The 72,089-nt window shown below is 40.8% G+C and overlaps 3 protein-coding genes and 2 long non-coding RNA genes across 6 annotated transcripts; all 5 read right to left on the reverse strand.

Annotated features, from left to right (window-relative positions):
- Positions 1 to 10,210: 10,210 nt before the first annotated feature.
- On the reverse strand, positions 10,211 to 12,469 carry LOC131226593 (DNA mismatch repair protein MSH4-like). Its single transcript, XM_058222159.1, has 4 exons — positions 12,354 to 12,469; positions 12,244 to 12,279; positions 12,026 to 12,147; positions 10,211 to 10,388 (listed from the first exon to the last, which is right to left on the reverse strand). Coding segments are annotated over exons 1-4 (252 nt in total). The 5' UTR covers positions 12,447 to 12,469; the 3' UTR covers positions 10,211 to 10,387.
- A 2,851-nt stretch (positions 12,470 to 15,320) lies between these two features.
- LOC131238045 (uncharacterized) lies at positions 15,321 to 17,265 on the reverse strand. Its single transcript, XM_058236169.1, has 2 exons — positions 15,924 to 17,265; positions 15,321 to 15,839 (listed from the first exon to the last, which is right to left on the reverse strand). The coding sequence occupies exons 1-2, from the start codon at positions 16,035 to 16,037 to the stop codon at positions 15,321 to 15,323; spliced, it is 633 nt and encodes a 210-aa protein (XP_058092152.1). The 5' UTR covers positions 16,038 to 17,265.
- A 33-nt stretch (positions 17,266 to 17,298) lies between these two features.
- LOC131235184 (uncharacterized) lies at positions 17,299 to 19,587 on the reverse strand. Of its 2 annotated transcripts, none has more exons than XR_009165975.1 (5): positions 19,215 to 19,587; positions 19,057 to 19,119; positions 18,921 to 18,973; positions 17,951 to 18,012; positions 17,299 to 17,678 (listed from the first exon to the last, which is right to left on the reverse strand). It is a non-coding gene; the product is annotated as an uncharacterized LOC131235184 (long non-coding RNA). The 2 variants fall into 2 exon arrangements; XR_009165972.1 differs by having other exon boundaries at positions 18,838 to 18,973.
- Positions 19,588 to 29,295: 9,708 nt separating this feature from the next.
- On the reverse strand, positions 29,296 to 34,065 carry LOC131235193 (uncharacterized). Its single transcript, XR_009165977.1, has 3 exons — positions 31,429 to 34,065; positions 30,667 to 30,872; positions 29,296 to 30,229 (listed from the first exon to the last, which is right to left on the reverse strand). It is a non-coding gene; the product is annotated as an uncharacterized LOC131235193 (long non-coding RNA).
- A 298-nt stretch (positions 34,066 to 34,363) lies between these two features.
- On the reverse strand, positions 34,364 to 35,113 carry LOC131235197 (ubiquitin-conjugating enzyme E2 2-like). The gene has a single exon (XM_058232344.1). The coding sequence runs from the start codon at positions 34,965 to 34,967 to the stop codon at positions 34,554 to 34,556; it is 414 nt and encodes a 137-aa protein (XP_058088327.1). The 5' UTR covers positions 34,968 to 35,113; the 3' UTR covers positions 34,364 to 34,553.
- Positions 35,114 to 72,089: the final 36,976 nt, after the last annotated feature.

Consider the following 72,089-nt stretch of genomic DNA (forward strand, 5'->3'; position numbering starts at 1 on the left):
CCAGTGAGACCACCTTCTCTTTCCTTATTTTCCTAACCAACCCTAAGGTTGATGGTAATTCATAACATGCCACAAACATAGTTATCCTCTAATATAATTGAAAACATGCGTCCATAACTTCCGACATAGAATCTCAATTTCTCTACCAAGCAAAGCAAATCATGAAGTGAACTAAAGGTGCAAGTGTATTGTGTGGGTTAGTGAGGAAGATAAGCACTTCATACATCGTAAGAACACAAGAACAAGTGTTAATGAGTCATACATGCTATACAATACATCGTATATGGATCAACACGTCATGGGCATGCAACCATTAATTTCCTACCCCATCATACAAGAGGCAACAAACATGCTATAAAGAACATCACACGAATCACAAGACGTGAGCATACAATGTTAAATTTCTATCCAAACATGAGAGGTAACAAACATGCCACAACTACTCCATGTTAAATTTATAGAATTATGGGTAAGGTGCTTGCTAAGTTTCTCTCTAGATCCTCCAAACACACCATTCAAGCATTCAAAATCATTAAACTCATAATGAAATCGGTGTTAGGCCGTTTAAGGTTAATAGTCCGCACATATGGATCATTACAAACTTGAAAAACGACCTAGGAGCGCCGAACTCGGAGTCGATTAGCCAGAATCCTAAGATAATGTACTTGCATGTTAGAATCTCATGCAAATTCACCCTCAACACAAAGGATTACAAAAAGATGGACACTTACCTCCCCAATCGGTTGGGAATCAAGCTTGGAGTGTGGATGCGGGAGAAAGGAAGGAGATTGCCAAAGTTTCAAGTTTTTTTGGGCTCCTCCACCAACAACACCCTCCTTCACTTTCTTCTTTCTCACTTCTTTTTCCTCTCTCTTCTCCCTTTTCCCTTTTCCTCCTAGGGCAAATTCGTATGGAGAGAGGGGTGCCCCAAAGAAGCCCCTTTTATAATGCCAATTTGGTGCAAATGGCCCCAAGTGTCGGGTTTTTACTATACTAGCTCTATGGGAGAGTTTTTCTAGCCTATAGTGCCCACTATGGGGTATACATATTGATATACACCATAGGATAGTTAGCCCTAATGATGATCTACGTATGGATATGATCGGCCCGCCATTTGGATGTATCGATCGACAGATATGATGAGAAGTCTGTTCAACGGTCGTCGATGGTCGATTGGGGCCGTTGCTATATGGATATGAGCAGGAAAATATCCTCACTCCATATGTGAAGTTTGGTCGTAAACTGATGGTCCGAAATCCTCAAATTTGCATAAGAGTGGATGACCCAATTCACTTAAGTTCCAGCTCCTTTCTTTGGGGTATTTGCGCTTCTCATGCACTCATCCTCAAGTTGAGTGGTTCTGGGCAGTACCTAAGTCTAACTCCCACGATGGACATCAAGCCCAGTAAGACGGACATTATTTTATAGTTTTAGAACTAGTGGCCCACTAACGAGTGGTCTAGAGCTTGTTTGGAGAATCGGGGCATTTCTGGAATGAATTTGGTAATGAGATTTCTCATGAAAAATGATTAGGGTTTGGATTAACTATGTTCATAGTATGGCCTATTTATAACTAGTGAAAGTAGAGATTTGGTCATGATTACTCTAAACCGTCAGTTTTAGGCTAAAAGAGTAACAGGGTTGATTTGGTCTATTATTCAAGATCCGGGCCTTATCTGACTCGTCCCAGGTTAGATCTTTAATTGAATCATGATTGTCTTGATTAGTTAGCGATGAGTCGGTTAGATTTGGGTCCTTTGTGAGTAAATCATGGGGTTACACCTGATGTTCAAGTGATCGGGCAGATTCGTTGGTTTCCTACGGTTGATTAATCAAACTTGTGTGGTTTTTTACTGGCACCAACCATGTACAACTAACATTAAGTGCTAATGGTCAGTAAGTGATATTATAAGCTAATTATAGAAGAAAATTTTAAAGATTTTTGGAAATCCAAAACAGTGAAAAATCCAGGATGTTACAGAACTGGGTCCTTCTTATAAGTAGGGAGAGGATCATCCAACGGCTGGGATCATTTCTGCCATTCGGCCGTCGGCGCAGCTTCTTTTTCTTGAAGTGGGAAGTCCCTATTCCCACGCTATAGGCTGTGTCCAGACGTTTTTGGGTTGAGAGGGGACTTCCATCAGCTGGCGAGTGGGTAGCGGCAACCCACTGGACAAGCTGATGCTGGCCTACACGGCGGTCCCTTGGATGATCCCCTATCTGAAAATCCTAGCGGCATGTGAGCATTGGACGGCCCCGACACATCTCCCTCACCTCTATGCGTGGCCCCAAGATCTTATATAGTTTTATTCAGTGGACCCACATGAGTAAAATGAACGGTTTGGATCGTCCGGGAAGTTCCCCAGATGGCCCACTTTAGGTCTTGAAGTTTAACGGTTTCAAATTTTAAAATAGGCAGGAGGAACCCACACTTTTGCAAAGAGGTATCGGTCAACGGCGTGTTGACCGCGTGGCTAGGTCCAGTGCACATTGTGCACACTACTTACAAGGTGTACATGCACCATGTGTGGCCCTATTTGTGTTGGTGGTGACTCATCCATTCCATTCAACCACTTCATGGGTCCCCCTAGGGCGTCCCGGGCCACTTTGGACTATTGATGAGGCCCAGGTGGGCCGTTGTACACCTTTTGGGGCCATATTTAGCCCACATGTCGAAATTCGACGGTCAGATGGGTCTGATGAATGGTGAATGGGAATTATTTTCGACAGTCAGATTCATATTATAATGAGGGTGAATGTTCAATGAGCTAGGGTAGTGTTCATTCTAAGTTAGGTTACATAGTAACACTCGAGTGCTGAAAAGTACAGGGTGTTACAGCTACTGAAGTGACATCACCAAGTTTTGTGGGCCCACTATGATTTATGTGGGCCTCACTATGATGTATGTGTTTTACCTACACCATCCATCTATTTGAAGATTTAATTTCAGGGCATGAGATAAATAACCAGGCATATCCAAATATGTATTTGACCCCACCACAACAAACAGTGGGGAGATTGATGCCTACCGTCGAAACCGTCCTAAGGCTCACCGTGATTTTTATTTGAAATCCAACCAGTTCACAAGTTAACACAGACATGAAAGAAGGGAGAAAACAAATATCAGCTTGATAAGAAAAACTTTTGTGGCCTATTTAAGTTTTTAATGGTGGGGCGTCACTCTCCCCACTGTTTTCTGTGGTGAGGTCCACTAGAGCTTTGGATTTGACTCATTTTTTGGATATTTACCTAAAATTATATTTCCAAATGGATGGACGGCGTGGATACAAAACATACATCATGATGGGGCCCACATAACTTGGTGACGTCACTTTAGTAGCGAGTCTAGATACTTAACTTGTCTGTATCCAATCCGCGTCCGCGGAAACAAATCGGCTACCCCCCTGCCACCGGCCAATGGCTTGTAGTCGGTGCAATGTGGGCCCCACCATGATGTATGTGTTTCATCCATGCCATCCATCTATGTTTCTAGATCATTTTATGGTATGAGACCAAAAACGAGGTATACTACAATCTTAAGTAGACCACATTACAGGAAAACAGTGCTGAATGAACGTCGACCATTAAAAACTTTTTGGGGGCCATAAAAGTTTTGGATCAAGCTGATCTTGTTTTTTCCATTCATCTGGGTCTATATGATCTAAAACGATCTCTAGCAATAGATGAATGGTGTGGTTGGTTTGGCCCCATTCAACTCGGCCCATTTGATCAGCCCATAAAATGAGGCCCATTGTAACATATTTTTGACCCATGGGTCATGGCCCACTGAGATGTATTTCCAACCCATGTAATGGGACCCACCTGTTTGTGTATTTATAGCCCATACGATGTGGCCCATTGTGATATATTTGAGGCCCACGAGTTATGGCCCATCGTGATGTATTTGAGGCCTAGTTATGAGGCCCATAGTGATGTATATGCAGCACAGATATGAGGCCCATTATGATGTGTTTTTGGCCCATTTGAAGAGGCCCATTATGGTGTATTTATGGCCCATTTGGCGACGCCCGATGTGATGTATGCGTGACCCATGTAATGCGGCCTGTTATGATGTATTTGTGGCCATTGAGTGAGGCTCATTGTGATGTATATTAGGCCTTTGTGTGAGGCCATGGGCCCACTTTATGTTTGGCTCTATGTGGGCCACTGCTTGGGAATGATGTTAGTTAAACATCCACATTAATAGGCGATGATGGTTAAATATCCACATTTTAACTTCCCTTAGGCCCTTTGTTAGGCCAATTCCAATTATCAAGGCCGATTCCGTTTGTCGAGGCCAATTTCGTTTGTCGAGGTCGATTCCGATTATCGAAGTCGATTTCAATTGTCGACGTCGATTCTGATTGTCGAGGCTGATTCTGATTGTGGAAGCCGATTCCGTTTATCGAGGTCGATTCCGATTATCAAGGCCGATTTCGAAGCCGATTCCGTTTGTCGAGGCTGATTCTGATTGTCGAAACCGATTCCGATTAACGAGGTCAATTCTGATTGTCGAGGCCAATTTCGATTGTCGAGGCCGATTCTGATTGTCGAGGCTGATTCCGATTGTTGAGGTCGATTGTATATGCCGATTATCGAGGCCAATTTCGATTGTCGAGGTCAATTTTGATTGTCGAGGCCGATTGTCAAGACCCATATGATGTATATACGGCCCGTAGTTGAGGCCCATTATGATGTGTATTTGGCCTATGTTTGAGGCCCAATATGATGTATATGCGGCCTGTGTTTGAGGTCCAATATGATGTATATGCGGCCCGTATTTGAAGCCCATTGTGATGTTTATTCAGCCCATGTTTAAGGCCTAATGTGATGAGGTCTATGTAATGAGGCTCATTGTGATACATTTAAGGGTCAGGCGATGGAGCCCATTGTGATGTATATTAGGCCCACGTGAGAGGCCGATCGTGATGTGTATTAAGCTCTTGAGTGAGGCCCATGGTGTTATATATTAGGCTGTTGTGTGAGGCCATGGGTCCACTATATGTTAGGCTCTATGTGGGCCACTCCTTGGGGGCAATGTTGGTTAAATGTCCACATTGTCGAGGTTGATTGTCGATGCCAATTATCAAGGCCGATTGTCAGTGTCGGTTGTTAATACCGATTTGAGTATGTGACAACATAACATCATGATACATGCCCATACGCATCATCTGCATGTTTATTATGAGATGTGATTAACCATTGCATATGCCATAGTACAGATGGTTTATGAGACTCCTTGATAGGTGGAGTTATTCCACATGAGCGCACGGTATGCGTAGGATTGATGCATAACTGGATTATATGACTCATTCATCTTGCATTGTGTGTTGTGATTACTGTACACCCTAGCGACATCAGGGCCGTAGCCTCCACAGGTATGTCGTGGATGGCCAGATAGGACACCAAAAATCTCTTATTAGCATCGGGCTGTCATTGATGGCCTTGCATGAAAATCTCTAAACCCTCTTGGTACCAAAGGACACCCCAACATCGAGACTGAGTGGATATATATGAGCACATGAGAGTCGTATACCAGTAGGCCGCGTCTCCCACTGTGTTGTGGTTAGTTCGGAGGGGGTGTGGCCTTACCTGCCTGAGGGAGTAGGTATAGCTAGGCTAAGTCTGACCGCTTGAGGAATGGGTCCGCTATCGACGAGCCGGGCCCGATATTGGTAGGCGGATAGTGAGATCTCTTCCACTTACCCAGTTGTGCGTTTGATAGGGCGGCAGCTGACGTAGAGTGTACTAGACCCCAGTGATGATCCCAGAGATGTACAGTACTGATTCGTGGAGTAGAAATTGTATACTCAACATTATATTCATTCATTCATTCACTATCTACTCAGACTGGTGGTGCGCAACTAATTGTTATGTGTACTTTCGGAATGGTCAGGATTTCGGTTGGGGCGCGCGACTAACCTGAGATCAGGAGCTTACCATAATGAGTCTATCTATCCAAATTTATGTATGGGACTGGTTTGGATAGAAGTCCTTTGTGATAGGCTCCATAGCCTGCGATACCACGTACTATTATCCCGACTTAATACTGTAGCTTGGTCGTTTCATTCGCACCACATATTGCATATTGTATTACATCCTCGGCATATAGCATTTTGGGTTGCTATGTTTCTGCATTTATATGTCCTTGATGAGGCTGATGGTATTCGTAGCTCTTCCGAATTACATATTGTATTGCATCCTCGATATCTTATCTAGTTCATTATATTTCCGCATTACATAGCCGATTTACATTATTTTCTCAGTATATGACATTGGCTTACTACGTCTTTTCATCGCATATCTTGGATGAGGTTGAGATATTTTATGGACTTGTCAGTATTTTTGCTTACTCTGATATTGTATGACCCATGGACTTACCAATATGTTTCCTCTCACTCTGATATCATATGATTCATGATCTTGATAGTATTTTCGACATTATATAATTATGTCATTGTATTGAATACTTAGCACTTACCTTGTGCACACACTTTCACTACCCTCTAAGCTTTCTATAAGCTTATGCACGATAGATGTGTGCAGTTGACATTAGGTTGCAGCAGCATGGAACTTGGAGCATGTAGCTGACTTCTGGAGCTTTGATTTCGATATATGTATTTTTCTTTCAGCATTGTATTCAAATGTTTATATTAGTGGATATGTGATGATGATGTTGCCATTATGATTTAGGTATACTTGTGATTATGCTTATTACGAGTTAAATGTACATTGAAAAATCCTCCTTGTAAGATCCCAAGATCGAAATATGACGTATGGACGTTAAGAGCTGAGAATGGGGTACTACGGAGGTTGTCGGCACCAGATTCGGTGATAGAAAATTTTGTGAGCCCGGTTTTCGAATTTGGGGCATGACATCAAGGTGGGCCTCATAGTAAGGGTCGCATCGTCTAGGTGAGCTCGCTCTCATGGCATAAGCCACCCACATCGTGTGGTGTGTTGACATGACAAAGTTTTATAGACCCCACCATAATATATGTGTTTTATTTACATCATCCATCTATTTTGCAAGATCATTTTAGGGTGGTCTAAAAAATGAGGCAAACCTAAAGCTCAAATGGACCACACCTTAGAAACTAGTGGGGATTGAATGCTTACCATTGAAAACTTTTTATGTGCCACGGAAGTTTTAGATCAAGTTTATATTTATGTTTTCTATAATTAGGTTGGATAGAAAATAAATCTCATGATGGGCCCTAAGAAGGTTACGACAATGGGTGTCATTGTCTTAATATGGTATGGTCCACTTGAGCTTTGAATCCCCTCATTTTTTATCTTATGCCCTAAAATGTCTTGCAAAATAGATAAAACAAATTAGAAGGTCACACTCCACAAAACTAACCGTGGGCATACTCATTGAATTGTTCCATATAGTGGGCATTTTCATTCAACCATTTCTTAGGCTGGGCCTACCTAAGTTGGAAGCTGAATGGGTATGCCCAGCCTTACCAACATGTTGAGGATATGACTATGGGATCCACCTTGATGTATATGTAGTATACTCGCACCATCTGTTCAATTTTCTAACTTATTTTAGGGCATGGGCAAAAAAAAAAATGAAGCAGATGCAAATCTCAATGAACTGCACATGGGAAACTACCATTAAAAACTTTCAAGGGCCTGCTATTATGTTTATTTGCAATCCAACCTGTTGATAAGGTCACACAAACTTGGGATGAAGAGAAAAAGAAATATCAGCTTGATTCAAAACTTTATGGCCCCAAGATGTTTTAAATGGCCAATCATCACTTTTTCCTATGGTGTTATACACCTTAGATCCTGATCTACTTCAATTTTGGTCTCATGCCTCGAACTGATATGGAAAAATGGGTGCACAACATAAATATATCACATAGACATCAAAGTGGGCCAGACAGTAAGGGACCCACCATGTTGGTGTAGGCCGGCCGCACCTAATCCACTCCTGCCTTTTTGGGTTCGGTCCAAAGTTTTCCAACGTCATGATTTTTGGGTTGGGAGGCCTAACACGATGCATCCCCACCCTGATGTGTTTGTGAGAGATTCACGTCTATCTGATTTTTTAGCTCATTTTAGGACTTCTAGACAAAAAAGAGCCTGATCCGATGCTCAAATGGGCCAAAAATTTGAGGATTTAACTTCCACAGTTGAAATACTCGTACGGCCACAGAAGTTTTGAATCAGGATAATATTTGTGTTTTCAGTTCATCCCAATTGAAATAATGGTATGAATGGTATGGATGGCATGTAAACATCACTGTCAACCCTAGGAAGGTTTCAATGGTAGGAATTTTCCTACACACCTTTTCCTTTAGTGCGGCCTACTTGAGTCTTGGATCCTTATCAATTTTGGGCTCAAGTCATACAATGAGCTCACAAAATGGATGGACAGGTTGGATGTCACAAACATCACGGTGGGCCTCGCCTAAGTTCCCAGGTCAGGAACTTCCCGAGAAAGGCTTTCGCAGGATATCCGCGTCCCACGCTATCCATCTAATTTTAGGGCATGATTCCAACATATCTACGTCTTATATGCAACACACCACAGGAACACAGTTGTGATTGAACGCCCATCGTTAGAACTTTTTGGAGGCTACGGAAGTTTTGAATGAGTTTAGATATTTGGGTTTTCCGTTACCATATGCATGGACTGGATGGAAAATAGATATTACTAGGGACCTTGAAAATTTTCAACGGTGGGCGTTCAATTACGAGTACTTTCCTGTCATGTGGTCCGCAGAGATTTCGAGATGCTTCGTGCCTGGCTCGCTTTTTAAAATGATCCGCTAAGTTAGGGGCGCGGTTTAGATACTGACAAGGTCAGTACCCAAATCCTACTGAAGTGACGTCACCAAGTTTTGTGAACCCACTATGATGCATGTGTTGTATCATACCGTCTAACCATCGGTAGAGATAATTTTATGGCATTACAAGAAGATTGAAATAGTTCTAAAGTTCAGGTGGACCCACCACAGAAAACCGTGGAACATTCACACCCACCGTTGAAACATTTATAGGGCCACGTATTTTTGAGATCCAACATATTTATAAGTTAACCTAGCGAAACATGAAGTTAAAACAAAAATATCAGCTTAATTGGAAATTATTGTGCCCCTGAGCAGTTTTGAACGGTGGATGTTGCTGTTTTCACTGTTTTTAATGGTGGGGTCCACTTAAACTTTAGATCTATCTCGTTCTTTTTGTAATGCCATTAAACGTTATCTCCGTATGTATGGATACAACACATTAATCATGGTAGAGCCCACGAAGCTTTGAGACGTCACTTGGATTTTGCTACTGACTATCTAATCCGCGCCCGTAAGTTAGAACGTGAAGCCGACAAACATCCGACAAGTGAATCAATACACGTGTATAAGCAGCTTGGTGAAAGTTATGTCCGCGTAGTTCCATGCACGCGGCACTCTGTAACAGAAAGTGACGCCGTCCACGCACCTACGCAGGATACGATGTCGTGTCTATGGTTACCAAATTAAATGCTAGAGGCTTCGGACGCGGATTAGCTGTCGACAGTTTGAGTAGCGAGACCAGACCCGCTGCTGAGGTCACGTCGCCAAGTGCCGTAAGACCTATGTGTTGTATCTACTCCATTTATCCATTTATAGATACCAATTTACAATGTGAGCTAAAGAATGAGTTAGATCCAAAGCTCGAGTAATCCTCACTCCAAAAAGTAGTGGAGAGTGTGACGCCGACCATTAAAAAATTTTAATGGCCACGAAAGTTTTCAATCAAACTGAAATTTGGGTTTTTGGTTCTTTCATGTCTGCTTTCACTACACCAAAATCGTCATTCAGAAACGGTTTTAAACCGTTCCTAAATGCTTCAGGAACGGTTTAATACCGTTTCTGAATGAGGCGTCGCAGAAAATCAGGAACGCTTCGGAACCGTTTTGGGTACCGTTTCAGTTTTTAGAAACGGAATTTTAGGAACGGTTTTAAACCGTTCTGGTGCCAACGGTCACATTTTGGGCAGAAAATTTTAGAAACGGTTTTGAATGCTTCTGAACGTTGCCAACAGTCAGATTTTAGGACGGAATTTTAAGAACAATTTTAAACCCCTTTGTTAATTGTATGAGAGACAGTGGGGTATGTAATCTACTTGTATTATATGCCAGATAATTACACAAATAGAAGAAAAAGACAATAAAATGATTCACACGTAACAATTTTCCTTCTAGTACACATTCAATTCAAATTCCAATTTCAATACAACATTTCATTTCCAGGCTTCTATAATCCAACAATTCCTTGCTCTTTTCTAGAATGATCACTCTGCCTTCAGATATGACATCCGCTGCAAATCCTCCTCATCCATCCCCCACAACCCAAGTGATCTCTTCCACCAGTTCTTCAGGCCTGGTATTCCATCTGCAAAAATACCATATTTATATTAAAAATAATTGCACAGGTAAAAATGTTATCAGCCCCTATCCAGGCTCTTTATCAACAAGTTCCAACAGGAACACAGCAGATATCCTGAACCACTCATCGGTGGCCCCCATCACATATGGGTCATTGATAAATAATCTGACCAACTGGACAATCTTAATCCTAGTTGCTTGATTGGAACAGTTATCATGCCTCTTGTTGTTGTCTGAGAATAGCAACGTACCTTGCACATGAATACCTGAACTGGGCTAATGGAGCGAAGGCACTTTTACTTCTTTTTTTCAAGACATTCACATGCAGGGCATTAAAGGCTGCTAGACGTGACTAGCTCGGACTGCTGGTTGAGGTGAAGATATGGTGATATTCAATATAGGTGTATTTATACTCTAGTAGTAGGATTTCTCTACTCAGAGCATGGCTCCTCCCGCTTCCATTCCGATAGTGGGTCAAGACAGAAACTGACACATTAGCAGATCCACTCAGGGTGGGCCAGGCTAGAAACTGACCCATTGGCAGCACTACTCAATGAGATCCCAACCATGATTTTAAGACTGGGAGACTCAGGACGCTTTGCTCAGTCCGAGTTGGGTTGAATCACCCATATTTTCAATGCTATAACTCATGGTGCAGTACCAGATTGGCCTCACCCGAGTCGACTTCGACTCAGATGAGTCACATCTGAAGCCAACCAGTCATCAATCCCTGTTCACAACTTCCTGAAAATTTCCAAAACTGGACCATGATGGGTACTGAGTTTTTCAACCTCTGCATTCCCCCAACTTTAATAATGGTTTGGAGTTTGGATCAAGGTATTTCATTTTTTTTTTATTTTTTTTTACACGCCCCACACACTCATGCTAGTGGAATTTCACCACCTATGGATACTCGTATTTCATTTGAGAAATGCCTTTCCTATGTATTGTGCGCATGTTTTCCCACCAATGTGTTTCTTGTCTAGTACATCTAGGCCCTGCAAAAGATTGGCCTCATCATGCATATAACTTGTAATTAAAATCAGAACAATCATGTTTTCCCACCAATGTGTTTCTTGTCTAGTACATCTAGGCCTTGCAAAAGATTGGCCTCATCATGCATATAACTTGTAATTAAAATCAGAACAATATATGAACTAGGTAGGCCACAACATTAAAGTAAATTAAAAGCATTAATCTAACCCAATATACCTGACATGAATGGATCGGCCTTCTTTTCACATTGGGTTCTTCTAAATGATGGGGCCAATCTTTGTATTCTTTTCACATTGGGTTCTTCTAAATGATGGGGCCAACCTTTTACAAAGATCAGATCTCCCAAACAAATATCAGTACCTATTTCAGTTGAATATGGACCGAGTTAGGGCTGACCTGACTCGATCCGGTTTTGAAATCGACCTAACCCGAACTCGACCCGACTCGGTACCGAGGCCTGCATGCCTAACCCTGCACACACTTCTCAACTCATTGTCTACATGCACACACTCATCAACTCTTCCTCTTTTGGAGGCGTTAATCTCATTCATTGTTGGTTGGGATCATCCACTCTATATCAGATACGCTCTTGAGTGGAAGTTACAACATGAATAGGGTAGAACTCAAATGCATGCAGAATTGGATTACCATTTGATAGTAGCAGCAGCAGCAGCAGCAGCAGCCAAACAGAGATAATACTGCTTGTAGTAAGTATCCAAGGCAAGAGCAGATGGTTCCTTGGCAGCCAAACTTTTAACCAGCACAGCTCCCTGTGAAACATTGATGAAAAGCTACTTATAAACATAATTATGACATCCAAAATCCTTTTTTAAAAAATCAAAAGAACAAGAGGTTTCTTCAGCAACCTTAGTATCATCAAAGCACCCACGAGCCATGATTAACTGCGCAATTTAGTGTTAGGGTGAACATTTGAAAGAAGACTATCAAAACCCAGAATGTCATCAAGAATCAGCACATTCTTGGTTGACATATAACATCTATCAACCAGCTCCGAAACTCCAACCATACCATCTGGTGCGAGCTTGTTTGGGTGGGCAATGATCACCATGGGATCATAAAAATATAGTAGAGTCTTCGTATTTTACAGCTACTAAATATCTACTCAAAGACTTCAAATGAAATAAATATAAATATAAATATATATATATACACACACACACACACACACACACACACATATACACACAAATTAATTCAAACTCTTCAACAGAGGAGCAATGATTTCAGAGCACGAGCTCAAATGACTAATCAGCACCGAATCAGCCCACCAACATAGATTGGTCTCTGTTCAATTTTACATAAATGCAGGAAGGGAATTATATATAATGGAAAGAATATTCTAAATTACAGCAAACAGATATACATGATATTTGATTAAAAGCATAATTGTGCAGCAGAAAAATAATATATAAATAGAGAGAACAACAAAGATTTATCACATTTGAAAAGAGAGATATATGGGCTCAAAGACAATTAATGGACAGAATATAGAGCTGAAACTTTAGAAAAAGGGGGAAATGATTTAATGTTCAAAAAAAAATCAAAACAAATACAAGGGAAACAAAATTTCACCATGGAAGCTAAACATAATTTCAACAACTCAATCAGCCACCATATGCTAGAAACAGCCCAACACAGTCTACTGACTTTAGCTACCATGAAAACAACACCTGAAAGACTAAAAAACTCTTTTAACATGACCTATTTCCTACCTGCTCAAGAATTTGAATCCCAATCCCAACGATCAATGCATGCTTCACTCCTGGTTCCAAAAGACTGGCCCAACTTGGCCCTTTGACGGTTTCAGATGGGTGGACCATAGCGGGTCCGACTGGATGTTGCTCCTTGAGCTCCTTGGAGTATAGTGCAGGCTGGCTCACCAAAGCAGCAGCCTGGATGAACTCACCCTCTACAGGGACATCACCCCCAGGAAGCGAAACGATAGACCCACGGCGGGACCCAGGGACACCCTCCTGGTGCAAATAAATTCTCTTAAACCCTCCTTCCTTCTTCCCATCTTCCCCTTCTCTCTCAGACCATTTCCATGCCAGCTGCCACCCACCACCAATACCTGTACTGCTAACTGCCTCCCCAGCATTTCCTTGCATGAGACTGTTGTGGCGGCTCATGCTCAATACACTCCCATGAGCTGCCTGTGACGGTGGGACCATATCCTTCTCCATGCTCGTTGTTTGCCGTGGGAGTAGCGGGCTCTGCAAGTTGTCATCGGAATCACCTCCCGCAGCGTCAGATGCATAGTCCTCACCCTCTCTCGGGAGACTCTCCTCATCCCACTCTTCATTTTTGGTGGGCTGCCCTGCCATGCTGAACATGCTGCCAAAGTTCGGAAAGAGCGTGCTTCGCATGCTTCCCATCTCAGGGAGCTTCTCGTGGACGCTACCAAAGAGGGTGACCATTGGATCCATAAGGGGCACATTCTGACTTTCCATACTTCCATGGCGGGACACAAGACCAAGAGTACTTCGTCCAGTGACGGGTCTTGCAACCCAGGAGAGGCCTGACAGGTCCTCTAGCTTGCAATTTGCATGGAACGGATGCCATTTTGACAGGAGAATTAAGACGGCACGACAAGTTATCAGGTATCATGCAGGCAGCTGCAGGTCGTTGGATCTCCTCCTTCAATTCACACAAAAGGTTAAATGTAAACAAACAAGTCTTTGACATTTTTGTTACTACTGTTAATCTTGCATGACAGAAAATTTTAAATATTCAAAGGTTATAAGAAAAAATATTTAAATGAAGTCAATAATAGTCGTGGAAACTAAAATCACCGACAAAAAAGAAAAACCTAAACATTGTTCCTCTCAGATGGACTGCCAGAATTCTGATGCAAGAAGCAAATCTTTCCCATACAGATACCTGAAAATAGGCAACAACAATGCAGTGTTAGCCAAACTGGTAGAGTCTACTTTCAGTAAAGTGTTTTATCTGTGATATAATTCCTTACCATGCAGTGATGATCGAAGCCATCAACACATTTGTCAAAAACCTGCATTATATCTATCATGTTTAGTCTATAGAAACAACTAATCAAGTAAGCTATACAATCAAAACATATATATAGTCCAAAAAGGTTAAGTGTCCAAAAAAGTATTAAACTATTGTTGCTAATCAGTGAACTCAGTAAAGCAATGATGCCATGCAACAAATGAGCCAATTCCAACTTCGCCTAAAGTCGAATGATATCCGTCTGGCTCGGGCAATTCGACGTCTCCTTTGATAATGACATCAATGGCAACCTTGTAAAGATCTTCCTGAAGAGGTTTGCCATGAATCATTTGAGGCCCATCTGCCAAAATAACTCGCCCTTGAGCAACGAGCTCTTTACGCCAAGAGTACAACTTGCATGGCCGCATTCTCTCTACACATTGATGATTCCCAACTGAGGGTCCACCAGTCGATTGTGGATTCTCCGGTTGAATCGAATCCATGTGTTGCTGCTGTAATAAAGTTCCACACCATGTGTTATATATGATAATTGAAAAAAAATAATTTATTACTATTTAAATTTTAAAAATAAAGATTTCAATGAAAATTGACCTGAATCATCTCTTTGATACCCCCAATTTGGTCGGTAAGAAAATCTATTTTAGAAGATAGCTCTTGAATTTTGAACGATTGCTCTTGAATTGTGGATGATTGCTCTTCTACTTTCCTTTATACGAAGAGATCTTTTCAAGAACTGCAGTGGACCCCCTGATTTGTGATTGGGAAACGGTGGTCCCAACGCCTCGAACATGACCCCTTGTATCAGGACCAAACACTTGAGTCAATGAATCGTTGAGGATGTCGTGGGAATTACTTCCTTCGGTAGCAAGTAATTCTTTGACTTTTTCCTACAATATTATACAATTACATAAGTAATATATTGACACCAAATTTCAATTCTATAAACTTAAGTTTAAGACAAGGAGATTACCACATGTGAAGCTGCATTACTGTGAACAGAATCATCCTTTCTTGTATGGGTTTTAATCCATACTTCAGTCCTACTAATCAGGGTGTCTCCATCTTTCTTTTGGCGTTGCTCTGAGAAAGCATGTTGTAGCAACACAGGTAGTAATTGACACATAATGACATGATAATCATGCGACTTTAGTCCCTTTATCTCAAGAGTTTGTAAGTTCACAAGATGTTTAAATCTGGAACTATACCCTGTTGGAACCTTCAAGTCATGCAATGTTTGGCAGAACAATTCTTTCTCCTTACGACTTAAAGTAAATGGTGCCTTTGGTTTAATAGTTTTGCTATCCGCTTCTTTCAGCCATAAGTCTTTCATTATGTTCATTTTTTTCAAATCTTCGCGTGCACTTATATCATCCTTAGTTTTATCTTTGACTTCTAGAATCGTCGACAGAAGATGGTCACCAACATTCTTTACAACATGCATTACATCCAAGTTATGCCGAACTGGTAACTCCTGGAAAAACACAATTATGATGGAATGTTAAGTTTTTATTCACTGACATATATGCAAATGAAACTAACAAGTTAAGGAAATCACCTTCCAATATGGCAAGTCGAATAGGATCGATCTTTTGTACCAAGCAGTTATATTCCCAGTCAAATCATCACCGTAACTTTTTCGTTTCTTTCCCTTCGATTTACCGATATCCATCTGAATACCGATTACCTTCGCTTCAACCTCTGAACCACTTAATCGATGAGAAGGTCTTCCTTCTTCCACTTTATTATTGAATGCCGCTTTTTGAGTCCTAAAAACATGATTAATAGGAAGAAATCTTCGATGGCCCTGATAGGAGTACTTCTTGCCACTCTTAAGTCGTTCAGCAACGGTTCCCTAGGCACAAACAGGGCAAGCATATTGTGCATGTGTAACACATCCTGATAAACTCCCATATGCAGGAAAATCATGAATTCCCCACATTAAAATGGCTTTCAAATTAAAAATTGTCTTTAAATGAGAATCATATGTTGTCACTCCATTAAGCTACAAATTCTTCAACTCGTCAATCAACGGTTGTAGGTAGACATCAATGTCCTTACTTGGTCCTTTTGGACCTGGTATCAATACCGTTAACATTGAAAATTCTCTTTTCATACACATCGAAGGGGGTAGATTATATGGCACTATAATGAAAGGCCAACAACTGTAGGCACTACTAAGATGTCCAAATGGGTTAAATCTATCAATCGTAAGCCCTAAACGCACATAACGGAATTCTTCAGCAAAACTTGGCTACTTGTTATTTATTACCATCCAACTTGATGAATCAGACGGATGCCGCATAACACCATTATATTCTTTCGGTTGAGAATGCCAAGTCATTTGCTCCACTATCCATGGCACACTAGAAATAAAGTTTTTTTTTAAAAAAAAAAGATTACTTATTAATTTTTTTAACAAAAGGTATATAGGATAATATCAAAATTATATTAAACATTGAATGCACACCTGTATAGCCTCTGTAGCCTTGGTGCCAAAGGAAAATATCTCAAAACCTTTGATGGAACTCTAACACCTTTTTTCTTTGCCAAGTAATCTGACCTCCATCTCGATGTATGACATGTTGGACAATTTTGTCTATCTTTATACTCTTTCCAATAAATAATACAATCATCGGGACATGCATGTATAGTCTCATAAGTCATTCCTAATGAGCTGATCATCTTTTTCGCTTGATATGTGCTCACTGGCAACGTGTTTTCTACTAGTAACAACTTCTTAACCAATTGAAGAAGATCATTAAAGCTGTTATCCGACCAACCATTACATGCCTTTAAACTATACAACTCAACAGTAACCGATAATTTTGTGAGTTCTCTAGGGCAGGAAGGGTACAAAGATTGTCTTGCATCATCAAATAAAGCCTTATATCTTTCTGCATAAAGGTCTTCATGACAATTTTCATTTCTAAGATCATCCATAAGAGTATCAGCATGTTCTCCAATATTTCTAAATGCATCATTAACAAGTTCCTCCATTCTAGGATACTCATCATCGGATTGATCATCAAACGTCGATGATGATGGTTTCTCGTTACTTTTCGCAAGACTTTCACCGTGAAAAATCCAATGTGTGTATGACTTATCCATACCGTTAATGAGCAAATGCTCATGAATCTCTCCAAGAGTGAACATCCCACTCCCATTTCTACATTTCACACACGGAAACGAATAATGATCAAATCCACCACCGTTGTTCTTTGTAAACTCAATAAAATGCACAAGTCCATCCAAATATTCTGGACTTAACCTATGTTTGTCCATCCATGCTTTGTTACTTAATGACGACATTCTGCAACAAATGAGAAAATCAAGTCAATTTTGATGTTAAAATGATGGTTGGACCCTATTAACTTAATGTGTTTAAAGTGAATAAACAAATTCCGATGCATGCTTTAGTGAAATAAAACTAGTTTTTTATTTCCATTTTTCAATCGTAAGTATGATAACAAACTAAAATAAAAAACACTGCATCTCTTTTTTAGACTCAACGGGCAGATATGTTTTACATGAAGTAATAAAAATATAAATTAACTAAGACTATAGGTAAGTACACAATTATACCTGATTCAGTAGGTTCTTATCTACAACAAGAGAAGTGGACTTCAACAAATATGATTATATTCCTGAAACAAAACAAAATAGATATATGGTTCATTTGATTAAAGAGGTATTTAGCATTCTATAAAAGCATTTAATGCACCACATTAATCCATTGCACTCTCTAACAAGTAATACCATTGTTAGCAAGGAATGTAACATTCATTTTAAAAATAAACTCTCCACCATCACTACGAACATTCTTTTGGGTATGCAAACCATTCATTTGTAAAGAAAATGAGTTTACAGGAACAAGTGGGAAGTGCAGTGGAAGAACAGGGAGATTGGCCTGGTAAAATGTCAATAAAAACATGTACCTCAGTGTGCCCTCTCACAACTTTTGGGTATTGGTCAGATCAGTCTACTTTCTAATTTAGTATTATTATCTGACTAAAAGCAGAAGGGATGGGGGGGTATTTATCAAATCAGTGGGTCTATACAAGAATGGTGATTCCTTACATGTGCGGACATACAAAACGTGTGCAGGATTTGTGATGATCAATGAGCAGTAAAGATTAGGTGAATGTATTTCAGCAAAAAATGTTGTGCAAATTGCATATGACAGATAATTGTAAAAAGAAAGAAAGGAAAAAAAAACAACCACATACCTTTGTCACATCCTACACCTGATGATACAATGCATTGACCTCAATAAGAGTACAAAGGTATGATTTCTTTGTAATCCAAAATAAACATAAATGTAATGTACTACTAGCCACAACTAGCCAACTTAGTAAGGTATGATTTCTTTCTCCTTGTAAGTAACATGTTTATTTTGAATTTCTATCCACATCTCTACCCTCCATTTCCACCTTTGCTACTACTAACTATAAAATTGGTGGCACTCTAACTTTTTGGCTGTTACAGAGTCACAGTCATCTGTTGTTTGTCTTTTATTCTTAGTGTCTTGGTGAAAATGGAAACATGCATGTACAAAATCTGTTGCACAAGAAGCAACATCTTATGAGAAAATTGATGCAGGAAAACCTGCAACCATGATTCGGAAGTCCAATAATAAAAAAATGCTACAAAGTAAAAATAAAGAAAATGCTAACAGGAGCATGTCTTACACTAGTAAATTCAGATTCTGATGTGCCACATAGCTCAATAAGCTTAATCTTGTCTACTTTAAGCTGCAAAACAAGTAAACACTGAAGCGTAAGAAACATTTTAAAAAATCAGGCAGGTTGAAATGGAAAGAGAAGAAAGGATTTCAATGATTAGCTACCTTGTGCCTTTTTGCACACAAGTAGAATGCAGTGGCTGTGAAAACAGGCCGACTGAAGTCAACACTTGCTCAACGAGGTGCTGGCAAAGCAGCAAGAAATCGGTCCTTGTAGCTGAAAATCAACATTATTATTCAATTACATACAGATGAAAGATTACACAAAATTGCATACATCCAAGCAGGCTGACAGGCAAGCATGAGTGATTTATGTTTGTTCACATCTTATATAAGGGTGAACTCCCTCACATAGACAATGAGAACATCAAAAAATAATAATAATAAATAAATAAATAAAACAAGGAGATATCCAAGAGGTGAATCATCACACATGTGCCAACATGACACATTTATGTGACATCCTTCATCAGGTTGATCCCACCAATAACATCCAGATGACTGCATAGTGGGTGCTTAGTTGCAGAACCCATCAAATTAGGCATCGCTCCTGCTTTGAACACACTTTGGACTTTCACTCACAATGCCACTCCCTACCCATTTGCACTTGTTTACATTTTGAAACGGACGCTTCCCTGATCCCGCACCCGAATCTATTGTCAATCCATGCAACTATAGATGGGTGGCATGGGTCTTAAGGATGGCTAAATTGAGAATGACCCAACCACAAACAGAATGCTGAAAGACATCCTTTCTTTGCTATGAAAAATAGAATAAAATCAACCAATGCAGATATCCAAATAAATGGAAATAATAAAGTACTAGAAACATGAGAAACGACTAAAATACTCAAATCTACAGTTGGCAAGGACAATCATGGAAAGTTAAAATGCAGTGTGAACGGAAAAATAAAATAAAACGGTTATTCAACAGATCCAAAAACTAAATCCGTGTTCCTTCATGCTAAGATCTAAAAATCATGAAAATCTACAGCCTCGCAACCAAAAAATCGGAAAAAAAATGCTAAATAATCCACGTATGGATCAGAGCAAGAAACGAGATCTCGTCCATGACTACAAAAAATAGAAACTACATTGAGAAAAATATCAAATAAAAATCTCGCATCTACGACTACAAAGCAGAGCTAAAGTAGAAAGAACGAAAAATCTAACAAATCGCAGCTTCGAGAGATGTAAAACAAGATCTGCGTCCTTACAAGCTGAGATCTGCTGGAGAGACGGTGACTGATATAGAAGATAGACGAGGGAGATGAATTACTTTTCTAGGAATCCGTTGTTGCTGCTGCTGCTGCTGCACTCACTCCCTCCCTTCAGTCTTCCCCATTCAACCGTGGACGACAGATCACACACCCCATATCGAGCTGCTGCTGCTACTTCTACAATATTAGATACCCCATGTGTGGGGACTGTCGTGGAATGGTTGATGTTGCAGGGAGAGGGAGATCGAGAGAGGGAGGGAGGTGAGAGGGAGAGTGAGAGGGAGGGTTGAGATCGGGAGAGGGAGATCGAGGGAGAGGGAGATCGAGAGAGAGGGTTGAGATCGGGAGAGGGAGATCGAGGGAGGGTTGAGATCGGGAGAGAGAGAGAGGGAGATCGCGTTTTGGGCGGTTTGGAGGGATTAGGGCGTTTTGGCGACTAAAATAATCCAGTAGTCTGCGACATGTTATGTAAATGTGACTCTCGGGACATGTGGGGTCCACTTAGAGGGTTCTAATAGAATCCATTCCGTCCATCTGTTTCAAAATAATACGATAAGCTATGTTAATAAGAAATAATAATATAGAACACTCAATCGGGACACACCAACAAAAAAGTGAAAGTAACAATGTACAACAGCCACTATTCGAGTACGGTTTACTACCGTTTCAAATCAGAAACGGCTTAGAGCCGTTTTTGAACCAAACTAGGGACCGTACTCAATTGACGATTTTGGTGTAGTGCTTACTTATGAACACGTTGGATCACATATAAACATCATAACGGACCTTGGGAAAGTTTCAACGGTAGGGTGTTACTCTTCTGACCATTTCTTATGGTAGGGTCCAATAAAAATTTAGATCTGACTCATTTGTTGTCTGGTACTCTAAAATGATCTCTCCAAAAAGATAAATGATATGGATATAACACATACATCGTTGTGGATCTCACAGAACTTGACGATGTTACTCCAATAGGGAGTCTTGCGACTTAACCTGCAAGTATCTAATCCGCGTCCAGAGATTTCCTAATCGGACACTCATGGGAGCTTGTGCATCCACTGTAGGTGCCAATACGGAACATGTATACCAGACTTTAGCTTTCGGTCAGATAATTGTTCTCTAAAAGTAATCCTTTCCATTACTCTGGGCCCAAATCAACTTGACTTCTAAGGCAGGAGATCTAAACCATGCAGGGCATGCATGCACGTAATGAATAGCTGAGATCTTGCTCGATTGTTCCATATTTTTGGAGTCATGCATGAGATTGGATGAGCTAGGCCCCAGCGCGTGGAACTAACAAAGCAGAAAATAACGTACGTCCGTGGATTTGGTTAGACAGAAGGGCCACCATATTCATTTCATGACGTTGAAAGAGGCAATTATTTTAAGCGTAGTTAATTCATGACGTTGAAAGAGGCCATTATTTTAAGCGCAGTTATAGGAAAAAAGATGTTTTTCGATGATTAAAAAAAAAAAAGGGTATTGATCATAAGATTGTGATAGAATGGAGGCCACATAACAACTACCACGTGGGATCTGGTTCTAAGTTACATCGAATGCAAATCAAAGATCCGGGCCATCCATTTGCTAATGTTCAGTCAGACTATGCCACGTGCCAAAACTAAAGATAATAAAATCATTAACATACATACACCCGGAGAACGGATTGGCTACTCCCCCTACCACCATCCCGTGGCTGGTGGTCGGTGATCTGTGGGCTTCAACATGATGTGTGTGTTTCATCCATTTTTACGGATAATTTTAGAGATTGGCACAAAAAATGAGAGGAATATAAATCACAGGTGAACCACATTACAGGAAAACGATAGTGATTGGATATCTACCATTAAATCCTCCTAAGGCCCAATGTACTGTTTATGTGACATCTAATCTGTTGATTAGTTAATACAGACCCAGATGAAGGGAAAAAACAAAGATCAACTTGTTTGAAAACTTTTATGACCCCCAAAAAGTTTTTAATGGACCACGTTGATTCAACACTGTTTCCTGTGATGTGGTTCACTTGAGATTGGGATACATCTAATTTCTGGTCTCATACTATAAGATCTAGAAAAATAAATGGACGGCACGGATGAAACACATACATTATAGTGGCCCCACAAAGCACCGACCACCAGCCATTGGCTGGTGGCATGGGGAGCAGCCAATCCGTTTCAGACTTTTTCCTTTCAATATGTCCATTTTTCCCTGCACAAACCTTTGACCTACTTGCAGTGTATCACCATTATTTTTTATTTATGTCATGTTCACATCATACGCTACCTTAACTAATGGCTAGGATATCTGACACGTGTGCTATAGTTGAATGTAACGGTAATTTAGCCCCCCTTACGTGAGGCTTCCCCGTTGAATCGTGATCCTTTCTTGACATTGTACAAATTTTCAACATTTAAGGCTGGAGGAGAAAAAGTGGTTGGAACACAGATCTTAGAAGAGTAGATGGATTATTGCGACGCGGCTATCACTTTTCACACTTACACGGTTTTAATTATTGGCGATGCGGCTATCACTTTTCACATTTTACACAATTTTAATTATTGTCGATGAGGCTATCACTTTTCACATTTTGTACGGTTTAGGGCCTAAAGTAAACATAATTACTTATAAATGGGTAATAATTATTTACATGTGTAATCACGGATCATTTTCTAGGATTGATTTGACTCTTACTTTTCTCAATGTTAAAATGGAGGATACTGCCAAATTTTGTAGGGCCCACCATGATATATGTGGATTATCCACACCGTCCATCTGTTATACCAACTGAATTTAGGGCATGAGCCAAAAAACTAGCTAGATTTAAAGTTCAAGTGGACTATACCACAAGAAATTGGGAATCGAACACCCACCATTAAAAACTTTTTAGGACCATTGTTTACTTTGGTGTGGGCCACTTCAACATCGGATTTACCTCATTTTTTGGCTTTTCTAAAGTAAACATAATTACGTTATAAATAAACATAATTACGTTAAAATAGGTAATAATTATTTGCATGTGTAATCACGGGTCATTTTCTAGGATTGATTTGACTCTTACTTTTCGCAATGTTAAAATGAAGGATACTGCCAAATTTTGTAGGGCCCACCATGATATATGTGGATTATCCACACCGTCCATCCGTTATATCAACTGAATTTAGGGCATGAACCAAAAAACTAGCCAGATTTAAAGTTCAAGTGGACTACACCACAGGAAAAAGGGAATCGAACACCCACCATTAAAAACTTCTTAGGACCATTGTTTACTTTGGTGTGGGCCACTTCAACGTTGGATTTACCTCATTTTTTGGCTTTTCTAAAGTAAACATAATTACATTATAAATAAACATAATTACGTTATAATGGGTAATAATTATTTACATGTGTAATCACGGGTCATTTTCTAGGATTGATTTGACTCTTACGTTTCTCAATGTTAAAATGGAGGATACTGCCAAATTTTGTAGGGCCCACCATGATATATGCGGATTATCCACACCGTCCATCTATTATACCAACTGAATTTAGGGCATGAGCCAAAAAGCTAGCCAGATTTAAAGTTCAAGTGGACTACACCACAGGAAAAAGGGAATCGAACACCCACCATTAAAAACTTCTTAGGACCATTGTTAACTTTGGTGTGGGCCACTTCAATGTCGGATTTACCTCATTTTTTGGCTTTTCTAAAGTAAACATAATTACATTATAAATAAACATAATTACGTTATAATGGTAATAATTATTTACATGTGTAATCACGGGTCATTTTCTAGGATTGATTTGACTCTTACTTTTCTCAATGTTAAAATGGAGGATACTGCCAAATTTTGTAGGGCCCATCATAATATATGTGGATTATCCACACCGTCCATCTGTTATACCAACTGAATTTAGGGCATGAGCCAAAAAGCTAGCTAGATTTAAAGTTCAAGCTAGCTAGATTTAAAGTTCAAGTGGACTACACCACAGGAAAAAGGGAATCGAACACCCACCATTAAAAACTTCTTAGGACCATTGTTTACTTTGGTGTGGGCCACTTCAACGTTGGATTTACCTCATTTTTTGGCTTTTCTAAAGTAAACATAATTACGTTATAAATAAACATAATTACATTATAATAGGTAATAATTATTTATATGTGAAATCACGGGTCATTTTCTAGGATTGATTTGACTCTTACTTTTCTCAATGTTAAAATGGAGGATACTGCCAAATTTTGTAGGGCCCACCATGATATATGTGGATTATCCACACCGTCCATCTGTTATACCAACTGAATTTAGGGCATGAGCCAAAAAGCTAGCTAGATTTAAAGTTCAAGTGGACTACACCACAGGAAAAAGGGAATCGAACACCCACCATTAAAAACTTCTTAGGACCATTGTTTACTTTGGTGTGGGCCACTTCAACGTTGGATTTACCTCATTTTTTGGCTTTTCTAAAGTAAACATAATTACGTTATAAATAAACATAATTACATTATAATATGTAATAATTATTTATATGTGAAATCACGGGTCATTTTCTAGGATTGATTTGACTCTTACTTTTCTCAATGTTAAAATGGAGGATACTGCCAAATTTTGTAGGGCCCACCATGATATATGTGGATTATCCACACTGCCCATCTGTTATACCAACTGAATTTAGCATGAGCCAAAAAACTAGCCAGATTTAAAGTTCTAGTGGACTACACCACAGGAAAAAGGGAATCGAACACCCACCATTAAAAACTTCTTAGGACCATTGTTTACTTTGGTGTGGGCCACTTCAACATCGGATTTACCTCATTTTTTGGCTTTTCTAAAGTAAACATAATTACGTTATAAATAAACATAATTACGTTATAATGGGTACTAATTATTTACATGTGTAATCACAGGTCATTTTCTAGGATTGATTTGACTCTTACTTTTCTCAATGTTAAAATGGAGGATACTGCCAAATTTTGTAGGGCCCACCATGATATATGTGGATTATCCACACCGTCCATCTATTATACCAACTGAATTTAGGGCATGAGCCAAAAAACTAGCCAGATTTAAAGTTCAAGTGGACTACACCACAGGAAAAAGGGAATCGAACACCCATCATTAAAAACTTCTTAGGACCATTGTTTACTTTGGCGTGGGCCACTTCAATGTTGGATTTGCCTCTTTTTTTGGCTCATGCCTCAAAATGTTATAGTAAAGCAGATGAACAACACCAACATGTCATATACATCATGGTGGAGTTCATAAATTTAAGTTAATCATTTTGGATTGTTTCCCTAGCAGAAGTACTTGCCTATTTCCAAACAAGGTGAAATTGTAATGAGTAGGTATTGGCTATGAATTTGAAAAATCAAACAGGCCCTTATAGCTTCTATAATAAAAAATTTTCCTCGTTTGAATCCGGGTATGATTAGATGATGGCTTGGAGCTATTCCACGTTAGAAGTAAGAGGTAAGTATTAAGACCCCTTCCAGTCAAAATTGGACTGTTGCTGTATTTTCTACTAAGCCTTGTAACTATTGCAGCAAATTCAAATGATAAGTGTGTATAGCAAGGGAGATTTCCAAAGCATGTTCTATATATCCACGGGGGATAGGACAGACCGATGGCATGGATTACCAAAACATGACCCTGAATTGTAAACCATGTTCGAAAATATATATTAGAAAATCAAAAATAAAATTATTTAAATGTTAATGCTAGGCTGAATCACGTCCTTTAAGCTTGATTCGCCCTCTTATTGATTGTTGATGGGTTAAAGGTGGATTGCCTACAGGATAAGATGAGCCTTTGTTGGGGGATCGCGGAAGCATACAGAATTTAGTAATACATTGTCACAAACCAAGTATCAAGAGAACACAACGATTTTAATGTAGAAAAAATTCTTGCAGGAAAAAAAAAAAAAAAAAACTATGGAACAAAGCGACAGATGAACACTACGAAAGTAAAAATTATAAAGAGAAAGAGATTACCCGATTTGAACATCCTCAAATCTCACCCTTGCTACACACTTTGAGCCCATTGGACGAATTTGAAAAACTCCTAGGAATATTTTATAAAGCCTTCTCTCTAGATCTTGTGTGCAACAATCACAAATGGATCTACTTAAGATCTTGGTAAACGCAATTGGTCATCTGTCAACTTGATGAGTGATTGTCTGGCATTTTTCCTAGAAGGAAAATGTTTTGAAGGGATTATATTAAATTCTGATGAGGGGAGGCCCAATGATCAAGATGTTGGCTACGGGGAAAGTGTGGGGTGGTAGAAAGCTTTTCCACCCACTGTCTCGTGGTCTCTCTGCCCTCTCTCTTGGAGAGTGTGTGTGTCGCTCTTTTACTCCTCTTGCCATCTCTACAAGCTCAATAAAAGGCATCTTCCTTCAAGGGCAGCAGGCGGCTACTATATCGGATCACTTTGGCACAATCTTCGGTATCTCCCATCTGCAGCATCAGTCGATTGAAGGGCGTATGAGCCAATGGTAGCTAGCTTGCTGATGAGGGAATTCTTCATCCGCAAGCTACTGCCTAGCCTGATCCTTTGAGAAATATAGCGGGCCAGAAATGAAGCGAGGTTTGAACATAAACCCATGGTCATTGCGGTTTGCATAGCCTAAATTAAATGGTGGGTAAAAATCATGTTCGAAGGAAAGGTGATGAAAAGTTCTCCCAGGACTAGATTTTGGAAGGATTGTGGTTATTGGCTCCTCCCCAACAGAGATTTCGGGCTGTAATTGTCAGATGGGTGAATTTGGCTATGGAATGGGTAAAGTCGAATATAGATGGCTCGGCGAGGGGCAATCTGGGTATGTTAGGTGGCGGTGGAATTTGCAGAGGGGACCGGGGGAATTTCATTTTTGCTTTCTTGAAAGGGTATGGGTTGGGCTCAAATAATCGAGTCGAACTCTATGCGGTATATGATGGGATTTTTCTATTTGCCTAGACAATGGGCTGAATAAGATCGAAGTGGAAATTGATTCGAAGGTTGTGTTCAACCTCCAACCCGAGAAGTCGTCCGCATCTTGGATTTGGAAACCGTGGATTTCTAGGATCGACAAGCTGAAGCAGAGAGGGTCAATGTCCTTAAGGCTTATTCAAAGAGAATGCAACAGGCCAGCAGACGGATAGCCCGTAAGGGGAGCGAAGCCTTGTCCTTCTCCCTCTTCAAGCATGTGAATGATCTTCCAACGTAAGTTCGGGGGCTGATCTTCTTGGATAAAGTGAGTCTAGGCACTATGAGGACTTTTCCAATGGACCCTTAGGTAGAGTTTTTGTATATTCGTGATCGATTCGGCGGTCCCATATGATAGGCGACTCCTATGTTTTTAGCTACCGGGGTAGCCCGAAATGTCTAGCTGCATGTATAGTGTCTTTTCATTCAATGAAAGTACAAATGAGTTGTTAAAAAATAAAAAATACTGCCAGAAAGAGGGGTAGAGGCTACGGATAAAAACCGTTGCTATATTACTACGGTTATAGTCCGTAGTATGACCGTAGCAAGTAGCTTAAGGTCAGAACCTATGGCTACAAATTAAATCTGTAGCAATAGATATCTAATTACTACAAATATAATCCATAGCTATACTTTCCGTAGTAAACTGTAAATACAGCTATAAATAATATCTGTAGCTAAAAGTAAAATGAAATCCGTAGGAATATTCTTAGTTACAATAGCTACGAGTAATAGCCGTAGCTAATTTTTTTTAAAAAAAGGTTTATTGCCTTGGTATCTGTTACCATTGCAAGAACCTACTGGGATTGATCAACTCATTTAAGCTAATACAATTAATGCTGATAGGAATTGTATATATAATGCAATCAGGAAAACAAAGCAGCGCATTTATTACAAATAGCAATCAAATCATACAATGCATCTTACATTCACAAGTGAATGCTAGGATTTTTGGAAAATACTTCCAATGTATTTTGTCAATTTCCTCAAAAATCAAGTGGTCTTATTGTTCTTACCCACAAGATAAAAGTACCATCTGTTGTGGGAAGTATTAAAGAAGTCATGAATTGTGAAGTACTATTTACAGCATTGAGGAACAAAGAAGTATTTACCACAAAATAAAAAATAAAAAAATTAAAAAATAAAGAAAACTCGTAAGCTAAATAAAAGAACGCAACAGTCACGAGCAAGATACGTTCCAATGACCACTCCAGTTGCAAAATTTTCACTGAGTTTCCAGCTGCCAGGAAACAGAGAAGGCTCGACTCTGTCCTTGGAGATTGTCATGATAGTACCTGGAAACAAGTGCACAAATTAGAAAAGGGAAATTTTCAAGGGAAAAGTAAGAAAATGATCACGACAATCCCATAACATAACACAGATGAAAACAATTTCAACAGCATTCAATCTAAGAGAGTTTCTAACCATCGTTAAGAATTGCAATGACAAGAACCATGAAAGGAGGGAAGTCAAATCTCCAGAACAGAGCCAGCAACACAAAGCCTAGCTGTTCCATAGTAACACAGGGTGTCAAAAGGAAGTGATTGTTCTATGATACACTTATTGCATTTCACAAGTATTTCCTCATAGATATATTCAGAAGATCCATAGACAGTAAGGATACCTGCTTCACATTATTTTGGAACAAGGAAACAGTAGAGGGAAAAAAGAAGGCATAGTTGACAACTTACCACAATACGGATAGTGATAGACATGTCACATGAGATATATCTGCATGACAAAAAAAAAAAAAAAGAAGTAAAAGTTGTCAACATCTAGACACACTTCTGTTTCTCACAGACACATTTTTACCTTGTAGGGTAAATCTAGACGAAGGGCTTGAAATAACATTGAATATTATTTTATGCAGAAGAAGAAAAACAGCAGAACAGATTGTCAAAAGCGAATGTGGAAATTATTCAAGAACCTCTTTACATGAAATTTATATGATCCACCAAAAAAAAAAAAATGAAAAAAAAAAAAAAAATGAAAAGAGGAAGAAGAGGAAGAAGAAAAGCATTAGGGTGTTGTGGAAATAGAAGTATTAGTGCTTTATTCCCATCATCACAAGAATTGTCCATGTTCATATAAAACTGATTATGGCATGAATCGGTAACATGTATGAGGACAAAAATTAGGTTCTTCATGTGTATATATGCATTTGTTTGATTTATATTTTAGCCACATATATACTATGCTGACTTCTAATGCAGCTGCCTTGTTCGCTTGAAAACCAACCAAGCACAACAAAGCTGTTGATTCATGAAATATTTTGGACCATTGACATTTTTAAGGTACAACGACATTTTTGCTTTCCTCAACGATTGGGGTCCCTTCGTATGGTGTGAACTAAGTACTTTCCCCAATCAAGCCATCCCAAACAGATCCATGTCATGGTACGTAAATATCAAAAGTGGAACAGGTCAGCAGCACAAGCACAGTCCCTATCTGTAATATAGCAAATGAAAGCATGAGACTACTGTATAGTTCTTTATTTTCTGAAAAATTGCACGGCTTGTTAAAATGGCACTAATGATTACACTCAATTCAGGCTCTGTTAGAACTATGTCAGAAGCACTTCGAGCAGCATCTGTTGCATCTGGCCACTGTAATTCCTGTGTTTGCCTTCTTTAATGCAGGTGCATCATTGACCCCATCACCTGTCATTCCATAGATGTGCTTTCTAGCTTGGAGTTTCTTCACAATCTCATACTTGTGTTTTGTGGAAGAAAACATAGTATAAGAAATGGCATAAGAAAAATTGATAGGACCAACAGAATATGCAAAAATTTTACCAGGAAACACCCCAGCAAAACCATCAGCCTTTTCAATTAGTCCATCCACAGGTAGAGCCGAAACTAATTCATCCTTGCTGTCCCCCAGAAGACATGAAGATGGGTATATGTTTGTACCCATTCCCAACCGACACTCAGTTTCCTTAGCAATTGCCAATTGATCACCTGCAATGGTTTCCATGGGGGACATTAGTGGAAACATATTTAGTGATATAGCAGCACTGACTGGCAGTGCAATAATACAAAGAAAACCAGTTCAAACATGAAAAGAATGATTTTGACAATGAGAAAACTCAGAAAAAGTTTTCACTACTCCCAAACTTCAGTTGGGAAATCTGTAAATATAAAGGGAAAAAGGAATTGATAAGCTATTGTATTTATTGTTTGGCTGTGGATATCTCTGTTTAACCTTTTGCTCGTACTATGAAATTTGCTTAGCTCAGTTCAGTGTTGATTCAATTCACAGAAACAGAAAGAAAAGAATTGTTAATATCACAACTGCTGGACAGTAATTGATGCTAAATTCTCAGGAAATGCCATCATATTGGAAATCTAGAAATCAAACGAATGGCAGATGAGTAAAATAACATTTATCATAATACCTATAGTTGTTCTTCACAACAAAATATAATGGTGATCCTACTCTGAGATGCTCTGAAACATTATCAAAATAACCCTGCATGACATGTCCATCAGATGGTTCCACAAAGCAGGCATTGCAGATTCAAAGAAGACATGAAAGAGCACCACAAAACTGAATGGAATTGGTGCATCAGAGAAATTTGAAACACCACCTGAAGATATGAATCTCGCGGAATAACAATCTTTTGTTCCAATCCAGGTTGAATCCTTGTAGATAATGCCTTAAACATTCAAAAGAAAGAGTACAGTTTTATAAGACCATAGTACAACTAAGTAAAAAGCATCTATTTTCCAATTGGAAACTGATTCTAAAAGGAAATGAAAGGAAGATTTGTTATATGGTGTCAATTAGAAGGGATTAACTTGTAAGAAAGTTAATCCTGACAGATGCAACTAAATAATATGGTAAAGCATTTTAAATTTTAAATCATGGCTATCTATTCGAATTCTATGAAACTCTATCCGATTAGGAGGAGAAAATGAAACTCAAATCATGGCTATTTATACAGCTTTTCCTAACGAATTTGAATGGCTACCAGAAGATGAAGAAAATGAATTAGAAGAGACTGGAATCTCCCCAAAACGTGATGCACCATGTATTTGGCTTTGCAATCGTAAATGATCTTCAACGAGCATTAGAATCACAATTGCATTCTCTGCCAAAGCCACAGAAAGGTGAGCAGCAGACTCTGCTTCTGCTTTAACTTCTTGTGGGGACAAACCCTCAGCTGCAACACCAGCAGTTGCTGCTGCAATAACTTGAGTCTGTTGCAAAAGAAAAGGTGGATTTAAACATTATTATAGATTTTGTCATCTAATAATAGCAGTAATGTTTTCTTGATTCAACTGGAAAGCATAACAGCAAGACGCCATCTGAATTAATGGTGGCTGGATGGACTTAAAACCTTTTAAACTAATAAAACAGGTATAAAAGTCAACCAAAGAAAAAACAATACTCAACAGTATGTGATTGTTATGAAAGTTTATTCAAATGAAGAAATACATGAGAAGATGCCTGAATACAATTTCCTTTCTTGGTCGCTACAGTGTTGATATTCCCCAATGCAACAACCTGAATGTCAGGTTATTAGGCATGCAGAAAGAACACCAATCATAATATCAGCAAAAGATCTGTGTGTGAACAAACATGAAGACGAGATTCTGAAACAATGACATTTCGCAAGCCCCGAATGACAAACAAAAAATGTATGCAAAAATGCTACTCCATTTCTTGGAAAAGGAAATTGTTCTGTCAAACATTCATGGCAGATATTAGCCAACATTGTTATGAGTACAGCCTTAAATTACATTTCCTTGTGTTTCGTTTGTCTTTTTTTTTTTTTTCATAAACAAATATTGGTCTGGATGGATTACAGCTGATCAGATTTTTGTATCATCAACATGGCATAAACATATCCAATTCTTGAACTTCTAGGTTCACCAATCTATAAATAGCAACAGTTCTACATTATCCCCCATTTAACAAATAAGCTCTTACCAGTTTATACAACTAAAAATAAATGAGAAAGAAGTTGATGAATAACATTCAAGATAGAAAGGTAAACAATCATTAATTGAAGTTTGTTGAAGCGTAATTAGAGAAATTGTTTTTGGCCTTTCATGATTACAGGCGTTTAGGGACCATACCATTTATCAACTTCAGCATACCCTCTGAAGCTCTAAGGCTAATCTTCGATTTCTCAAGAGGTTGGTTGTTTGCCTTGTGCATTCGTGACGTTAGTTTGAAATGAGAGGCAATATGGCAATTCTTACAAGGAAAGATTGAAGAGGTTTCCCTGCCCCATGGTGCTCGACTGAGAGATCTGGAACCCACTCATCAGGTGGGTCCCATCATAGACATGCCCTTGGTTGAAAAGCTAGGCCAGTCACTCATCAGTGTATATGGGTTGCCCACCTGATGAGTGGACTGACCTGACTTTTCTTCTTTCTTTATTTTTTTAGCCAGGGTATGGTCAGATGGGGTCCCACCTGATGACTGGCCGGATCCATTCATGTGCCATATTAGCACGCATACTGCGAATTGCCTCTTCCATTTCTCTGGAATCACTAGCATTTCTCCTTACAAATAGGATTCTGGTTTCTGACAAGTATGTCAACCCACAGGTATAGGGGATCTGTCAATCTTACAACAATGAACAAGCCCAATGAATTCCTTTCTTCTGTGTGGGGGTTGAAGCAACAACCATCGTCTTAGAGGCTGGGGCCCTTCCCTTACCCGCCAAAATCTCTCGTGGAGAAGATTAACGAAGGGAAAGGATCTCGTTTTGTTAATTTCCTTGCCGAAAAATGTGCTGAGACATTCCCTGGGGAGACACCTCCAAGCATGGATAAGCCTATCAAAGAAGAGTTCCTTACTAAGATTCTTCCAAGCAAACTCTAACCACAACAAAAGAGCAAAAGGGTAGGGAATAATCTTATTTTGTTTCACTCACAGTTATTTATTTTTTTCTCTTGGAAATGTATCCGCTTAGTCGACATGAAATAATCTAATTGCATCTGTAATGAGCATTGCAGGGAGTGGCAGAACAATACATGAAACCTTGCATCGGTGATACTGCTTTATGCTCATGTTGGTCTGAATCAGCTCTTATTCCTCAAGTCCTGTACAGAATGTCATCAGACTGAAACAGGGCCACCATTCTTTGGAGTCCCATAGGGAGTGTCGTCAAACTGAAACAGGACCATTCCTTTCTCCATCCCAGAGCATTGGGGGATTTTTATTTTTTATTTTTGCCCCCTGCAATAGTTTCTATAGTTCTGCAAGTAAGCTTGTGGATGCTTTGAAAAGTTTGAAGTGTTCCAGTTTTAAGGTTGGAAGATTCTTTTGAATCCTTTCGGATGCTTTTTTGTGGTAGCTACTGGTGATTTGGGGTGAGTTTCCTTCAACTTCTTTGACTTTGGGAAATCACGTTTCATCAGAACGAAAGAGGTAACCAAAATGCTCGAATTTCTGGAAGATTTGGAATAATGGAAATGATTTTTCCAAGAATGGCTGGAAAATAAAAGAAAAAAAAAAAAAAAAAAATCAACGGAAATGGTGTTTCTGCAGAAATAGAATTTTCTCCAAAAAACTTTTCCATGGATCCAAACAGGCCCTCAAGGAACTTACCAAAGTGGTTATAAAGAATGAAAGGGAGACTGTAAACTGAAAGAAACCTTCTCCCAGTGAAGTTTGATTGATCAGCACGGAATTGAGAATTCCTAGTTGTAGGTGTGTTTAGCATGAGTGAATTAGCTTTAACACATGAATGAGTGAATTAGCTTTAACACATGGCTTATCACAGATCTAATTCTAAACACATGCCATTTCAAAAAACAATTAGCATGCCATTTCATCAAACAGATAGCATGCATGAAATCTAACCATTTCATCAAACAGATAGCATGCCATTTCATCAAACAGTTAGCATGCATCAAATTTTTTATTTTTATTTTTTTGCAAAGGAAGGAAGCAAATGTCACTACCCCCAAGAATCTTAAACATGCTGAAGGACATGGATCCGTCACTTACAAGAAGATTCCAAGGGAAATTGATACATGAAAAAGTCTTATGTACATGAAGCTAGAGACCATGTGCATTTCATACCGAAAAGAAATCAAGGAAAAAAGAAAAGAAAAGGCCAGCCAACAACCGTGTTCTCAAAAGTCAAGCAAATACATAATCATCAAGGTAAATAAGTTGGAATACGATGTTTTCCAAGCATCAATGTTTTACTCAAAAAAGTCCCACATTAGTGGAAGATTAAGCCAACCTACGGCAGATTAGTCCACCATCCGACTCTGCACGACTATCTCTCGTACTCTACGGTTGTACTCACGCTTGTTCTCACTGAACATGCATGCAGCTTCTGAACATGCATGCAGCTTCTGAATTTGCAGGTGAGTTCGGGTTCGGATCACAGAGCAATGACTGGATTGATGTGAGTATTGCACCTACATCATAAATCGGACCCCACTGGTTCTGTAGGATATCCAAACAAATACTCCCATCTGCGTAGATGTGTGGATGAAACATTCTAGAAACAAACCGAACTGTTGGTGGCTTATTTGGATAATCCTCTGTAAACTGAAGTGTCAACTTAAACGTACCTCCATCCCAAGGAGTGTCATCGTGTCCAAATATAACAGCATTCCAAAGCATGATATTGTTGTCTTGGGAAGCACCGCTAATACCTGCAGGAGGGTCCTGTTGCAACCTCTTGAAATCCAGCATCAGCCTCTTCCTTGCAGGAGTCGACATCCTCACCGCCTGAAAACAGAAAACCAGCGGAGAGAATTAGGGCTTCTTTGTAGGCTTAGGGAAGAAGATCAGATGAAGAATTTCATGGCGAGCGATGATCGGATCCGAAGAGAAAGCGAGCGAGAGAGAGAGCAGCATGCATCAAATATGAAAGACAGAAAAAGAGACATAAAGAGAGGAAGATATCAAACCTATGCCTCAAAGAAATGAGAACGGTTTCAAATGGCGTGTGTTTCTTCGGGTAAGAGCTTCACGGCTGCTGCAATGGAGAGATAGAAGAGACGGTGGAGATATTGGAAAGGAAGGGAGGAGAATGAGAAAGACGGAGCAGATATCGGAAGGGGGAGAGGATTGGGGAACGGAGAGAGAGGAATAGGAAAGGGAGCGAGAGCGAGAGAGCGAGAGACAGAGACATGGACGGTCCTGTTTTGGGCGCGCGCCCAAATTTGGGCGTCGTTTCGTGAGACGGACCGTGGACGGTCCTGACGGGGATCCATGGGCTCACCATGATGTATTTGGTTTATCCATTCTAACCATTAATTTTAATAAATTATTTTACTCCATTATTCTAAACTTCAGATAGATTGAAGGCTCAAGTGGACCACACCATAAGAAGTAAATGTGATTTAATCTCCTTATTTCCTACCGTGTGGCCCACTCGAGCCTTTCGATGTAGCTGATTTTTTATTTCATGCCTAAAGTAATATATGGACGGCTTAGATAGATCACGTATATTCTTTTGGGCCTTAGAGCCCCTTACAACACCATTAATTATTAATGGTGTGGCTATGGATTAAAACTGCAGTAATTTAATTATGGTTTATATCCATGGTAAAAAACAAGGTGGTCAATATCCTTTACCCCTTTTTTTTGGTAGTGAATAAAAAAAAAAAATGCTCAATAAAAGGCCACATCGGGAGTATTCTCCATGCCACCTCCAACTTCCATGCCTTTTAAGTGCCTGCCCCAGCTTGGACGATGACCTTCACTCTAGCTACAACTTGGACTAAACCAAGTATCGAACACATGCCCACCCTCACCGCCTTTCAAAAAGTGTTCCCCAAAGCGACGAAAACTAATTCAAGCCATGCATGCGCTAGTACACCATACAAGCGAATCCATATACCCCTTCCTTGCCGAGGATAGATTTCGGGTTCCGGGTCATTGTGACCAAGTCGGACTCGGTCCGGATTAGTCCGGGCCAAAACCAGACTTGGATCGGGTCAGGCATGCTAGACTCAGTAATGAGTTGGGTTGAGTTCGGGTTAAGTATATTTCAAAACTAGATGGAGTCGGATAAGTCGTAACTTGGTCCAAGTCAACTCAATGCCCAACTCTACTCTCAACCACCATTACCCAAGGTGGTGAGGTCAGCTTGAACCTAAGGTCGACCCCATTTATAGGCTAATACCCTATACTGATAATGAAAAATGGATTGACTGCATGGATTTATAACACATACATCACAGTGGACCTTAGAAAGGTTTCAATGGTGGGTGTCATTGTCCCCACTATTTCCTGTGTGGGGCTAAAAGATGTTTCGGACCTGTTCACTCCCCAAGTATAGGGTTGTGATGTAGTAATAAACTCGGTAAGACCGAGGTCGAATCCACAGGGACTGAAACCTGTACGTTATCTGAAACCAAGTAGAACTAGAACTAGACTAAGATGTGATTTAAACCAAATAGAACTTAAGGAATAATTGTGGAATAATTATCTAAAACTTTAAGGGAATTCAGAGGAAGGAAACTAGGGATTCAGAGGATCCACTTGTAGGGATCAGGGAGATCTTATGCCTGCATCAAGAATTATTGAATTTAAACTGAACTTACTTGATCTGGTTTTCAAGAGATGAAAGGTATATGAATTAGAATGGATTCCATCATCAACCATGCCCAGGAGACAAAGCAAACAACAAGATTAAACTAATTACCAACCAAACAACAATGTATGAGGATCAGGAAGGGTACTGTCATCCTACCATGCCCATGGAGCAATGATGAACAACAGGGCTTCCTGACTTCATAAACATAAAAAGGGGAAGAAAATATTCAAAGTCATTGCAAACCCATTGTAATTTCAGTCACAACAGACCATAAAAGACTAAAAAATATTCCTTTAATAATCAACTAAATCAAGTTCAGTTTATAAATTCAAATTAAACGCCTGAGGTAGTGTCTCCCATCTCACTACAGGCTTCACCTCTTAGCCCTAGCTAAGAGGATTAGCCACACATGGATGGGCTGATTAAACAACAAAATAAAAATAAAAAGAAAAAGAAAAGAACAAGAAGGGAAGAGAGAGAAAACCCAGTCGTCCTGTTACCTCCCACGGCTTCCACCTCACGTTTCTTCCTTTTCTTCCTTCCTTCAAAGCCAACCCCTGCTAAGAATCGAGCTCACGTTCCAGCCGTGCCTCAACTGAGCTCCGTCTCACCAAGCTCAGCTCACGATCCTAGCAACCCAAGCTTTCTTCCCCAAAGAATCTCCTTCACGTGTCTGCCTCCAGCCGACCTCCGTTTGATGATCCTTCTCTTTCTCTCTCTCCTTTTTTTATAGCACTCTCGTCGGAGACGAATTTCCGTCCTCCATGCGGAAGTCTTACGCACCAGAGACTGTGTTGGAGTCGGAATAAAACAGTTTTCGCAGCAACAGGCGGAGGACCCGCGATCAACCCGCGTTTGGCTTGAGATTTTGGACGATTGATCGTCCAAAATCAAAATCGGACTTCTTGGTGGTGGTCACGGATCCCCTGTTGATGAGAATGAACGATTTGGATTGCTGATCCGATCACCGTCCTGATCACGGAACGACCTCGAAGTCCCGGTTGCGCGTAACAGGGCTTGCGCGGTTCTTGCGCTGGGATGTTGGTGGAGGCCATGAACGATGCTAGAGAGGAAATCCACTTCGTCAGTTGGATTCGCCTCGGAATTCTGGTTGGAGATGGACGGTTTTGGTTGTCCGTTGATGCGGCCCATTGAATTGCAACGCAGCCGTCCATCCTGCATTTAAACAGAGACCCATGCACATATGCGTGTATGGGTTTGGAGAAACCCCTCTTGTATGGTCGGTTGGATCCTCTGGAATGACTGGACGGTCCGGATTGTCGAAATGATGCGCGAGTGGGGCCCACATCGAGCGCCCTTCGAAACAGCGTCGGTCGCTGTTTCCTTGTTAAAGACGGACTTCGGGTCAGCTGGATTTTTGACCGGACTCTCCGTCCCGTGCATTGCTGGTGCACATGTACCCTATGTACATGCAATGTACATATGGGTCCATCGTAATGTTCGAGAGAAATCTGTGCCGTCCATCCATCCTGTCATATCTTATAAACCGTCCATACCAATTTTGAAGTATATCCAGATATCAGGCGGGCCCCATATAATGATTACAAGGGCTAATCTGTCCGTTGGGCCACTTTTACAGTGATCCAGGAGCTGAAATTTTATGTGTACGGTTCATTTATGGTCCTCAGGCCACGTATGGAGTTTTGAACTGTTCGGATGGTGGGAACCCTATGATCTTGCATTCTGGCTGACTTTCAGGCCACTTGAGCCCCAGTTTCTCAATTTTTCCGAGTCCCTAATGTGTAATTCTGTTGATCTTGGGTCCCTGGAGTCCGTCCCATGCTTTGGTGTCATTAGAGCGTTAAGTCCATGCTTTAAGCACCCTTTTCGGTCTAGGCTTATACATACACTCTGCATTACAAACACGATTAATCAGGCCATTAAGCGGTATCATACATGTAAATCTATGCAATCAACTGGGTCTGATATGCAATATTTGACCCTCAACAGGACCAAGCTGATCTTTGTATTTTTTTTCTTCATCTAGGTTACGTGACCTTCTAGTGGGCTCCACAGTTCGGAGAGGTTTGGGTGTGCGAGCATGTGTGCAACAGGTTAAGGTTTAAGGTGCGCAAGGGTGTGTGTAATGGCTCGGGGTTCAGGTCGAGGTTCTTCTTTCTTCTCTTCTTTTTCCTCTCTTCTTCTCATGTTTTCTCTATTTCTTTTCTCTCCTCTCCTTTCTCTTTTCTTTCTTTCTTCCTTTCTCATTTCCTCTTTGTCTTTCTTCCTCTCTCTTTTTTCCTATCTTTCTTTTTCTTTCTTCCTCTTTCATTTCTCATTTGTTGTTAACCTTAGATGTGTAGATAACTAATTAGGATTAGGGAGTAAGTTAGCTAACCTAACTTAGGTTAGGTAGTCGAGTGCATGCATTGGTGGAGAGTGAGGTTAGTGGTAAGGTGGCTAGCATGCATGATGCGTGTGTGTGTGTGTGTGTGTGTGTGTGTGTGTGTGTGAGAGAGAGAGAGAGAGAGAGAGAGAGAGGGGGGGGGGGGGGGGGGGTGGGGGGGTTGTGGGGTGTGATGTAAGGGTGGTGGGAAGTGAAGTAAGAGAGAGATGTAATGCATGGTATAGGAAATAGACCACGGGCCTTAGTTACATGGGCTTGACTAAGTCAAGGCCCATCATGGTGGGGTGGTGAAGTCCATTGTCTTCTCTTTGGGTGCTCCTCACGAGCAGGAACGGATGTGCACTAGCTCACGCGGGTTTGCACCTGTGTGAGGTCATGCAGGTGTGAGGGTACGATCACGCATGTGGGAAGGGTTGATTACACACATATGGGGGGTACGAATGCATACATATGGGGATCAGGGCACACGTACATGTGGATCAATCATGCACGTGCAGAGAGCTAGAGCACACACACCAACAGTGCGATCACACGCGCATGGGAAGCCAGGGTAGTTTCAGAAAATTTTGAGAAAATGACCACTGTAGACAAAACCTTTTATCCAGCGGTTTTTATGAAGGAATACAAACTTATGTTACCAACTTAGACAAGCACGTGCGGACAGCAAATTTGAGGACGAAACTACCCTTCCTTTTCACTTTTCAATGCTGCGTCGTTTCCTCTCCCTCCCTTCCCTCGCTCCATTTTCGGAAAAAAAAAAAAAAAAAAAAAACAGACGAAAACTCCACCACTACATCTGTTGCTTGGATCGCACCACGCTCTAGCTGGATCCCACCCTCTCCATTCATCAGCATTAGGGCGTTTTTCTGAAAATGGTCCCTCGACGAAAGAAAGTACGCACTACAGGTGTAATGTAGTACATTTACCTAAACGGTGTAAATTTTTTGTGGGCCATTGAACTGCTGGATGAAGCTCGCATCTTGGTTTTCGGTTCATCCATGCAAAAATCATCCTATGAACATGATGAATTACAAGTAAAACATCATTGTGGGGCCATAACAAGGTTTCTACGGTGGAACCACTGTTTCCTGTGGTGTGATCCACTTGATATTTCGATATGCCACCATTTTGGGCTAAAACCCTTACTTTAGATGGAAAAACGGATGAACGTCGTGGATAGTCCACATACATTCAAGGCGGGCCCAACTCAGTTTTATTTATTGTTGTTATTATTATTTTTTTACTATTAACTTTTTTTTTTTTGGGTTAGCTTGTTAGTACACACCCATGTCAGTACACACGCTCCATGTTAGCCACCCCCGCTAGTGATCCATACCAGACCTCAAGTGTTGACACGAGGTATCTCTACTCAGTCTGCCAATTGAGCTATGGATCTGGGTGTGCCCAACTCAGTTAACTCAACACTATAAGTGTGTACTGAGCAAACTATAAATCCAAATTACGAGAGGTATTGGTCCATTTGACCTACTTCTCGGTTCATGATTGGTGTAATTCCTTAAGCAATTCATAAATTTGACGGAGATATCATAAAAATATGATGGGGAACTTCCACGGATTCATGTAATGTAACGAAAAATTTTATCAACCACTCGGACAATTTCATTAATTGCTCGGTCAAATTCACCGAAGAGAATTTCATGTAAATCTCGGTCAATTTCATTAACTGCTCGGTCAAATTCACCAAAGAGCAAATTGTTAGGCTAGGTCAATTACATTTAAAGTTCATTCCAATTCATGTTAGCCTCACCCAATTTCAAGCATGCCTCGGTCAAATTCATGTTTCCCTTGCTCAATTTCTCGGTTGCCTCGTTGAAGTTTTACGTTGCCTTGCTCAATTCCCAGGTTCCCTCACTCAATTCCTAGGTTGCCTCGCTCAATTGATAGGTTGCCTCGCTTAATTTCTAAGTTCTCTCGCTCAATTCCTAAGTTGCCTCATGTTGAGGGTCAAATATTGCATATCAGACCCAGTTACTGCATAAATTTACAAGCATGATACCGCTTAATGGCCTGATTTAATCATGTTTGTGATGCAGGGCGTATTCACGAGCTTGGGCTGAAAAAGGGTACTAAAGGCATGGATTTAACAGTCTGAAGTCACCAAGGCAAGCGACGGACCCTATGAGACCAAGATCGACAGATTTGCACGCCAGGGACCCAAGGAAATCGAGGAATTGAAGCTCAAGTGGCCTGAAAAGTATCCAAAATGCAAGATCATAGGGTTCCCACCATCCGATCAGTTTGAAACTCCATACGTGGCCTGAGGACCATAAATGAACCGTACACGTAAAATTTCATCCATTGGATCGCTGTGGAATTGGCCCAACGGACGTATCAGCCCATAAAATCATTGATTTTGGGCTCGCCTGCTATTTAGATGAGCTTGAAAATTGGTCTCAACGCGTTAAAGGAGCTGACAATACGGATGGACGGAGCGGATTTCTCACAAACATCTCTGTGGGACCCATACAGGTAGTACATGTACACGCTACACATGTGCACCGGGCGCACACCAAAAAAAATCCAAACGCCGGTCAGCAAGCGCTGACCGACCTCTCCCTCTCCAACTCGATTTCTTTCCTGCGCAAGAAACAGAGCTTGCGGCTCTTTCTTGTGGGCCACCACCGTGATGCAATGGATTGATCCGGACCGTCCATCAGAAGCCCTCGCCCCCTATCATCCTCGCCTAGATGGCGGAAATTCAAGAAACAGCGAGGGTAAGTTTTCGACCGTCTAAAAGGAAGACTGACGGTGAATTGAAATGATTCACGGTCCACCACGAATCTGCCCCAAAACCAATCAGGTTCCACTCATTTTTCGGGGGGGAACTAATGGACGGAGTGGATTTCTCATTGGACTCCGAACATGGACCCCACGGCATTCACAAAAATCGCTAACGCGTAAAACGTCATGCGTCCGAGAAAACCGGCCGCTGTAGGTTGGTTTTGTGATCCCGATCACGATCGGATTGACAATCCAACCCGTTCATAACGCAGAGGGGTGAAAAGCAATCAAACCCATGATGAATTTGGACTGATAAAATCTCGCTACAAAGGTCACAAGAAGACTGCTCTGCAGCATTCATAAATATGCAGCGTGATTGATTCCGTAGACCACACCAGATCCAACCCCAAACCGTCCATCTCTTATCAGAATTGCGAGGCGCATCTAATGGACGTGGTGGATCTCTCCACCGACGCTGATCTTGTGTCTCAGCAAGCTCACTAACGCAAGATGGGCAAAGTCCCACGAGGAGTCTGCTGCGGGGAAGGAGAGAGAGAGAGGAACGGAGGTGAGCTGGGGAGATTGAAGCTGTTCCGGACGGCTGCTATACGGCAGAACGCGCTCCCTACCTATAAAGGAATGATAATAAGGACAGAGGTAGGGATATACAGTTGGGCAGGGGACGTGAGGAAGGAGGAAGGCTTTTTTGTGATTGGCAGAGTGTGGAGGTGGCTGGAACGAGAGAGAGGTCGGTTTTGGGTTGTGCTCGGTTTGGGAGGCCTCAACGTGGAACGTGAGACAGGGATATAGGAAAGTAGTTTTTGTTTTTTTTCTCTTTTCTTTTTATTTTGTTTGTTTTGGATCCAGCCCATTCATGTTGGGCTGAACCTCTTAGCTAGGGCTAAGAGGTGAAGCCTGTAGCGAGATGGGAGATTACTTTATGCTTTTAATATGAATTTCTGAACTGAACTTGGTTTTAAGTTGATTATTAAAAGAATATTGTTTCAGTCTTTAATGGTCTGTTGTGACTGAAATTACAATGGGTTTGCAATGGCTTTGAATATTTCTTTTTCTCTTTTGATGTTTATGACGTCAGGAGGCCCTGTTGTTCATCATTGTTCCATGGACATGGTAGGATGATAGTACCCTTCCTGACCTTCATACATTATTGATTGGTTGGTAATTAGTTTAATCCTGTTGTTTGCTTTGTCTCCTGGGCATGGTTAGATGATGGAATCCATTCTAATTCATATACCTTTCATCTCTTAAAAACCTGATCAAGTAAGTTCAGTTTGAATTCCATAATCCTTGATGCAGGCATAAGATCTCCCTGATCTCTACAAGTGGATCCTCTGAATCCCTAGTTTCCTTCCTTTGAATTCCTTAAAGTTTTACATCAATCTCTCACCATTATTCATCAAATTCTATTTGGTTTAGGTCACATCTTAGTCTAGTTCTAGTTCTACTTGGTTTCAGATAATGTACAGGTATCAGTCCCTGTGGATTCGACCTCGGTCTTACCGAGTTTATTACTACATCACAACCCTATACTTGGGGAGTGAACACCTCACTCAATTTCTAGCTTCCCTCGCTCAAATCCTAGGTTGCCTCGCTTAATTTCTAGCTTCCCTCGCTCAATTTCTAGATTGCCTCGCTCAAATCTTAGGTTCTCTCGCTCAATTCCTGAGTTCCCTCGCTCAATTCCTAGGCTGTCTCGCTCAATTCATAGGTTCCCTCGCTGAATTTCTAGCTTCCCTCGCTCAATTCCTAGGCTATCTAGCTCAATTCATAGGTTCCCTTGCTAAATTTCTAGCTTCCCTCACTTAACTTCTAGCTTCACTCGCTGAATTTCTAGCTTCCCTCGCTCAATTCCTAGGTTACTTCGCTAAATTTTTAGGTTCCCTCGCTGAATTTCTACGTTGCCGCGCTCAATTCCTAGGTTCCCTCACTCAATTCCTATGTTGCCTCAACTTCTAGCTTCCCTCGCTCAATTTCTACCTTCCCTCGCTCAATTCCTAGGTTACCCGCTCAATTTATAGGTTCTCTTGCTCAATTTCTAGCTTCCGTCCCTCAATTTCTACCTTCCCTCCCTCAATTTCTACCTTCCCTCGCTCAATTCCTACGTTGCCTCGCTCAATTTTTAGCTTTCTCGCTCAAATCCTAGGTTACCTTGCTCAATTTCTAGCTTCCCTCACTCAATTTCTACCTTCCCTCGCTCAATTCCTAGGTTACCTCGCTGAATTCCTACGTTGCCTCGCTCAATTCCTAAGTTGCCTTGTTCAATTTCTAAGTTCTCTCGCTGAATTCCTACGTTGCTTCGCTCAATTCCTAGGTTGCCTTGCTCAATTTCTAGGTTCCCTCGCTGAATTTCTAGCTTTCCTCGCTCAAATCCTAGGTTGCCTCACTCAATTTCTACATTGCCTCGCTCAATTTCTAGGTTCCCTTGCTCAATTTCTAGCTTTCTTCGCTTAAATCCTCAGTTGTCTCACTTAATTTTGAGCTTCCCTCGCTCAATTTATACCTTCCCTCGCTCAATTCCTAGATTGCCTCGTTCAATTTGTAGGTTACCTCGCTCAAATCCTATGTTCCCTTGCTCAATTTCTAGCTTCTCTTACTCAATTCTTAAGTTGCCTCGCTCAATTCGTAGGTTGCCTCGCTCAATTCCTAGGTTCCCTCCTTAATTTTTAGCTTGCTTCGCTGAATTTCTAACTTCCTTTGCTCAATTTCTAGGTCGCCTCGCTTAATTGCGAGGTTCCCTTGCTCAATTTTTATCTTGCCTCGCTCAATTTCTACCTTCCCTCGCTCAATTCCTATAGCTTCCCTCGCTCAATTCCTAGGTTCCCTCGCTCAATTCCTAGGTTGTCTTGCTCAATTGCGAGGTTCCCTCGCTCAATTTTTATCTTGCCTTGTTCAATTCCTATGTTGCCTCACTCAATTCCTAGGAGTGTGTGGTCCTGATTTTGGATAAGATTTTAGATATACCTTTGTCTGGGGTATGACCCTTTTGGACTGTTCTAAGCTTTAAGATTATAGTCAATATGCCACATGGCTTAGTCCAATTCATAGCATGCTTGGAATACTGTTATTTCAGTAATTTTTTAAGGCTATTGTAAACTAATTGAATGGGTTAAGTTGTTGTGCTAATTTGAACTTAACCTTTTGTTGGAAGGCTGCTTCCACCGTGCTGGTTCTAGTTGCACTGACTTTTAGCTGGTTATATTGGAATCTGAGTTATCTCACAGGTGGATGGTTGCTTATACCCAACTACCGCTTGTTCTAACTTTAGGCAGAGACATAGTTTTTAACTACCACTAATTAAAAAGCATACTTTAACTAGTACTAAAGTACATACTTTGCATGTTGTTGCTCGCATTATTAGTAAATCTTATGTTTCCTTATCTTTCATTTATACAATCTGTATCCATGATCAGCTGGGTTTTCTTATTTTATTTGTTTAGTTGAATGAGTATGCTTGTCCTGCCATCAATTCATTTCCTTGGTGTATTACATGGTTAGTTGGTTTTGATGAAGTGCCTTAGGGGTTGTTTGGATGTGTGGAACTCCCCATTTAAGTTCAATGGAATCTGATGGGGGCCACAGAGCACTACACACCAGCCATTGGCTGGTGGCAGGGGGAGTAGCCAATCCGTTTCATGTAGTATAGCCATGCCGTCCATTCGTTTTTCTATCTAATTTAAGGGGTTGAGCCCCAAATTGAAGCATATCAAAATATCAAGTGGATCATACCATGGGAAACAATGGGCATAATGATTTTCTAGTTTGCCCTGCTGATTTCATGTTTGCCCAGATCAATTTCATGTTTGCCCCGTTGATTTTCTAGTTTGCCCTGCTCAATTTCATATTTGCCGAAAGTGCATGGGTGGATGTATACTATACTTTGTAATTTTGGTGGACGATGAAATGAACTTTATACTTTGTCCCACTGTATTTTCAGTTTGTCTGCGTCAATTTTCAGTTTGGCCTGCTCAATTTTCAGTTTGTCCTGCTCAATTTTCAGTTTGTCTCCCTCAATTTTCAGTTTGGCCCACTCAATTTTCAGTTTGTCCCCCTCAATTTCCAGTTTGTCCCGCTCATTTTTCAGTTTGGCTCGATCATTTTCCAGTTTGTCCCCCTCAATTTTCAGTTTAGCGTGCTCAATTTCCAGTTTGGCCCGCTCAAAATCACTATTCGTCATCTCATTTGCTAATGATCGCAGCCCTTTGGTTGGAAAGAAAATAACATAATTAGAATTTCCAACAACATTCTCCAAATCCCCGATGTAAGTCGTAGTGACAACATGGATATCTCCAAAGTGTAGAACACATCTAATAAGTATAAAGTAGAAAACATACCTCTCAATGCAATGTGCTTATTAGAATGAACATTTCAAGCATCACTCAAAGCATTCCTCAGAAGATCCATAAAGTATTCTTTTGGGGCACCTCTATAGTTTAGTAGTGAAATTAAAGTCTTATTTAGGTACGTTTTTCATACATTTCATGGTCATTTCCCTTCACTTCACGGTCAATCCCGACGATTCCGTTTCATTTCACGGTCACTTCTGTCACGCCCCAAACCCGGGGACGGACAGCTTCCGTGATGCCCCGAATCCGGCACTCGACTTCCATACAACAAGTCCCGAGTTCGGCGCACCACAAGGAAGATTTTTGACTAAAATTTTTTTTGTATATACATGTAATAATACCTGAGCATAAAGATCCATAATCAAAATACCAAGCAAAACTCTCCATTAAAAATCCTGATAGTTACAAGTACCATGCTTTCCAAGGGTACACGACATTAACATTGCCAAATCGAAAAATAGATACAATGCATCGAGAAAGCTAAGTCTTCCAAGCTACTCCTGCCCTGAAAAAAATGGGAAATAGGAGACTTAGACAAAAAGTCTAGTGAGTACACACGTATGTGCAGTGTATCCTACATGCAGGCAAGATAAATATACTACAGGGAAATCATACCACAGCCATAACCATAGTACATGCATCCGTAATCACATCATCATCATCATATTGTCATGCCATAATTATACAATATCGAAAATACTGAAAAGTCCATGAGTCATACAATATTAGAGTACGCAATATAAATCAGCATGTAAATAATGAGTGATAAAGAGCTAAATATCAGATGTCGAGGATGCAATGCAATATACAGTTCCCGATGAGTTCACGAATACCATCAGCCGTATCTAAATACTAAAACATCGTAACCCGAAATGCTAAATGTTACTAATGCAATGCAACATGTGATGCGAATGAAATGAATATGTTGGAGTGAAGTCGGGATGGTAGTACGTAGTATCGCAGACTATGGGGGTCTATCACAAAGGACTTCTATCCAAACTAGTCCCATACCTAATTCGGATAGTCAGACTCAATGTGGTAAACTCCTGATCTCAGGTTAGTCGCGCGCCCCAACCGAAATCCTGGCCATTGCGAAGGTACACGTAACAAATAGTTGCGCACCACCAGCCCGAGTGGATGGTGAATGAATGAATGAATGAGTACGCAACTCCTGCTCAATAAGTCCACATATCAGTACAGTTTATCTCTGGGATCATCACCGGGGTTTAGTACACTCCAAATGACACTGTCTCTCTCCCAGCAGCACAGTCCAAGTGAGCGTAAGAAACCTCACTATCCGCCTGGCCAATAGTCTGCCAATACCTATCCGGCACGTCGATAGCGGACCCATTTACGAGCTGGTCAAACTCAGCCTAGTAATGCCCCCTACCCTCGAGCGGGTAAGGCCACACCCCCTCCCAACCGACCACGACACAGTGGGAGACGCGGCCTCCTAGTATTCGGCACTCGGGCGCTCATGTATCCACTCGGTCTCGACGTTGGGGCGTCTCCTGGCCTCGGAGGTTTAGGGATTTTCACCCAAGGACATCTATGGCGCCCGTATGCTAGAACCAAATATTTCCGGTGTCCCATCTGGCCATCCACGATATGTCTGTGGAGGCTACGGCCCTGATGTCACTAGGGCACATAATGCAAGATGCATGAGTCATACAATACAGTCATGCATCAATCCTGCGCATACCGTGCATTCATGTGAGATAACCTTCGCCTATCAGGGAGTCTCATAACAATCTGCCCAACGACATATGCAATGGTCAACCACATCCCATAACAAGCATGCAGATGATGCGTATGGGCATGTATAATGATGCTATGTTGTCACATACTCATAATCAGTATCAATAACCGGCATCGACCATCAGTCACAACAATGTAGACATTTAACCAACATTGTCCCCCAAGGTATGGCCCACATAAAACCAAACATATAATGGGCCCACAGCCTTACATAAAGGCCTAATATACAACACAATGAGCATCACTCAAGGGTCACATATACGCAAGCCCTGCTCATGGGCCTCAAATACATGACATATGGGCCCTGCACATGAGTCTCGAATACATCAAATAGGTCATGCATCATGGGCCTAATACACCCCTCAATGGGCCTTATTACATAGACCTCATATTCATATTAGGCCTTAAACATGGGCTGCATATACATCAAACAGGTCTCGACAAACGAAATCGACCTTAATAATCGGATTTGACACTCGGAACCGGGCTCGATAGTCGGCCTTGACAATCAGAATCGGCCTCAATAAATCGGCCTATACAATAAGTATCGATGAGAATGGGTCTAATTAGGCTTAAGGAAAGGTCACCATGTGGCGTTTAACCATCATTACCCAAAAATGTGGACATTCAACCAACACTGCTCTCCAAGCAGTGGTCCGCATAGAGTTAATTATAAGGTGGGCCCAAATATCCAATAAGTGGTCTTAATTCGTCATCACAGGTGAGCCTTACACATGAAGCACTTGGACCTACACATCATGGCGGTCGATACATTGGGCCGTACCAATGGGCCTCATATACAACAAGTGGGCCGCATCAATGAGTCGTACAATGCACAATAGGTAGGCCCTGCACACGCAGCAGATAGGCCCCACTAGATGGTTAGTGAGGACATAAAATGTATACATCTAGTGGGTCACACATTCCACAGACGGTGTGAATAAAACATACATCGAGGCTAGTCCTCTATGACCTGGACGGTCAGGGTGGAACATATGAGGTGGGCTCTGATCAAAACGAATATGGGCCTAGACAGACTATATGCTACAGGTATGGGCCTATTAATGGGCCCTAGGGAGAGAGTGACAATGCAGACATTAAACCAACATCATCCTTACAATGTGGACATCAAACCATCATTGCTCCCAAGGTATAGTCCACTATAAAATCAACATAAATACCATGGTGGAATCACACTACAATGGGCCTTATGTACGACTTATTGGGCCTTGACCCATGGGCCTCCAGTACATCAAATGGGCCTCATACATGGGTCTCGTATATACTTGTCAAGGTGGGCCTCATTATATGGGCCGCACCAAAAATCATTTCAATAGTTGTAGGCATAACATGTGTATTACTCCACTCATGGCCCACATATGATGATCAGCACTGTCCAAACATATCCATCTAAATCGGCGCCAATCAAACATTGTCTTGCACTATCTCAACACTATGGACGGTGTGGATACAAAATACGAACATCTAGGCGGGCTGCACAAGTGGACGGTATGGATGGAGGACACATAGCATGGTGGGCCTATACAGTGTAGGTGGGCCCAACACATGCAGCAAGCAGGCCCTGTGCCATCAAGACGAGCAGACAGTGCGGATATAAAATACATACATCGGGAAAGTCCCACCATCCAGCGAGCTAAATGGTGTGGATATACAATACATCTATCATGGCAAAATCACACATTGAAATGGGCCTTATATACATCATATTGGGCCTCGACCCGTGGGCCCTAAATACATCTAATGAGCCACATCACACGGGTCTCAACTACATAACAAGGTGGGCCTTAACAATGGGCCATAAATATGATAAGTGGGCCACACCACATGGGCCACATGTATATCAAATGAGCCACACTCAAATATAAGTGGTGATAATGATTTCCACTACTAAAATTTCCAAGGCCCGCCATAACATTTATTTCCCATCCAATCAAATCATAAGATCTCAAGGATTTCGAAGGTAGCCATTCGATCCTCACCGTACACTATGGTCCACCTGATAAATAAATCTGTCTTATTTTCATCCCAAACCTAAAAATCATTCCCCAAAAAAAATGGTTGGACGGTTGGATGAAACACATGCATCATAGTGGCACCGTCTCTAATGGAGGGTATGGTTTACAATACATACATAAGTGGGTCCCATGTGGGGCTTACCATAATGTTTGTTTCTCATCTAACCCATTGATAAGGTCACTCAGATCTGGGGCTCACATTAATATTCATTTCTCACCCAACCAAGGCCCACTGTAATGTTTATTTTCATCCAATCTGTGCATAAGGCCACTTGGACCTGGGTGGGACTGGGCCCACCGTGCTATTTATTTGCCATCCAACTGTTTATAAGTTCACAGGGACCTTGGGGTAGGGCCTACTGAACCGTTTATTGCCCATATAGCCTGTTGATAGGGTCTGGTCAGGGGCCCACCGCAACATGGTTTATTAATCCAGCCCACCCATTATGTGTGTCCCACTTAGCTGAGGGTTCAGACCGAGTTTCAGCCTAATCCAAATTTCAGGTAAGCCCCACCAAGTGTTCTTATGTGTTTAGGCATGTCTTCACATGACTTTAGATAGTGTGGCCCACCTTAGTTCCGTATACATCTGAGTTTTGGGGCAGCCACCTAGTTTGAGGGGACTCACCCAATGCACGGCGTTGATTTTCGAACGCATAACGGTGGGACCCACAGCTGGGACCGTGAGGCCCTGCTCGTCCTCCACGCGGCAGCGGCGGACGCTGCTGCTGCTGCTTTTATTTTTTATTTTTTTTTGAAAATTTACTTTTTCGAGGAATTTCCTAGGTGGGACCCTCATCAGTGAAATCCAGCCCACCCATTATATGAGTCTCACTTTTCTGACCGTCCACACCAAGTTTCAGCAACATCCAAAACTCCGGTAGGCCCCACCAAGTGATTTTATATGTTTTTGTATGTCTTCACATGACTTTAGATGGTGTGGCCCACCTGAGATCCATATAAGGCTGATATTTGGGATGAACATCTGGTCTGTGGGGACCCATCCAATGCATGGAGTGGATGTTCGAAACGTATCACAGTGGGGCCCACGGCTGGAGCCGTGAGGCTGCCTCGTCCGTCCGTACATCAGCCCAGGCGCTGCCTGCGGTCGCCCTGCAGCAGCGTCAGTGCTGCTCCTCTCTTTTTTCTTTTTAAATCTGATTTTCTACGGATCTTCGTAGGTGGGGCCCGCATTGGGCAAATCTACTCCATTCATTGGATTTCACAGTCTAAGACAAACCAAAAGAGTCCAATATACGGCCTGTTTTTGGAGAATAAAAGAATCTAGGTGGGTTTCAAGGGTGATACCGCTATTTCCTATGGTATGGCCCACCCAAGAGTCAGATTACTCTCAAAGTTTGGCTCAACGCCTAAAATGAACTGGAAAATGGAATGGACGGCTTGGATTGATTACATACATCAGGGTGGGGCCTGCATGAGTGGCACACCACTTCTTCTTCTTCTTTTTTTTTTTTTTTTTTTTTTATACGTGTAGGTGTGTGTGAGTTTGGCCAGCCCAATGGGCCAATGGTTGGATGACTTGGATGCCATACAAACATTTTGGTGGGTCCTACTATCAATGGGTCCCACATGAGCTCTATAATAAATTGATTTTTTTTTTAATGTTTTCTCCTATGCATCCACACCATTAATAGCATCATCATCATTATTGCAATTATCTTCACCTTCAATCATACTATCTTCACCATCCACACCATTAATCACATCATCATTAACATCATTTACACCATACATAAACACAACAAAAATAAAATAAGAGTGAGTAGGGTGGGTGTACTCACCTTGATGAATTAGATGGATGGTTGAGATGTATGGAAGGGATGGAATTGATGGTTGAGATTGATGAAAGGTATGGGATTGATGGAGTTGATGGCCCACCAAGATCACTCCTCTCTCTCTTTCTCTCTCTCTCTCTCTCATGAAGAAAATGGTGAAATGCTAAGGGATGGAAGGATATTTATAAAGAAATGGATAAAATTTGGTTAAGTTAAGCTAATGTGATTAATATTATCTTAGGCTAGGATTATGGTACTTAATTCATGCTTTGTAATTAATAGTGGATTAAAGGAGCATGGGATGGCATGGTGTGGTGATGTCATGCATAGTGTATGGCATGGAGAAAGGTTGACTTTCATGCACATGAGAGAGAAGAGGTATGGGTATGTGACATCACACACATGGGTAGAGATTCTCTCACCCATGTGTGGCATGTACATGTGTGCATGACATGTGTTGTGCACATGTGTGGAATGAAATACATGGTGCCATGCGCACATGATACACTTATTATCCTTCACGGCATATCTCACTAACGGAGTATCATACCGACGCACGGGTGGTACCGCCACGATCGCGGCGATGGGGCGGTTCATATGAGATAGGTTTCAAGGTCTTGAGGTCCCGGTCAGTTGGGTGTGTACTATGAACGGCTAATCTAGGTCTAGCTAAGGGTGTTGATTATCGTACATATATGCATAGAAACTAGTACAGAATGGACTGGGTATTACAACTTCCATGCATTTCACGGTCAATTCGCTTCATTTCATGGTCATTTTCATGCATTTCACGGTCATTTCCGTTTGGATTCACGGTCATTTCCATGCATTTCACGGTTAATTCCCTTCAACTTCACAGTCATTTACACGCATTTCACTGTCAATTCGCTTCACTTTACGGTCATTTTCATGCATTTCACAGTCATTCCCGACGATTCCGTGTTGATACTCTTGTTATATGAATAAAGAAAGAAATGAAAAAAAGAGATAATTTTTTTTATATGCTTATATATACATATTTATATAAATATATGTTAGAGAAAATGTAGGTAGAATAAAATTCTTCATGTAAAAAAATAAATAAATAAATAAATAAATTGGATAGTGATACAGTTATAGCTACGGTTATAATCTGTAGCCATAGATCGGGGGTGGAATCGTGGCATCCGCGATTGATCGCCGATCGGGACAGCGATTTGCGGTGGAATCATGGGAGTCGCGATTGATCGCCGAGCTACGGTTTTTAAAAAGCAGGGGCTATGGATATGGCTACGGTTATAATTCGTAGCTAAAAAAACCGAACCCATAGGTTCCTTTTTATTTATTTATTTATTTTTTTCCTGTTGAAATCCCCACCGCCTTTTGTGGGTCCCATCATGAGGTCTATGTTATATCCAAACTGTCCATCTATTTGGCGAGCTCATATTAAGCTTGAGACGTAAAATAAGACAGATCTAACTATCAAGTGGACCACACTGTAAAAGGCAGTGAGGAATTGAAGGTCTGCCATTGAAACCCTTTTAGGGGTTACAGAAGTTTTGGATCCTTATGAATTTTTTTTTCCTCTTCATCTAGGCCTTTGTGACCTTATGAATAGATTGGATGGAAAATAAATGTTATGGTGGGCCCTACAAAATTTTTAACGGTGAAAATCAGTTTCCCACTGCTCTTTGTGGTGTGGTCCAGTTGATCTTTGAATATGATTTTTTATTTTTATTTGGATAACGCTCTGAAATGATCTCGAAATATGGATGAAGCGTTGTGGATATAATAAATACATAGCTGTGGGGCCATGTAACTTTGATCTCTTATGAGCCGTTAGTACAACTCTCGGTTGGGGAGCGTCAGCGCTCGTCTTCGAAAGGAAGGGAGGGGTAGTTTCGTCCTCAAATTCGCTTTCCGCACGCGCTAGTCTAAGTTGGTTACTTAAGTTTGTATTCCTTCATAAAAACCGCTGGGTAAAAGGTTTTGCCTCCGGTGGTCATTTTCTCGAAAAATTTTGGTCTATTACATTAGATCATCTAAACCTCTAGATATGGTGTGGTCAAATAAACACTACGATGCACTGGATTGTTGTTTGTGTACACTTGGTACATTGTGGATGCTTTTTCAAACTTTTTAACTGGGCCAGAATGCAAAAATGACTCTTCCCCAACTTATTACTGTTGTGTTCCATTAGGAATTCATTGAACTGTGTATTTAGAGTTATTTAATATCGCACTCTTAACTTACGGTGGTGTTTCTTTTTCTAATTACCTCAGTAAATAAAAGAAAATCAGTAATAATTACAATTTACTTTACTTGTCTAATAATTTATCTAATAATATTAGTTAGATTTGACCATTTATTTGTTTAAGCCATGTAAAATTGTATGGATTGAGATTTTATAATGTAAAAAAAATGTAATAATTGCAATTACATTTAGGTCTCCCCTTGTACATGTGACAGACTCTCAATTTATGTGCTCTTATACAAAACAAACTCGCCTAAAGGTTACATATACCAAATGCGGATTAATTATAATTCCAAATCTAGTCAATGGCTGTGACCCTAACCATTGGACAGTCCTCCATGTATTTGTTGTATATCCATGCCCTGTTTTCCCAGCTTATTTTAGGGCATAGTTCCAAAAATAAAGTAGATATAAACCTCTACTATTTCGCAGGCGCTTTGGTTGCCGTTAAATTAAGAGGAAAATGTTCACCAAGAGTCGACGGTTGTCCAAAAATGGTGGACTCTCTACTCCAACATTACTTAATAAATTAGATTGATGGAGACTACTTTTTGAAATTGATAGTTAAGACGAAAAAGACAAAGGAAAACCGGATTCTGGTGGGCTAACGTATCTAACAAATGGACGCGGAGAAAGGCCATTTCCTTTTTCTTTTTTTTCTTTTTTTTTTTTTTTGAGAAAGGCGAGATCTGCTAATCCAATAGATGTGATAGCACTGATAAAGTACATTCCAACTAATGCACCACTCTGTTGAACATGTGCAAGATCCGAACGGTCCAACTCACTATAGCTAAATCACATGTCCAAAATCAAATTAGTTGAAAAAATCTCTTCTTGTAGCCCCTTGTCATGAAATAATTAAGCTGGCAGAACGGATGTTTGGTTGACATTGACACTTGATAAACATGCATCAATAATTGTATGAATGGTATCCATCAAAGTAAAATTAGACCAACTAATTTATTGAATTCACTATTGGTAAATCACAACCTAAAAATCAAATCGTTTAAACATTCTTATTCTCTGATTTGGTGACGCCACTGGATAATTTTCATTTTTAACCATGGATTAATAATCGTCAACCAATTTGATATATAGTTGGCTGATAAAAACTATAATTTTCAGTTCATGAATCTAAAATGGGAACAATACTTCGGATGGTTAATATGAGTTATATATTTGCAATTTATTAAATTTCTAAGTGCATGAGTATTGTCCATCACCCTCTACGTATCAAAGTTTTTCGCTTCCTGCAAAAGCTTGCATCACTTTTGTATGTAGCGAGAGTTGGCTAATTCATAAATGTGAACCACGTTGGGTCCATCGCTGTGTAAAACTCACTCCATTCATAAGGAGCGCCCCTCCATTTTATGCAATGGGGCTAAAATCAGCCCTATCAAACTACTACTACTTAAGTGGGCCACACTAGAGAGAACAATATTGGGTAGAGGATGAGAAACATGTCGGGTCCACCATCGTGCATATATTCCATCGTACCCATTCATTTGACGTCCATTATAAGAATAAACGAACACCAAAAATCAACCTAATCCAAAACTTAGGCGGCGTGAACTAAAAGGTTTTGCCCGTGATTTTATACTGTTACACATAGTTTGACTTACAAAAGTTCCAGATCATGCTAGATTTTGTATAGGATGAACGGAAGCGGTTTGGCTGGTGACCCAACACCAGCCATTTAGCTGATGTCAAAGCTCTGTGGGCCCCACCATGTTGTATGTGTTTTATCCAGGCTGTCTATCCATTTTGATAGCTCATTTTAGTGCATGAGCCAAAAAAATGAGGCAGATCCAAAGCTCAAGTGAACCACACCATAGGAAAGGGGGAAAGGGTGGGGATTGAATGCTTAGTGTGAAAAACTTCTTGAGGCCATCCAAAATATTTATTTTCCATCTAACCTGTTCATAAACTAGTCACGTAGCCCGGGATGGAAAGCACAAATATCAACTTAATACAGAACTTATGTGCCCCTAAAAAGTTTTCAACGGTGAGCATTCAATTCCCACTATTTCCTATGGTGTTGTCCACTTGAGCTTTGGATCTGTTTCATTTTGGATCATATCTAAGATGAGCTATCAAAATAGATGAATGACATAAATGAAATGCACATTATGGTGGGACCCATATCTATGATGAACATGAGAAGCTACACCAGATGAACAGAGTGGATTTCACATGAATTTCTCAATGAGCGTAATTTTAAAATCTTTCAAGAAACCTTGTTGACCATACACGTGTTATTGGTGTTGAAGTCATGGCGATCCAACTACTCTTATTAGCATCAACTGGAGAATAAAATGTTTTGCATAGCATAATCAGTTGTATGGTGTAATGTTTTGTGGGTCTTATGCCTCTACCACACCTATATTTGTACGCTCTCTAATGAGAAGAGAAACATATATATGATAGTGTGTGTTGAGGGTCAAATATTGCATATTAGACCTTAGTTATTACCTGATTTTGTGAGCATGATACCGTTTAACGCCGTATTTTAATCGTATTTGTAATGCAGGGTGTATTTAGGAGCCTGGACTGGAAAATGGTACTAAAAGCATGTATTTAGTACTCATAAATCACCAAGACTAAGAACGAATCCCATGGGACCGATATCAAAGACTTTACACATCAGATATCCGAGAAAATCAAGTCAGTCACATTAAAAATGCCTGAAAATCATCCAGAATACAAGATTATAGGGTTCCCACCATCCGATTAACTTGAAAATTTATATATGGATTGAGGACCATAAATTAACCGTACACATTTAATTTTAGCCCTCATATCCTTGTATAAGTGGCCCAACTGATAGATCATTCTATAAATCGTTGATTTTGGGCTCACCTAAGATCTGGAAATACTTCAAATTTAGTTTCAACCTATTATATGAGGAAATAAGACGGATGGATGGAGCAGATTTCCCAAAACCATCATCTTGGACCCCATCTGAGTTAGGTGTGCATAGTGCACAAGTGCACTAGTTGTGCACGGCAAACACAGTGACGGTTTGACCGTCTCTGGACCGACAGAGAAGGAAATTTCTTCTTTCCTTTACGCAGCCTGTCCGCTGGGGTGATTAGTGGGCCACCACCTTCGATCATAGGGTCAATCTGGACCGTCCATTAGTTCCATAAGGTCAAGAATACTGTACAAATGAAGTTTTTTTAAACCTATTCTGGTACACTGTTCACTCCCCAAGTGCAGGGTTGTGATGTAGTAATAAACTCGGTAAGACCGAGGTCGAATCCACAGGGGCTGATACCTGTACGTTATCCGAAACCAAGAAGAACTAGAACTAGACTAAGATGTGATCTAAACCAAATAGAAATTAAGGAATAATTGTGTGGAAGAATTATCTAAGACTTTTAGGAATTCAGAGGACGGGAACTAGGGATTCAGAGGATCCACTTGTAGAGATCAGGGAGATCGTATGCTAGGATCACAAATTATGAAAATTTACTGAACTGCCATTGATATAGGTTTCAAGAGATGAAATGTGTATGAATTAGAATGGATTCCATCATCTAACCATGCCCAGGAGACAAAGTAAACAACAGGATTAAACTAATTACCAACCAATCAACAATGTATGAAAATCAGGAAGGGTACGACATCCAACCATGCCCAGGAGACGATGGTGAACATCAGGGCTTCCTGACATTATAATCAAAATAAGAGAAGAGGAATACTCAAAGCCATTGCAAGCCCATTGTAATTTCAGTCACAACATGCCATTAAAAACTAAAGAATATTCCCATAAAATTAAATCAGAAAAAAAATCTCTTCAATCTAATCAAAGGGCACCAGCAACATCTCTCCCATCAGGCTACAAGCTTCACCTCTTAGCCCTAGCTAAGAGGTTTAGCCTAGCGTGATCATGCTAGAACCAAAAAAAAATCAAAGGAAAGACATCAATAAAAGGAAAAGAAAAAGGAAAACAAAAGGAGTTCCCTGCTTCTTTTCTTCAATCATCCAAGCCTTCAAACCACGCCAGCCTTACCTCCCGAAAACAAAACCCAAAAGCTTCCTCAGCAGCAGCAACTGACCTCGTGCAGCAGCAACCGCCACCTCAGCAGTAAAGCCCGTGCAGCAGCCACCCTCTCCGAATTGCCCTTCAACCAAACCGTAACTGCCTTTTTATCTTTCTTCTCACCACCCTTCTGTGGAGTCCTGGCAGGACTCAGCTGCGGAAGTTGGGACTCCTTGTATGTAGAGCAGGAGGTCCGTGCGAAAGGCCGGAGATCGCGGACGAGTTGGTTGCGGAGACGCACAGCAGCCAAACTCGGAGTCTTCTCCTCTTCTTCTTCTTTGCTTTCCTTCCAAAAGGACAACGTCCTCTGGGAGCTTTCTGGCCCACCTACATGATGAACGGCTCGGATCAGCCGTCCGACCGCCCCCAAGGGCGTACAACTAGCCGTGAAAGTCGGACGGCGTCCGGTTGCGAAAACAGGGTAGCGTCATTGACGCTGTGACGATGGTGGGTCCCATTTCAATATCTTTTTGGAAAATCCGATCCGTCCACTGCGTTCTACTCGAAAAATCAGGTGGGAAGCACTACTTTTGGTCCTCATTTCATGTGGCCCACGTTATCTTTCAAGTCACCGTTAATCATCCGTTTTAACAGCTGAAATCCACTCTCCATTATCTTCCGAGATTACGCCACCTAGGCGATGTTCACGCCCACCCTCTTGATACAATGGACGGTTCGGATCTTCTCTTCAGTTGTCGAGTTCAAAAACCGGAGTCGGCCGTGTAAACGCTGTTACGTTTTTGAAGAGGACGCGGTTCAGCGGTGGCTGACCCTTTGTAGGAATTCGGTGCACCGCAGGAGTGCACCGTCTATGCACTCGCATGCTCCTTGTGGGGTCCATCATGATGTATATATGAAATCCGCTCCGTCCATCCATTCTGTCACATCATTTAGACCGTGGAGACCGGAGATGAAGCAGATCCAAACAGCAGGTGGGTCCCACTTAAGGATTTAAGGGGCTGATCTGTCCGTTGGGCCACTTTCATAGTGATCCAGGGGCTGAAATTTTACGTGTACAGTTTATTTATGGTCCTCAAGCCACGTGTGAAGTTTCGAACTGATCAGATGGTGGGGACCCTATGATCTTGCATTTTGGACACTTTTCAGGCCACTTGAGCTTCGATTCCTCGATTTCTGCGGACCCCTGGTGTATAATTTCGTCGCTCTTGGTCTTCTGGAGTCTGTCCCATGCTTTAGTGTCATCAGATCGGTAAATCCATGCTTTTTAGTGTCCTTTCCCAGTCCAAGCTCATGAAGGCGCCCTGCATCACAAATTCAACTAAATTAGGCTATTAAACGGTGTCATGCTTGTAAATCCATGCAATAAATGGGTCTGATATGCAATATTTGACCCTCAACACACACACAGAAAAATCTTGATCAAACGCAGGTCGGACGGTCAAATAGGAACTCCGGTGGGCCATACTAAATCCAATTCAAAGACGTCCATATATAAATGGTTTTTCGACTTGAATCTAATGGACGGCGTGGATCTCTAGAAAAAAAGACGAAGTGGGCCCCATCACGCATCAGCGCAGCCCCTTGTTTTCGCGTCCGGATGCTGCCCAGCTTTTGCGGGCTGTTGTGTGATCTCGACAGTGATCGGATGGCCGATCTGGACTGTCCATCATGTAGGTCTGCCAAAAACGTCCCATGGGACGTTATTCTTTTAGAAATAAAGTAAGGGAAGAAAGGGAGTGCAGTGTCAATTTCTCAGTGCGTAAGCCCTTACGCATGCTGTTACGCAGCCAAACCGATTTCCATTTTTAAGGATGCGTAACTCCAGCTGTCTCCACCGTTCTCAGCATCCAACCGACACTCCGTCCATCGACCTTGCTGGTTCTATATAAAGGAGAGGAGAAGAGAAGGAAAATCATTCAATCCTGAGACGTCAGTGAGAGAGAGGCAGAAAGAGAGTACTTTTAGAGTTTTTATTAGTTTTATTTGCTGTTTTTTATTATTATTATCATTTTTGAGAGATCTAGTCGGATTATATTGGGCTAAACTTCTTAGCTAAGGCTAAGAGGTGAAGCTTGTGGTGTGATGGGAATAATTTTATTGTCTTGATTCATGTTATGAACTACTTTGATTATAGTTTGATTATAAGGAATATTTACAGTTTTTAATGATTTGTTGTGACTGAAATTATAATAGATCTGCAATGGCTTAAAGTATTCCCTTTCCATTATTTTGATTGTAATGTTAGGAAGCCCTTTTGTTCACCATTACCCCTTGGACATGGTTAGATGATGAAATCCTTTCTAACATTCATACATCTTTCTGACTGGTTGTGGATTTGTTTAATTCTGTTGTTTGCTTTGTCTCATGAGCATAGTTTTGTGATGGAATCAATTCTAATTCTCATACATTTCATCTCTTTGAAAATTAGATCGAAGAAAGTTCAAATTGAACTTTAGTGCTATATCTTCCAATTGAATGAAGATGGGACTCAAAGTCCAGTTGAGTTCATGAATCAAGCGCAGATTTCTCTGATCTCTACAAGTGGATCCTCTAAATCCCTAATTTCCCACCTTTGAATTTCATAAGTTTTAGTTAAATAATTTACAATTATTCTCTAAAATTTACCTGATTTAGATTACATCTTGGTCTAGTTCTAGTTCTTTTCAGATTACGTACAAGGTTCAGTCCCTATGGATTTGACCTCGGTCTCACCGAGATTATTACTACATCACAACCCTATACTTGGGGTGTGAACAGTGTGTAGAGTTGAGGACCGGGCAATCTTTATACTAGAGGTGGCTATATAAGAACACACCCATAATAGGATTCCCCCATGCCAACATCTCCTAACTCTGGTTGTAAAGAGGAGAGATTAACTCCCAATACAACTCTATGCAAGAGTTGTAGATGGTACTCCATGTCTCATAAAATTGTGTATACTCACTATAGTGCGGGCCCCACCATGACGATCATATAATTGATCCAAACCAATGATTGCATTGCCAAATGAAAATATGATATGTGTGGCCCAAATTCAACATTCTCCACCTTGATGTTTTTGAGAAATCTACCCTGTCCATCCGTTTTTCGAGCTCATTTTAGGACTTGAGACTAAACGTGAGTAGGATTCAAGAGTTAAGTGGGCTGCATTAAAGGAAAAGGTGGGTAGGGAAATTCCTACAGTTGAAACCTCCCTGGGATCAACAGTGATGTTACATGACATCCATACCATTTATAATGTCATCCCTACTTGGATGAATAGAAAACACAAATATTAGTCTGATTCAAAACTTCTGTGGCCCCACAAATATTTCAAATGTGGACGTTCAATACTCACGTTTTCGACCCACTTGATAGTTGAATCGTACTCACGTTTGGTCTCAAGTCGTAAAATGAGCTCACAAAAGGGATGAATGGGGTGGATTTATCACAAACATCACGGTGGGCCCCACCTAAGATTCCAGCGCAGGAACTTACTGTGAAAGGCTTTCAGATTTGTCCGTATACAAGTAACGAGGTCAATGGAAATTGAGGTTTTTAAGGTGTGAGAGAGAGAGAGAGTCAATTCCATAAGCAAAACGTCCATTCATTTTGGTCAAAGTAGGGCTGTACATTGAGCCGAGTTGAGTCGAGGTGGGTCAAACTTGGCTTGGCTTGTCCGTGCTCTCCTCAAGTTCGAGCTCGAGCTTACCATTGGAGCTTGGCTTGTTTGCCAAACCTTTCGAGTCGAGCTCAAGGCGAGCTAGTGGATCGAGTCAAGGCGAGCTTACTTTGAGTCGAGTTGAGTATGCTCCCAACCTGACCCAACTCAGCACCTAACGCGCACCTAACTCAACCTAGCAACTCGACCCAACCCATAAATCAAATATTCAATATATATATATATATATAAAAATAATATTAGATAGATCTATATATATATATATATAATATTAGATAGAGCCATAGAGGGTACCTTGTCATTGGTGCGGGGCTGAGCGCGGCGAGTTAGGTAAGGAAGGAAAATGGTAAGAATGGGACAGATGGGTAAGGTATGGTTTAAGTTTTCTTATTATTATTATTATAAAATATAATAATACATATAATATAATATATATTTGAGTCGAGTTGAGCTCGAGCTTCGAGGTGAGTTGGGTTCTAGTCGAGTCGAGTTAAGCTCTACTATGTTCAAACTTAGCTTGTTTTCAAAACGAGCTGGGTCCTATGAAGTCTGGCTCACCTCGAGTCATCATTCGAGTCGAGTCAAGTCAAGCTAAATCGAGCCAAGCCGAGCGAGCTTTTCGAGCTAGCTTGGCTCGTGTACAGCCCTAGTTTTAAGGCAAGGTATTATCAAAATGTGCCTCCACCTGATAAATGGTCCGGATCACACCATCATTCAATGCCACTGTTCATGCCAAGCTAGCGAATACACTCAGTGCTTCCATAAAACAAGTACCGATAAAGTGGACTACCTTGTGGCATAATACATAGTCGTAAATCAAACCGTCCCAATTGTGGGCCCGACGTGGATCAATGTCCAAAAATTGACCCTGATCGATTCATCTTACCCGCTTGATTTCACCCATTGGACATAGCCTGCCGATTGTTTTTATTTTAATTGATTTGATATCTAAGAACTATGATTTCTCCGTTTGTGCCATGTCATGCCACATGGACTGTTGGTGGGTTTCTACTCTTTCGTACTGTATCAAACAAATTCAAATGCGAGTTACCAGAAGTACTACGCTGTCCACGTGCCATATGTTCATGCCAGTTGAGACCGTCAAAATTGTGGGCCCGAAGCGGATGAAGCATGGACCAGAACTCACACTGATCGTACCCTTAATATGGAAGACAAAAAGGAAAATGTTGAGCTGTACATTTTAACAGTAAGAATCAGATGATTAAGATTGCCTGACAAGCATATTTTCTGATCCATATATCATCCACAAAGGGGGAGACCTGTTCAATGGTCCGGATTTGCATGCATATACGCCTCGTATACGTGGATGAGTGGCCAAAATTTGGTACTTTGTAGCTAATCTCAACAGGGGTCAATGTAAGAGATGGTGTTTGGGCCTGCCCACCTGACGTCAGCACAATTATAACCATGATCAAGACTATTGATTGTGTTGTCCTCTCATATGCAAAATTCAGTTACATGTAATATTTGCCACTGCGCAGATATGACAGAACCAACACTATTTTACTCAAATCTAATAAGACTCAGTTGTTTTATTAGAGGGTAGGATTCGTCCTCTAAAAGTGAGTTACACTTTGTTTTCCATACAATATGATTTTCAGATAAAGAAATCAGCAAAAAGAAAATACTTACAATTAACACGGGTTGTAACGGGAATACATTTTTCTAAAAGAAGAACTTGCATTGCTACAAGAATTTTCTGGTGTACATTTGGAATATAGCTAAGGATTACAACTATTATATTACTGTTATTCCTAATATAAGATTATGATACTAGTTATGCTAAATAACGTAAAAGACATTATACTAAGGAATATATAGATTATACCAGAACAATTGAAAGATAAATTTTTGATTTGTTTGATTAGGTTGCATGAGATGTCTTGCATAAATGAAATTCTTTGCTATTTATAGATCTTCTTAAAATAACAATTTATATGCTTCTTCTCGCATCCGACCATTATCGCAATTGTTTCAGCACCACTCCAAACATCCAAATTCTTCTTGGACAGTGACTACTTTAGTACCACTTTTCTCTCGAGTATTTTTTTATTTTTGAGTTTCTCAGTCACACTTCATCTATAAATGACATATAACACCTAAATAACATCGGCCATAATTCTGTAATATGTGCTCAAAATATCCTCAAAGATCTTAAATGTATTTTATACTTCTTGTGTAATGATACATGTTCTTCCCTAATTAATTCTTCCAGGAATAGTAAAAAGTATGGTACAATATTGCCCCTGTGTTGCTTCGCATTTGGGCAAAAAGATGAAAGAGGCGTTAAATCGTTGTTAATACAATAAATGTGATCGGCTCCTGCCTTCACGCGTTAGCTCCCTCTTGATTTTGCTCAATCGAGACGAATATATGAATGATGACTTTTCTTTTTCATAGCTGTTGTTATGACATGTAGTAAACAATCGAATCATACGATGAGTCATAATGATCTTGTTATTAATACATACGTTCCCGACTGATATATATGCCATTTTGAAATAATTTTAATTTTCTACTCTTCTTGCTCTCTCATCTCTCTTATTCTTATTCTTCAAAAATCCCTATGACCGCCTTTAGAACTTGTTGAGGGTCAAATATTGCATATCAGACCCAGTTATTGCCTGGATTTATGAACATGGTACCGTTTAATAGCCCATTTTAATCATGCTTGTGTTGCAAGGTGGAATTGTGAGCTGGGACTGGATCAGGATGCTAAAAGCACGGATTTAACGTTCAGAAGGAACCAAGGCAAGGGACGGACTCCAGGGGACCAAGATCGACGGAATTACATGACGGGGATCCACGAAAATCGAGAAACTAAAGCTCAAGCGGCCTGAAAGTCAGCCAGAATGCAAGATCACTGAGTTTCCATCATCTGTTCGGCTCAAAACTTTATACATGGCTCGAGGACCAAAAACTAACCGTACACGTCGAATTTTAGTTCCTGAATCCTTGTGGAAGTGACTAAACTGACAAATCAGCCCTTAAAATCCTGATTTGGGGCCCACCTGATATGTGCATATTCTTTAAAGTTGGCTTCAACCCTTAATTGAGGTGGCTAAAACAGATGGACGGAACAGATCACACATAAACATCATGGTGGGACCCGCTTTTTGAAGTGGAGTGCACTGAAATGGTGCACTCGCTGTGCACTATAGAGGACAAGTCGGTCAGTGCTTGCTGACCCGACGAGTCTCATACGAAAACAGAAATTTTTGTTTCTGTTTCTGCAGCGTCCGCACCGACTCAGACTCTGGCCCATCATCGTTCATCATGTGGTTCATCTGGACCGTCCATTCATCACAGGACGTCAAACCGACCGTACAAAAGGTGGTTTTTCAGACCCATGCACGAGTATGAATGGAAACAGCGCCAATGCATCTAATGGACGGCTGGGTTACAAATCAATGGGCCACACCTAAATCGATCCAAAACCATCTACATCTGAATTTTGTTTTGTTCTGATTCTAATGGACGGCATGGATTTTATATGGAATGTTGTCCTAGGGCCCACCGATCATCGAAAAAGCGGTCCGTAAGCTCTGTTTCGCAACAGAGCTTGCGGAGGAATGTAGTGGGCCACCCTCTGCATTGATCAGTCCGATCTGGACCATCCAGTGGACTCCAAAGGGCCCTGTAACCATCGCCTAGGTGGCAAATTCCCAGAAGGCATTGAGAAAACGATTTCCAATCGTCTAAATACAGGTCGAACGGCTGTGAGAAAGATCTGGTGGACCGCATCAAACGTGATCCAAGATCAGTCATTTCCAACTGAAAATTTGAGTAGACTCTAATGGAAGGATTGGATTTATCAAAATAGCAAAGAAGTGGGCCCCACCAACGTCGCAGCAGAAGCAGCGCAAATCCCTGTTTTGCGCCCGGACGCAGCCGACTTTTGCGGACTGTGGTGTGGTCTCGGTGATGATCAGACAGTTGATCTGATCCGTCCATCGTGTAGGCCGCTCGAAAACGTCCCAAGGGATGTTATTCTTTTGAACAGGATCACAGGAGCATGGGCATTGGGAGAATCCATTTTTGCTGCGTAAAGAGAGTTCCGCACCGACTGTCTGCGTAGCTGCGGAAACAGATTGCGAAAAATCTCATGATGGGGGAAAGGCTTCCGACTGAAGGATGCATGGACTCAAGCCACCGCCCTTGGGTCTTCTATAAAGGAGAGAGGAGAAGAAAGAGGGAGGCAAGCTTTGGAACATGAGCAACCGTGGAGGCACCTGGAGAGGCTTTTGGACAGAAGTTTTGGAGCAGCCGTGAACAAGAAGAGAATATTTTTTTTAGTTCTTTTTATTTTGTTTTATTATTATTATGAGATCTAGCCGCATCATAACGGGCTAGACCTCTTAGCTGGGGCTAAGAGGGGAAACTTGTAGTCTGATGGGAGCTTTTTACTTATGCCTTTTTGTTTAAACTGAACTGACATTGTTTTTAGTTTAATTGAGGAATTGTTTTTAGTTTTTTTTATGGTTTGTTGTGACTAAAATTACAACGGGTCTGCGGTGGCTTTGAATATTTCTTTTTTCCCTTGCTGTTTATGACGCCAGGAAGCCCTGTTGTTCATCATTGTCCCATGGGCATGGTAGGATGACAGTACCCTTCCTGATCCTCATACATTGTTGATTGGTTGGTAATTAGTTTAATCCTGTTGTTTGCTTTGTCTCCTGGGCATGGTTAGATGATGGAATCCATTCTAATTCATATACCTTTCACCCCTTGAAAACTATATCAAAGGAAGTCTAATAAATTTCTATGATTTCTGAAGCAGGCATAAGTTCTCCCTGATCTCTACAAGTGGATCCTCTGAATCCCTAGTTTCCTTCCTTTGAATTCCTTAAAGTTTTAGATAATTATTCCACAATTATTCCTTAAATTCTATTTGATTTAGATTGTATCTTAGTCTAGTTCTAGTTCTACTTGATTTCAGATAATGTACAGGTATCAGTCCCTGTGGATTCGACCTCGGTCTCACCGAGTTTATTACTACATCACAACCCTATACTTGGGGAGTGAACAGAGCTTCAATATCCTGGATGAAACCAATGAAAGGATGGCCAGACTAGTACAGTCGCGTACTCAAGCGACACGTTGATACATGGAGAGAAGCCGACATCGATGAATACATCATGCTCTCTCTTTTTTAATATACAACATTCACTCCCCTTCTCAATGTGGCTTCAACTTTTTGGAGCTCTTCGAATAATATCTTCTATTTTGAATGAAGCTCCATAAGTCCAACAATTTTATATGTCTATTTGTTCATCCATATTCTTTCTTTTAGTAAAGCAATTTATTTAAATTTTGCCCAAAATGACAATCACTATTTTGTTTTTCCAAACAAGAATGTAAGATGATGTTCTAACTCTGGATAAAAGGCATCAGCTTCTCAGCTTCTCATTCAACCTGAAAAAATCAGGCCAATAGGATGATTTGTAGTATCTGGTCACTACAACATTTGCCCTAATAGCCCATCCACATCATGGCCCACCAGTTCGTTACCCGTAATCATCCATCAGTTTCACGTGTATTGGTGGGAGCGGATTGGATACTGAACGCTTCAGTAGCCGGAAGGCTACTAAAGTGATGTGGCAAAACGTCATTGGTTAAATACCAAAGGTATGTTCCATTGGTATAAATGCTACTCCGTTAGATCCGTTAACGGATCCATGCACCCACTCAGCCACGAAATCGGATTATCATACTAAGAAAATTCAGTTGGGCCCACTGTGAATTTATGTGATTTATCCATACCTTCCATCTGTTTTTCCATCTAATTTTAGGCGTTGAGCCAAAATTGAAGCTTATAAAAATCTCAAGTGAGCCGTACCATAGGAAACAGTGGAAATAAAATAATGATATCCAACGTTGAAACCTTTCCAGGCCCCACAAGGATGTTCATTTTTCATCCAAACTGTACAAAGGATCAAAAAACATAAATGAAGGTAAAAAACAAATATAATCTTGATCCAAAACTTCTGTAGCCCCCAAGAATTCTTCAACGGTGTAAATTCAATTCACACTGTTGCCTTTGGTGTGGCCGATTTTAGCCTATTATATGCCTAGGTTTTGAGCTAAGGCCCTAAAATTATCTTATAAAATGGATGGACAGACCAGTTAAAATATATAAATCACGGTGGACCCCACAGAGTTGCAATCCGCTTCCCTTGGCCACGTACCGGTAAACTCTGCATACGTTTTTCTGGACGCCGATTTCCTGCATAAAGGCTTTCGCTGGGAACCCAGGTGGGGCCACTATGATGTTTGTGAGAAATCCTCCCCTTCCATCCATTTTTTAAGTTCATTTCAGGACATAATGTAAAAAATGAACCGTATCCAGAGCTCGGGTGGGCCGTACTAAAGGAAAATGTGGTTAGGAAAATTCCTACCGTTAAAATCTACCTGGGTTCGACAGTGATGTTTACAAGCCATCCATACCGTTAATAACTTCATTCCTACTGGGATGAACTGAAATCACAAATATTAGCATGACTCAAAACTTCTGTGGGCCACAAATGTTTCAACGGTGGACATTCATTTATCACATTTATGGTCCGCTTGAGCTCTGAAACGGTTCATTTTTGGCTTCATGTCCTGAATTGAACTCAAAAACGGAAGGACAGATAAGATTTCTCACAAATATCACAATGACCCCACCTGAGTTCCTAGCGCACAGGACTTATGATGAATGAAATCTGCATCCTCTTTTTCTTAAGATAAATAATTACCTATCCGTGGCTTAAGTGCGTCCACCCCTAAACGGAAAAACATCCGCCAACGGATCTCTGCTAGAAGAGCATTCATTGGAAGGAAACAGCTGCTTGATATCCACTAATGCCATTTTGCTATATCACTTTAGTAGCCTTTTGGCTACTAACGCGTTCAGTATCCGATCCGCTCCCCGTAATGGCACAGTCTTCCCATTTTAATTATTATGGGTGCAGAAAATTGAGCGGACAAATGAACAGCAACTACCCACGTTAATAATTAAAGGTCATGTGAACTTTAATATACAGCCGTCTGCAATTCCTGCTTTGTGAATTGTGCAGACCATCCAAGCTGTGAACAATGCGGGCCACACATTAAGCTCATTTTATAATGAAAACCAGGCCAATCCACTATTTATATGGGCCACACCTATATGTTCAATCTGACCATTGGCTGTGCATGGATGTCAGATGGTGTGGTCCGTCCAATGAATTTACCACCTAATTTTTTATTTTTTATTTTTTTTACTTTGGCAATCTTCAAGGTGTCCCACCTTTTTAATGGCTAGGATACTTTACGTAACTAACTCATTGGCTGAAAAGGAGAGGCTGCATTTTAAGATATGCATACAGTACTTGCGTGTAATCATTTCTCACCAGCCCCGGTCCCCCACCTAAACTAAAAAAAGCCTTTCGGGCTTGGCTAATACCGTAATGGAGCTTTGCCAAGTACACACGCGTGTAAACGTAGCTCGTGTGCACGCCACCACCTGTACAGCATGGCAAATCGATATGTCATCCAATCCATCCATCAGGAGCGTCCCTCTATTCTGATATCCTGGCCAAAGAATCATGCTGGTCCACTCATCAGGCGAGCTAAGAATTTCCTACGTGGCCAAACTTTTCCAAGCCGTTTACTTGCATCTAACTTCGGACTCACCTGATGACTGGTCCGGTACGATTTTGTGAGAGAACATCTACATTTTAAGACCCGCCAGATGGACGGTTTGGATATTGCGCCTGCCTGTCGTGTTGGAACATGTGGTGTCCAGTAGGTGGCATGTCTTATAGAGGCGCGTGGGCTTGGGAACCTCTATGAAATATTTAGAATAAATAAAGATATTTACCGGTGGCCATTTACTGGTGCCTGGATTGCCGCGACCTACAACCGGTCATCATCTGCATGGGCCCAGCATAGATGGATCGTAAAAAAGAATTCCGCAGATTTTGATTACCTGACTAACCGATTTATGGGCAACGGCTTTGAATTGAGTAGACATTAGAGGTTAGGAGTTTTTGAGCAATCCGAGTTTAGGGTGATGGGTTATTTACAGTGGGTCCCTCAATTTGGACGGCTTACTTTATGTAATATATGTAACGTGTACAATGTCTGAGTGCCCGTGTCAGGGTCCATTGAAGTGTACTGAATAACTCTCCCATTCCCGTATAGAGTTGATGCCGTACAGCCTGAAGTAACTTAATTTATCATCTAACCATGTTTTTTCAGTAAGATCAAAATCAGTACTCTCTTATCATGTGGACGGTACCTGTATGTTGATTTAGATGGTGATGGTACATTAATTGAAAGGTATTGCAATTGATTATTGACTCTTTATTTTTATTATTTATTATTTTTTTATTTTTTTAATGTACTGTGTTTACGTTTGATTTGACCGAGTCAAATCCAACAATTCGGATGATGCCATATGGTAATAAGATTTTATTAAAAAAACAAATATAAAATCCCTTCAGCTGCTCTAACGGTGTCGGGTTCGAGAAATGGTGCACCGGGGCCCTTTGTCAATTGAATTTGTATGTTAGGATACATACAAGTGACCTAGTATACTAAAATCTGATAAGAGTTTGGATAATTACCTTCCTATCACTAACAATCCACTTCTATGGTGGTGGAGTCATGATTTCCGGCGAGTGATTGTGGTAGGAGGGAGATCTCTCAAAATCTAGCTCCCCTTCCACTCTCTCTCTCTCTCTCTCTCTCTCTCTCTCTCTCTCTTGTTGGAAGTTTTGTATGGGGGTGAGGGAGCTAGTGAGGGTTTAAAGTTTATATAACCTACATTTTTGCTCCAATGGCCTTGGGGTGGCAACTCTTATTATATATGACCTTAAGGGACTCATTTACGGTCTTTGGGGTTGTCCTAATGGCCCCCTAGCCCATTCGTGCTATGAGATAGGTGTCCCATGATCTGATGAGGGGCTGTCCAAAATTTGGTGGCAAACGGATCTGAAAATTGATCGTAAGGGTCCGATTTACTATCAATGGTCACTGTTTTTCGATCAAGGGTCTGATTTGGTGGACGAGGGCAGAAAAATATCTCTAATCTATGGTGCGAGTTTGGATGAAATCTAACAGTTGGAATGTCATAGTTTGTTGTCCTAAGCGGCAGGGATAATTGTTTTAAATTTTAGATTTTTAGGTCATTGACTTGGAGAGTCGCATCTAACAAGTGCTGGCTTGACGGTGCAAACTGTCCATTTCAAGGCGTCGTTTGAGTCCGTTGTCCGCAATGGACCACAAGCCCAGTGAGGTGGACATTACTCTATAATTTCGGAGCTAGTGGCCCACGAACGAGCAATCTAGAGCTTGTTCAAGTGATCATGACATTTCTATAATAAATTAGGTAGAGAGATTTCTTAGGCGCAATTGTTAAAGTCTGGATCAACTAAGTTCACAATGTGGCTTATTCGAAATTAGCGAAAATAGTGATTTGGTCATGATTAGAGGTGGGCATGTCGGGTCCAATCCGGTGAATCCAACACAATCAAGCCCAATCCGACCCGTTCCTAACAGAACCGACGGCCTAGATCAGGCCTGATCGAGTCTGTCCATCCAGATCCGATTGTTTTTCGGGTCAGGTTCAGGTAATGGTCTATTCGGACCGATCCGATCCGAAAACTTGAACAAAAAGGATTTGGACCAATCCGACGCGACCCGATCCGGAGCCAAGAGAAAGCAGTATTCTTATGGCATTCATAGAGAAGCTTAACCTGCTCCTTTATAATATCTTCTGCCTGAAGACATGATTCCTTGTAATAGTTCATCATCAGCCCGACTTCTTCTTCTCCATTCTCAACAAATGCTACTACTGAGAAGGAGAGCAATGCAAGGAAGAACAAACCCAAACAACCCAGTTGAAATTATGGACATATGATCATTGGATGGATGATATTTGTACCTAGATTTTGGATGGTTAATAAATGTCTATTGTTTTCTATACGTCTGATAAAAGTGGTGATTGGGTTAGGTTGATTTTTGAGGTGGGCATGTAAGCAGTGAGGTTTGTTTGATGAACGTCTTCGATTTTGTACACATGAACTTCATTGTCTCGTGTGATTGAGGTAAGTGCAAGGAAAAGAACACTCGTTCGAGCGCCTCTTAGAATTACTCGATCAGAGTCTCAGAGATTCAGAGGCGCATACTGGTTCCTCTACAACCTTTTCAGAGAATGATTTAATTCTACACTGTTGTCTGTGGAACCCATATTGCTGTTTGTATAAAATCAAGTCGGTCCATCTGGTGAGCCCTTCATCTTCATTTTTTGGATCAAAGATCAAGATGATATGATCTCATTCGGGCC

This window comes from Magnolia sinica, chromosome 2 (assembly GCF_029962835.1).
Source record: "Magnolia sinica isolate HGM2019 chromosome 2, MsV1, whole genome shotgun sequence".
Classification (NCBI taxonomy): domain Eukaryota; kingdom Viridiplantae; phylum Streptophyta; class Magnoliopsida; order Magnoliales; family Magnoliaceae; genus Magnolia; species Magnolia sinica.

Excerpts from the sequence above, each read along its gene's own strand:
- LOC131226593 (XM_058222159.1), bottom strand. The coding sequence starts at position 12,446 with ATGGTGATCATTGCCCACCCAAACAAGCTCGCACCAGATGGTATGGTT. Across the intron at positions 12,280-12,353 it reads GTTATATGTCAACCAAGAAT|TTAATCATGGCTCGTGGGTG; the intron begins GTGCTGATTCTT and ends TAAATTGCGCAG. Across the intron at positions 12,148-12,243 it reads GGTGCTTTGATGATACTAAG|GGAGCTGTGCTGGTTAAAAG; the intron begins GTTGCTGAAGAA and ends AATGTTTCACAG.
- LOC131238045 (XM_058236169.1), bottom strand. The coding sequence starts at position 16,037 with ATGGATATCGGTAAATCGAAGGGAAAGAAACGAAAAAGTTACGGTGAT. Across the intron at positions 15,840-15,923 it reads TCGACTTGCCATATTGGAAG|GAGTTACCAGTTCGGCATAA; the intron begins GTGATTTCCTTA and ends GTGTTTTTCCAG.
- LOC131235197 (XM_058232344.1), bottom strand. The coding sequence starts at position 34,967 with ATGTCGACTCCTGCAAGGAAGAGGCTGATGCTGGATTTCAAGAGGTTG.